Source organism: Schistocerca cancellata, chromosome 2 (assembly GCF_023864275.1).
Source record: "Schistocerca cancellata isolate TAMUIC-IGC-003103 chromosome 2, iqSchCanc2.1, whole genome shotgun sequence".
NCBI lineage: Eukaryota > Metazoa > Arthropoda > Insecta > Orthoptera > Acrididae > Schistocerca > Schistocerca cancellata.
Window position 1 is genome coordinate 589,084,094 of NC_064627.1, and position 60,948 is coordinate 589,145,041.

At 38.8% G+C, this 60,948-nt stretch overlaps 1 protein-coding gene across 2 annotated transcripts; it reads left to right on the forward strand.

The window, feature by feature from the left end:
• Nucleotides 1-39,763: 39,763 nt before the first annotated feature.
• LOC126162215 (uncharacterized) lies at nt 39,764-42,628 on the forward strand. Of its 2 annotated transcripts, none has more exons than XM_049918557.1 (2): nt 39,764-39,912; nt 40,772-42,628. In XM_049918557.1, the coding sequence occupies exon 2, from the start codon at nt 40,865-40,867 to the stop codon at nt 42,431-42,433; it is 1,569 nt and encodes a 522-aa protein (XP_049774514.1). In that variant the 5' UTR covers nt 39,764-39,912; nt 40,772-40,864; the 3' UTR covers nt 42,434-42,628. The 2 variants fall into 2 exon arrangements, with proteins under 2 accessions (XP_049774514.1, XP_049774516.1); XM_049918559.1 differs by lacking the exon at nt 39,764-39,912 and adding an exon at nt 40,044-40,629.
• The last annotated feature ends 18,320 nt before the right edge of the window (nt 42,629-60,948 follow it).

A 60,948-nucleotide genomic window follows, 5' to 3' on the forward strand; every position in this document is an offset into this window, starting at 1 on the left:
ATTTTTTACGTATTTCGGCCTTGGCACACATTTTCTAAATGCAGAAGGTTTTTAAATATTTACTGAATTCTTTCCCGGCATTAGCTATGGAACACAAGACTGTCTCTGTTAGCATAAAATGGTTAAATATTGCCAAGCCGACCTGAACGTTTAATTCTAATTGACAAAACACACTTCACTACACGTTTAAGTTATTTGCTTTAGAAATTGAAAGAACCAACAGATTAACAACTTCAATGTTAATTATCCGCCCATGAATGCACAAATATAAAACCAGTAATAAATTCAGTCAGCCTCAGGATCGCTGTAAAAGAAAAATATTTCGTAATTCCTGCTAATTTTACCTGCTCCTGATTTACGGGTTTGGTTAATTTTATAGCGGAACAATTTTTTAAATGTGCCGCCGCTGCAAATCGTTTGGTCGCGGCACAGCCCAGCTACACCAACGATAATCGCTAAAAGTGCTGAAAATTCTTTAAACAAATATTATAGATGACATGGGCAAGCTAATTTTCATTAGTAATACACAATTTTGATAAATTATAATGTATTTAGACCACAACAATAATTAAAATTACACACCTTTATAATTTCTCCTCTAACGGCGGCTAAAGACAGATACAGACAAAAGAAGTCTACTCATGCATATAATGCTACGTCACAGGTTCCTCTCTCTCTCAGCTCTCGAGGAAGACGACAAAGAATGCACATTATGTAGTGCTATTTATACTATTGCTGATCATTAATATCTCTTTGTAACCTTACAACATTATTTTCCTCTGTGGCTATATTTTACATTTTTTCAACGCAGATATTAATATATTTCGTAATTACATTATGAGTATAGAAATATTACAATCATAAATAAATCGAGAATATTATTACAGAAAATATTACAATAATAACCAATGTCCTTTATACAAAATTAAATAATATTTTTTGTTAAACAATTACAGTACATACGAATTGCTTCATAGTGGCGTACATAGTACAATTAAACGTCATTTCAGTTTCTTAACAGGGTGTGTGCTGCCAGGGAACGTTACACTGCCAGCTCATACCATCCGACCTGAGACGGGCTGAACTCGCATAGCACATAGTTAAGGCCTACGTTCTGTTTTCTTATGATACATGACACTTTTTTGCACTTTTTTATGAGAAGGAAGCTTTGGTTGTCGAAAGAGTATTGCATTTGATTTTTCGTCTCCAAATGAAGCATCTGTAACTAGCACAAGATTCAGTTGTCTGGTTCTTAGAAAAGAAAAGCAATATGGACAAGATAAACAGTCTCTTTGTATAACTTTATAAATATACTCTGAGGTGTTTGTTTGTATGTATGTATGTATGTATTTTCACTTGTGCTGTGGTCAGCAATGCCTATATAAGACAACAAGTATCTAGCACAGTTGTTAGATTGGTTACTGCTGCTACAATGGCATGTTATCAAGAGCAAGTGAATTTGAACGTCGTGTTATACCAAGCACACGAGCGATGAGACACAGCATCTCTGAGGTAGCAATGAAGTGGGAATTTTCCCACAGAACATTTCACAAGTGTACTGTGAATATCAGGAATCTGGTAAAACATCAAATCCCCGACATCACTGTGGCCAGAAAGGGATCCTGAAAGAACAGGATCAACGACGACTGAGGAGAATTGCTGAACGTGAGAGAAGTGCAACCCTTCTGCAGATTGCTGCAGATTTCAACACTGGACCATCAACAAGTGTCAGCGTGTGAGCCATTGAACGAAACATCATCGATATGAGCTTTTGGAGCCGAAGGCCCACTCGTGTACCCTTGATGACTGCACAACACAAAGGTTTGGGTCCATCAACACTGACATTGGACTGTAGATGACCGGAAACATGTTGCCTGGTCGGACGAGTCTCATTTCAAATTGTATCGAGTGGATGGACATGTATGGGTATGGAGAAAACTTCATGAATCAATGGAGCCCGCATGTCAGCAGTGGACTGTTCAAGCTGGTGGAGTGTCTGTAATGGTGTGGGGCGTGTGCAGGTGGAGCGATATAAGACCCCTGATTCGTCTAGATACGACACTGGGAGGTGACACGTATCTAAATATCCCCTCTGATCACTTGCTTCCATTCATGTCCATTGTGCATTCCGATGGACTTGAACAATTCCAGCAGGAGAATGTGACACCCCACACGTCCAGGATTGCTACAGAGTGGGTTAAGAAACATTCTTATGAGTTTAAACACGTCCAGTGGCCAACTAACTCCCCAGGCATGAACATTATTGAGGATATCTGGGATGCCTTGCAACGTGCTGTTCAGAAGAGATCTTTGCCCCCTCGTACTCTTATGGATTTATGGACAGCCATGCAGGATTCATGGTGTCAGTTCCCTCCAGCACTACTTCAGACATGTCAAGTTGTGGCACTTCTGGGTACTCACGAGAGCCCTACAAGATGTTAGGCATGTTTACCAGTTTCTTTGGCTCTTCAGTGTAAGATTACCTTGGAACACTTAAGGATACAGGGTACTTTTCTGGCTCAATATTATGTAAAAATCAACACTTATTTCTTTCAGGCAATGTTTATAATGTATATGTTTTACCGATTTTTTGTTGATATCAGGTAATGCAGCACACTTTCTAAACAAATTAGAAGTATTTTGAATATTTTTGAACCTAAAAAATTACAAAGAAATTGATGCTATTTTTTTTCCAAAATGTTTCCTCAAATTGAGGTACCGTTTAATCCAATGTTATCTATTTGAAGGCGACCAAATTTTTTCCAGATATGCATGACATGATGGCTGAGGTATTAGACCTATTTAATTCCACCTATTATGTGTATCACAAGGATAAAAAAGTATCAAATCTTACATTTTAATTTTTACTATAATTTAGTTGATTCTGCAATAAAGCTTAGGTCCACTACATAAGTATGGACTATTGCAAGTTACAGAAAAAAATTAGAACAATGCTTTACAAACTTCAGGAAATGTTTGTACCTGGATTCTCAAAAATACAACTTGCGGTAAATTGTGAATGAAGATATGAGTCCAATTGAACTGTGCCTCAGAACATTCCTGAAGTATAGTCTTCATCTTGCAGCATTTCTTCATCTTCAGGCTTCCTCTCTGCATTCCTTTTAGCGCTTCTTGCTTCTTTGGGAACTTGAAGTGCAAATCTTTCAGCTTCATGCACGTGTTGTCCATCACACACAGGCAGTTGATCTTCCATATTAGAGTCACATTTTATACTTAAATTTTCCAGTTCTTCCAACCTTCCTATCACTTCATCATTGAAAAATACCACTGCATCTAGTACACCAACTTTTAATGTATTTAGTCCTGCAAAAAAAATTCTTGGGCAATCTTTCCCATATACAATAGTTGTATTCTGAGTGCCCCCATGAAGACATTTACTAAGTAAAACAGAGTCACTCAGGTCTCTAAAAATTGGTTTTATTTCATTCATAACAGGCTCAGGAAGAGAATGCTTATGATGGTATATTTGACCATTTTCTTTTGCTTTTTGGTAACCACACCAAGAATCTTTTCCTTTAGGGCAAAGTCCGTGAACAGGGTGGTCATCTGTGGACAACATATGAAAGTAGGTGGCTCATATAGCTTTTCTCATTGCTGTAACATCATTCAGAGGTCCAGTTCGTCTGATGGCCAGTCCATAGTAATTCTGAAGAAGGTCTGTTTCACTTTCTGTCAGTCTGCCTCGGCCAGACAGAGATTTTCCATCAGATAGCAACTTTCCTTTCATTTCTCTTCATAGCTTCCTCAATCTAGCACCCATCATCTTTTGCACATGTCCACAACACTCCAGTTTTGTTACCAAGGTATCATCATCAACATTGAATTCATTAATGTTATTGAAAGCTTTAGAGTCCTCATAGCCTAGGTACTTCGTATATCTAACGGTATAAACAGGCACCAACCTCTGAAATATTTTCAGAGCTCCATCACACTCCACACCTCCACTTTAACCATTATAATACTTAGAACACTGATGTTCAATATATCCTTCAGTGTTACCATGGCAGGTGTGGCAGTACTTAGATACGCACTCAACATCAACAACTTTTCCATTCTCCAGAGAATTAGCACTTACAACACCATTCAAGGAATGATGTCCTCAACTTTACCATGTCCCATCAAGTGCAACAGCAATGTCCCTCGTTCCATTAATATTTACAGTCTCTTCTACTTCACGTTTAATAGATGCTGTAGACACAACCGTCAAGGCAATTAAAAGTATTTTTATGTACTTGCTGAACCTACTGGGTCGGGGAGGAAGGTCCATCAAACCACAAAACGTTTGAGTAGCCTTTTTTCCTTTTCCTATTGCACACATTGTATACACTGACTTCAAATTCACATCATATGTATTATGTACAGTGTTCGAAGTAATTTTCGAGGTAGATTCTTTGCAGGATCTACACAGAACGACTAATTTTGACGCTAAGTCCTTCCTGCTACATTGTTGTTCAGTTATTTCCAGACAGTCTACATGATCACATTGTTTACATTTCGCCAATTCCTTTATCAAAGAAGATAAGATGCCTACATCAACAACAACAAATCCACTACATACAGCATCATTGTTAACCCAAAAATTTGAATCACTAGGAGGCATGCCATGTGGTAGTTTCTTCCCTGAAGAACTTTTTTTTCAACACTGTGGCTTGCTTTGTTTGTGAACTGATTACCACGGAATTTCCTTTTATTGAGTTTCTTGATGCGTGGCATAGTTCATTTTTATTGCACACTAAAGGATATGTATTTCCACAAATATATGTAGCACTTGAGTAACAAACATTTAGTACCACGTGAACAAACTGCTTCAGCGAAACAAACGTAAATGCTAGCAAAAATAATCATTTACAGATACTAAAAACCTGCACTGTTACCAATATATACAATGTATCATGCATATAATCACTGGAATTTCACAGGAAGTTCATAGTTATTTTCGAAATAATACTGGTTTCTGTAAAAGAAATAAAGGGGGCATGGCAGTGTACATGACCGTAACATTAAAATTTGGTATATATAGGTCATTTTTCATTTGAAATCCTATAATGTATATATCAATGTAATCAGGAAAGACTATAGAATTCAATAAAGCGATAAAAAATTTCGATTTTCCCACCATTTATAAGTACACTTTATCCTTAAGAGTGAATGGGGGGGTGGGGAGGCTTGATAATGGAAAGAAAATTTAATTGTGTTTACCGAAAACAACCGATAGTAGTGTCGTATACCCAATTTTTGTGGTCCCTGTGTCAAGTGATAATATTCCTGATGACAATTATCTCAAAGTTCAGGTGAACAGTTTTGTCAGTGTTTGGAAATGGACAGAACTTATTAGAATCGTCTATTAGGAAATGAAATACGAAACCTTTTTCGCCGCATTATGTTCTCAGAAATCATTCTCTTCTCTACACATGTACAAAAACGAGTGAATGTAATTTTTATTAACAAGAACCAAGTTCCATTCAAATGCCTCATATATATCTTCGACTTGTCTTGGAACACCTCATGTATTATCTTCAATTTGTTGAATTAGAGTGATTATAGAAAATTAGCTGCAATTTACTAACTGTGCACGTCATAATTTTGATGGTGAGGCTAGGATAACTGCAGTGTAAACACAAAATTCCGAAAGTGGAAGACACATTGTTGTTGATAGTAGTTTTAATCTGAAACATATAAAAAACAAAGAAGACCGATTTTAGTATCACTCACACAAACTAATTACTTTTTATCTTACATTGAACAATAGTTCTAATGTAGTACAATTGTACTCTTGTCTATATCACTACAGCTATAGCACTATAGAATTTGGAAGGTTCAAAAAATGGTTCAAATGGCTCTGAGCACTATGGGACTTAGCTGCTTAGGTCATCAGTCCCCTAGAACTTAGAACTACTTAAACCTAACTAACATAAGAACATCACACACATCCATGCCTGAGGCAGGATTCGAACCTGCGACCATAGCAGTCGCCCGGTTCCAGACTGTAGCGCCTAGAACCGCTCAGTCAATCCGGCCAGCCAATTCGGAAGGTATGCGTACTTCTTTCAACTACATAAAAGGGTGCAACTATGCAAGTTGCTTACTGAAAAAAGGCGAGAGAAGTCTGCTGTATTAAGCACAGTTCTTGGTTCTTGGATATGTGTTTAATTCCTTTTTGGTCTAGAGAGCAGAGCCACTCAGCTACTTGACGTTCCCATGCATTAGCCCATCTCTAAAGCAGGGTGACGTTGTGTTGCTGTTTCGTTTCGTGTTTTCCGAAATTATGAATTAGAATCTATTCCTCTACTAAAAAATCGTCTTTGGCGCCATTGCTAAGGTTGTTGCTTTCTATGCTTGTACAGTGTTCGTTGCAATTCCAGTTACCTGTGTTCTGTGACGAAAATAAACTTTTCTTTATGAGACCTTAACTTTTCCTGGCGAATTGAATGTTCAAATAACTTACAGGTTTGCTGCTGGATGACGTCGTCAACCACCGCCGATATTTCGATAGAAACACACCCTGCCATTCTCAAGGCACAAACGCAAGGGGGAAGCAAAGTGCAAGGGAATTTAATACCTCGGTTCACAGAGGAGAAACAAGGAAGATACCACACACAGAACAAGTGTCAACACAAACATAGATAACCAACATCAGAAATATCTATAGTGACTATTAATCAACAGGTGTTGTAGCACTAATTCTGTCCCTCTGTTTTTTGATGAGGGACAGAGCCGGATTCCAAGCAGCATTTAAACAAAATCTACCATCTCTGTTTATAAGGTTACTTGATAGTTTGATTTCAAGAGCTTCCTTAATAACACTATCCCAATAGCTGGACAGACAAGCCAGAATCTCTGTGTTGTTGTATTCCATAGGATGACCGGTGTCAAGGCAATGTTCTGCAATAGCGGATTTGCTCGGCTGTTGTAAGCGTGTGTGATGCTTATGTTCAATACACCGGTCTTCCACAGTCCTGATTGTCTGACCAATATATGACATGCCACAACTGCAAGGAATACGATAGACACCAGCCTTACACAAACCAAGATCATCTTTCACGGACGCCAAGAGGGCCTTAATTTTAGAAGGTGGTCGAAAAACACATGTCACATCATATTCCCATAAAGTACGACCAATCTTGTTCGCAATGCTTCCTGCGTAAGGCAAAAAGGCTGTAGACTCAGGTGCCACTTTGTTGCTAACGTCACTCACCCGTTGCACAGAAGGCCGATAGCGCAACGCACGTTTGGTCTTCCTCTTACTATAACCATTCTGATGAAAAGTGACTTCTAGATGTGACAGCTCAGCTGCCAAACTTTCAGGGTCCGAGATAACGTGAGCCCTGTGAACAGTTCTCTGCTGGGGAATCAATCCCATGGAGAAAAAGTTTGACGACACAGTTTTGTCTGTGCTGGGGAAAGGTTTGAATTTCGCACCGATGTCTAAGAGTTTGCCAGTCGTTTATTTTGTTAGTTCTATTGAACAGGCTGTTTATAAACTACCTTCCGAGGCTGTGGAAGAGGTTAGGAGGGAAGCTTGTCGTGTGTTGACTGGGGCCCGTCCACCCAAGTGTAACATTACAGCACCTGAGGTGGCTGTTTAACGTTCACTCAGGATGGATCCTGATATTGTTATTTTACCTGCGGACAAGGGAAATGCCACGGTTTTGTTGAACAAGCACGATTATATTCAAAAGATGCAATGTCTACTTTCTGCTTCGGCGTATCGCAAAATCGGTGCTGACCCTACTAAGAGTGTTGAGAGGAAGTCTAATAACCTCCTGAAGAAAAGTTCTTTGTCACAGGAGACTATCAAGAGTCTTAAGTCTTACTGTGATGTACCACCTAGATAATATGGCCTACCTAAGATCCATAAAGAGGCTGTCCCGTTGAGGCCTATTGTTTCCATTGATGGTGCTCCGACATAGCGTGTAGCTAAACATCTTGCTAGTTTGTTGAGCCCACCAGTAGGTAGGTGTGAACACCACATTAAGAACTCTGCAGATTTCTTACGTCGATTGCAGGGATTGCGTTTGAATGATTCTGATATTTTAGTCAGTTTCTGTTTTCACTCGTGTTTCTCTCTGTGATTCGTTGCAGCTAATTTAGGTTAAGTTTGGTGTCGAGTTAACAAATTTGTTTTGACTTGTGCTGACTTCCACTTACTTTTTATTCAATGGTCAGTACAACAAACAGACTGACGGAGTTGCAATGGGTAGCCCATTTTCACCCATTGGGGCCAATTAGTTTATGGGGGACTTTGATGAAGGTGCTATGGAGTCAGCGACCTTGAAACCTGCGTGTTTTTTCAGATATGTAGACGATACTTTTGTTGTTTGGCCTCATGGTAGTGAGAATTTAAACCGGTTTTTGGAATACCTGAATTCAATCCACCCGAATATTCAGTTCACTATGGAGGTGGAAAACAATGGATGCCTTCCCTCCCTTGATGTGCTGGTCAGAAGGAAGACTGATGGTACGTTATGACATTCTGTTTATAGGAAGCCTACTCACATTGACTAGTATTTGGGAGCTTATAGTTGTTATCATCCAGCTTAGCGTGAAGGAGTACTTCGTACTTTGGTTCACAGGGCTCACTTTATCTCAGACCCTGAAAGCTTGGCAGCTGAGCTATCACATCTCGAAGTCACCGTTCGTCAGAATGGTTATAGTGAGAGGCAGATCAAACGTGCATTGCGCTATCAGCCTTTTGTGCAACGGGTGAGTGACGATAGCAACAAAGTGACATCTAAGTCTACAGCCTTTTTGCCTTACGCAGGAAGCATTTCCAGCAGGATTGGCCGTATTTTGCGGAAATGTGATGTGAAATGTGTTTCCAACCACTTTCTAAAATTAAGGCCCTGTTGGCGTCCGTGAAAGATGATTTTGGTTTGCTTAAGGCTGGTGTCTATCGTGTTCCTTGCAGTGTGGCATGTCATATTTTGGTCAGACAATCAGGACTGTGGAAGACCGGTGTATTGAACATAAGCATCACACACGCTTACAACAGCCGAGCAAATCCGTTATTGCAGAACATTGCCTTGACACCGGTCATCCTATGGAATACAACAACAGGGAGATTCTGGCTTGCACGTCCAGCTATTGGGATAGTGTTATTAATAAAGCTGTTGAAATCAAACTATCAAGCAACCTTATTAACAGAGATGGTGGATTTTGTTTAAATGCTGCTTGGAATCCGGCTCTGTCCCTCATCAAAAAACAGAGGGACAGAATTAGTGCTACAACACCTGTTGATTAATAGTCACTATCGATATTTCTGATGTTGGTTATCTATGTTTGTGTTGACACTTGTTCTGTGTATGGTATCTTCCTTGTTTCTCCTCTGTGAACCGAGGTATTAAATTCCCTTGCACTTTGCTTCCTCCTTGCATTTGTGCCTTGAGAATGGCAGGGTGTGTTTCTGTCGAAATATCGGCGGTGGTCGACGACGTCACCAAACCCATAAGTTATTTGAACAACTTTTCTTTAGTTTCAAATTATAGACGGTTTATTAAGATAGAAAGTAAAAGAAGTGTAAAAACATCTGTTTCACTACGAGTATAACGTTCTGTTATGTTAACGTCTATTGGGAATTAGCATCTACATCCAGACACAAACCATGGAAATCAATACAAAAATTAACATTTCAATTAAAAATTGATTTGAAAACCATTTTTGTCATTATTTAGCGATTACGTTTCAATGGAAATTCTTGTAATTCACGCTACCATGGCCTCCTACAAACCTTGAAGGAAGCCATGAGTATCCTGGTATTGCAAATGAATAACCGATATAAAGACCTGTTTCCACAGGCAATGAAACGTCACATTTTTGAGTTTCAATAATTTTTCTTTACTCATGTTTTGTTATTATATATTGTGCAACATGTTCATATATGTGTTCCTTAACTTTTAGTGTAGTGGTATGATACACTCTAAAAAAACAAATCAAAGAAAGGCGCAATATGAAGGAATCTCTCCAAATGGGAAAGAAATTGGGGCATGTGATATACACTCCTGGAAATTGAAATAAGAACACCGTGAATTCATTGTCCCAGGAAGGGGAAACTTTATTGACACATTCCTGGGGTCAGATACATCACATGATCACACTGACAGAACCACAGGCACATAGACACAGGCAACAGAGCATGCACAATGTCGGCACTAGTACAGTGTATATCCACCTTTCGCAGCAATGCAGGCTGCTATTCTCCCATGGAGACGATCGTAGAGATGCTGGATGTAGTCCTGTGGAACGGCTTGCCATGCCATTTCCACCTGGCGCCTCAGCTGGACCAGCGTTCGTGCTGGACGTGCAGACCACGTGAGACGACGCTTCATCCAGTCCCAAACATGCTCAATGGGGGACAGATCCGGAGATCTTGCTGGCCAGGGTAGTTGACTTACACCTTCCAGAGCACGTTGGGTGGCACGGGATACATGCGGACGTGCATTGTCCTGTTGGAACAGCAAGTTCCCTTGCCGGTCTAGGAATGGTAGAACGATGGGTTCGATGACGGTTTGGATGTACCGTGCACTATTCAGTGTCCCCTCGACGATCACCAGTGGTGTACGGCCAGTGTAGGAGATCGCTCCCCACACCATGATGCCGGGTGTTGGCCCTGTGTGCCTCGGTCGTATGCAGTCCTGATTGTGGCGCTCACCTGCACGGCGCCAAACACGCATACGACCATCATTGGCACCAAGGCAGAAGCGACTCTCATCGCTGAAGACGACACGTCTCCATTCGTCCCTCCATTCACGCCTGTCGCGACACCACTGGAGGCAGGTTGCACGATGTTGGGGCGTGAGCGGAAGACGGCCTAACGGTGTGCGGGACCGTAGCCCAGCTTCATGGAGACGGTTGCGAATGGTCCTCGCCGATACCCCAGGAGCAACAGTGTCCCTAATTTGCTGGGAAGTGGCGGTGCGGTCCCCTACGGCACTGCGTAGGATCCTACGGTCTTGGCGTGCATCCGTGCGTCGCTGCGGTCCGGTCCCAGGTCGACGGGCACGTGCACCTTCCGCCGACCACTGGCGACAACATCGATGTACTGTGGAGACCTCACGCCCCACGTGTTGAGCAATTCGGCGGTACGTCCACCCGGCCTCCCGCATGCCCACTATACGCCCTCGCTCAAAGTCCGTCAACTGCACATACGGTTCACGTCCACGCTGCCGCGGCATGCTACCAGTGTTAAAGACTGCGATGGAGCTCCGTATGCCACGGCAAACTGGCTGACACTGACGGCGGCGGTGCACAAATGCTGCGCAGCTAGCGCCATTCGACGGCCAACACCGCGGTTCCTGGTGTGTCAGCTGTGCCGTGCGTATGATCATTGCTTGTACAGCCCTCTCGCAGTGTCCGGAGCAAGTATGGTGGGTCTGACACACCGGCGTCAATGTGTTCTTTTTTCCATTTCCAGGAGTGTACATGCACAGACAAACAAATGATTACCAAATTTATTCAAGAGAAAGGGATTCACAAATTGTTCGGGTCAATAATGTGTTGGTCCACTTCTGGTCCTTATACAAGTAGTTATTTGGCTTTGCATTGATTGATAGAGTTGTTGGATGTCCTCCTGAGGGATATCATGTCAAAATCTGGATAACTGTCCTGTTAGATCTTCAAAATTCTGAGGTACTCGGAGGGACCTGCCCATAATGCTCTAAACATTCCCAATTGGGAGACATTAGGCAACCTTGCTGGCCGAGGTATGGTTTAGCAAGCAAGAAGATAATCAATAGAACTCTCGCCATGTGTGGGCGGGCATTATCTTGCAGAAATGTGAGCCCAGGATGGATTGCTATGAAGGACAATGAAGTGGGACATAGAATATCGCCGACGTACCTCTGTGCTATAAATTTGCCGTGGACGACAACCAGAGGGGTCCTGCTACGAAAAGAAGTGGCAGCCCAGACCATCATTCCTGGTTGTCAGGCCATATGGTGTGCCACAGTCGGATTGGTATCCCAGCGCTCTCCAGAGTGTCTCCAGGCATGTCTTTGTCCTATAATCTCATTGACTGAAGTAGTATTGTCTTCACTGATGAGTCCCATTTCTCATTGAGCCCCAATAACCTTCGAAGACATGCCTGGAGTTGCCTAGACAGCATTGGGATACCAACGTGACTGTCATCTGCCATACGACCTGGCAGTCTGGATTCTATTAAGCTATAATTGGGACTTTTGTTAGAGTACTGTTTTGGAAACGTCTGCGCTTCGCTATGTTAAAGGAGTTGTCCTTAGTAATGACTTCCAGAAAGTTAAACCAACAGGAGGAGAAAGTCATAATATGTAAAGTCTTGGAGTGAGAAAGATCTTGAAGCACAATTTTTTCTAGTTTTGAATATTAGCAGCAACATATCCAGGAAAATAGCAAACTGTAAGTAGACCAGTCAAATGCTTAAAAAATCAGTACTGTTATATGCAAAGAACTCAGATTTAAAAAATAAAGTTGTACAGAGAAATTTCTTCAGTTACAAATACGATACTAGTAAGTCAGTCAGTTACTTGTAAAACTGTATACAAAGTCAAGAATATGTGGGAGATTTAGCAGCAGAAGGTGAAACAGTAAAAGAGAGCGATATTAAGTTGCAAATTCTTGGAATGTTACAATCATTACTTTCATACTGCATGGGATAATGTAGCAGCAGTCAATAATAATATCAGCAAATTATCTGAATTTTTCCATCTGGAAGATTAAATGAGACAAAAGATGCTTGCATGACCGAAAATGCTTTCACCTCAAAACAAACTAGACACTTTGCCAAAGACAACCAGCAGGAAATAGTTTACGGTTCAGAGTATCAAATGTGAAAAAAAGTCATGAAAAGAAACACTGTAGAAAGTAACAACATGCAAAATACTTGGCATAGTGCAGATACAATTATTCATGTAACAACTGTAAACAAAAGGGTCATTTTGTCAGGGAATGTTCAAATGCAACATTAGCCAGAAATGAGACAAGCAAAAAACCCAAACATAAAGAATTAAAAAGCTTAAAATGTAACATACACATTTTTTACCAGGATTGAGGAGGCACACAACACTTGACATTTAGGACTGCTTAGTAATTTTTTAATATGAATCACTGTATGAAAATGTTAAATGTTGATGCTACCGAATTAGAAGGAATTGGAGTGGGAGAGATCGAATTAGAGGCTATTCTTGGTGAGCAGTTGTATGACATTGTTCACGTTGACTGAAAAGAGCATTTACAAGAGCAGTCTGAAAAGTTCTTGTCCTAATAGTGAAAGCACAGTTTATTCTTTTAAGGAAGTTTCCTTTCATCATCAGCTTCTTCAGTTTCAATACATTTCATCCAGTGGTGTTCCAATTCCATATCCCCTCTCTGTAGTGTTCCTTCAGAAGTGTTGCAAAGTGCCCATTTACAACTGCAATGGCTTCTTGATTGGACGAGAAGTGCTGACCAGTGGGGAATCTCTTCAGTATTGAGATTAGACAGAAATCTGAGGGAGTTAAATCTGTGGAATAGGATGTATGTTTAAGCACTTCATGGCGCAAATCTCTGAATTTTCCCATTATCGAGAAACTATTGTGGGCAGATGCATTGTCCTGATGGAATACGATTTTTTCCTTCTTTAAGCAGGGTTTGTTATCACAAATGTTTGAGTCCAGTTTTGTTAGAAGTTGAGAGTCATATTCTCCACTTATGGTTTTGCTTTTTCCTAGGTATTCAATCAACAAAATTCCTTTTGCATCCTAAAACATCGACGTCATGATCTTTCCCGCCGATGGCACCATCCCTGCCTTTTCTGAAGCCGAAGAACTTTTTGGAAAGAGTAGTTCAAATGCACTTGTGATGTGCAGTGAGCACACTCAGCATTCATCTTGTGCAGAGCTTTCTCATTTTCAGTTTTTGGTGCGAGATGTAGCCAACACATCCCTTTGATAGCAAGGAACATTGACAATTTTACCCACCTTTATTTGCCAATCTTCTAAATCATATCATGTACTTATCGATGATTCCCAGTGCACTTGCACTTTTTGCGACGTATTTCACGTGAATCTACTTGGACGTTTTCACAGCCACGTTTAAACTTGATCGCCCATTTCTTTAAACCGCAAATGAATTTCGGTCGGTGTTAAACCTTACTTTATGAAGAATTTTATCACTGCACGATCCTCGATTTTTCAGTTTTCAGCACCACATGCAACACAACTGCTTCAAACGACTGCCTATAGTAAATTGCTGTCTAAAATGGATTGCAGTTGTACATGGCGTCTACTAACACACATACCAATCTAAGGGGTGGAAATATCACGTGAGTAGTGCAGCAATCTCTGCGCTGGACCAAGAACTTATCAGGCAGCCCTCATACGTGTTGATTGTAACTATAACAAATCTTATCCAACAAACACGAATTCTGATGAAAATACACTGAAAAGAAATTATGTTGACCCAAGTGAAATGAGTCTCATATCATTAGGAGGAACAAGGTATTTTTCGTAGTTTAAAGATGATTTTTCCAATTTCTGAACTGTTTTCTGAATACGAAATACAAAGCTGTTTCAAAATTAGAAATTTTATGAAAATGGCAGAAAATCAGTTTGGTGAGAAAGTAAAACGTTTAAAGTCAGAAAAGACAGAAATAAAGAACGCTCTCATTAAAGCGCTTCTAGATGAACTTCGACGTTTTCACATCAGGACGAACATGTGTACACTCAACAAAAAGGAAGAACTGGAAGAGAAATGTGCACACTTGTTGAGTTAGCATGATCAGCAATACATGCATGAAACCGGAATGCGAATCTGTGGGGTGTCTTTACGCCAACACAAGGCGGAAGGAGTTCAATAAAGGGAAAATATCCTCATGAATTGTGGGTTTGCACGAAACTTAGTAATTTGAGAAATTTTGAATGTGACTGCTACATTCTTATTGAGGCTCACAAGCGAAGAAAGACCGAAAAGGAATTAGAGAAAGGAAACTCTGTCAGATATGATTTATATTGGCCCCACTACAGAATCTACTAACCTGATGAAAAAGACGTTGTTAATGCTGACGATATCATACTTAATGAAAGAACTGAAGATAAAGAAGAAGGTACTGCAGTTAAGTTTTCTGCAAGAGAAGATAAGAACGAAATCTAGTATCCAGAAGCAAACAAGATATCTGATGATTCACTCTGTGGTGTCTCTGAAGACTGCATTTTGTAATGTGATTGTATAACTGCAAATAAAGGCTATTGATCGACAAAACCTTGGACCACCTATCAGATTCACAGACTATGAGCTGATAATGCAAATCTTGGTATGTTAGGTAAAGGTGAAGACATTTCTGTTTCAGAGGTCATGAATCACAAAAACTGGCATAGAGCAATGTCTGATGAATGAAAATTGCTATTTATTGTCTTAAGATGGGTGAACAACAACAAATATTAAAACTGAAGACCAGGAGTCTCATAGAACTTCCAAAAAATGTAAAACCCTTAACCTGTTGTTGGATGTTCTGTAAAATGCAATACAGACGTTATAAAGACAGTCTAGTTGAAAGTGGTGTTAGGTAAGAGGAAAGACTTCGACTATTCAGTAACTTTTGGTACTGTGGTACATTATGAATACTGCCTCTTTATCTTGCCACTGCAAATAAAACGAAAATAACAACTTCTGATCTAAAGACAGGGTTTCCAAACATTGATCTGAAAGAGCATATCTACATGAATCAACCTGACAGATTCAATAATAACACAATTCGAATTTGTAAGCTGAAGAAAATTGGATATGGCCTAAACAAGTTTCAAAGAACCTGGAAACAGAAATACTCAAATTATCCCACGACATTTTGATCTGTAAATGCTGATGACGATCCTTGTATCTATAACAATGGAGAGAGAAGCATCATTTCAGCATTGTATGTTGAAGAAGGATTAATTATTTGAAAAAACGACTGCATAACATAGATTTTGAACAAGTTGAAACAGAAGGTTGAAATAACATTTGACTAGATATTTCGAAGCCAAAAGTAATGTATTGGAATGAAAACTAAAATACGTTCACAGGGAAATTTCGTAAATCAAACTATGTATACAGAAAATACATTCTGCGATTATTTAAATACAGTATCTACGCCAGGAAACCTGGAATGCTGACAGACAAAGAAAATCTTGTCAATAATGGGCCATTGTAAAGAACTGAACCCTATCGAGAAGCTATGGCGAGTCTCCTCTACTTCACAACAATATTAGTTTTGCTATTAATCACTTAAGCGAATTTAGTAATAAACCAATGTTTAGTCACTGGAAAATAATAAAGCGCGTTTTAAGTACCTGGAAGGAATTAAAAAGTCTAGTATATTCTTTGATAGATGCAGAACTCTTATTGCCTATGCTGGTTCTAATTATGGAGATGTTATCTCAACTAGATTGCACACCAGTAGAATTCTTATCATTTGAAAGCAATGCCTTGAGACAACTTCAACACCTGAATCAGAGTACCAAGCAGCTGTCTCTTCAACCAGTGATATGTCTTGTACACAAAGACTTGGGGAACTTGGAAATTTAGGTTTCAACCAACTGACAGAACTGTGTATTGATAATCAGGCTGCCATGAAAATGTTGAAAAATACCTTTGAAGGAAAAATAATGATTGGCAAGAAACATATTGGAGTTTCACGAAAATTCATTCAACAACATATTGGAAAGACTATCAAATGTAATGTTACCAACTAAGTCTTTGTTCCATTATTAATCTATTACTGCAAATATGAATTCATATTTCTCCTTCCTTATGTCACATATCCCTTGTTTTAACTTTTTTCGGTGTCATGAATTAAGAAAACTGTGAGGATTTCAATATTACTGTACATATTCAGGGTTTTTGTTTTAACTTGGGACAGGTATGGGACAGGCATTGGGCATATGACAGAGGTGGTGACCTGGACAAGATAGCTTCTCTGACTCATGGCGGCAACATACACTTTGTTGAGCTGTTCTGGCGTCATGATCGTCCACATTTTGATGGAGCTGTGAAACGAATTAGTGTGGGGTTAGGGATGGCTCTCAGGACATCCAACTATGCTCATGTTTCTATGGTGCCCATCGGGACTGTCAGCAGATGGGGTTTCACTAGGCATGGCCTACACCTAAACAGGACTGGGAAGGGAAGATTGGTACAGCTGACTCATGAAAGTATAGGAGGTGGATCTCAGGCTGCACATGGTCTAGGATAAATCCAGACAACAGGTTCCCCTGCCTAAAGAGTATCTCCAGCAGTTTAAAAAATACTGAAACAATCACTCACAAGACAGATTTTAACACTTCAAATATTAAATATACCAGATGTCACAAAGAAAGAGTAACATGGGGCATTTCACGGACTTAACAATCCTCCAGCAAAACATGCTATCAATAAAAAATTAAATCCAACTATTAGAAGTTGAGCTCCAATCTTTGAACTGCACAGTAGTTTGTGTTACTAAGCACTGGTGTGGAGACACAGAAATCCAACATGTAATATTATCATTGTATGAAAGGGCAAACACTTACTGCACAACTACTTCAAGGAGTGGAGGACCATGCATTTATACCAGAAAAGGAACACAGTTCAAATCAAGACATGGCCTCAGTAAATTAAGTGAAGACAAACTCTTTTAAATATCAGCTATTGAATTAACAGGGCTTGATATCGCCAAGAAATTAATCATTTTGTGTGTGTATAGATCTCCCAGTGCTAGCATGGACACTTTTTTCAATAAGTTAACACAAGTTCTAGATAAATTCTCAAGTACGAAGGTATATCATAAATGAATCCAGAAGCACCTCATATATATCCATCAAAGTTTTCGCCTGTCACTATTCGTCAATAGTGCAACAAGGGTTACTACAATGACTCCATCAGTAATTGACCATGTGGCCACAAATATGGTCAGGGAAAAATGTGATGTAGCTGTAAAATGTCTCGGACTATCAGACCATCTCTGTCAAATAACAACAGTAAAATCAGGCATCGAATCAGTTCTAAACTACAAGACTACAAATGACGTCCATCAGAAATCAAAATAAAAGAACTTTCAAAAGAACTAACACAACAAAGCTGGGATGAAGTGTATAAGGAAACCAATGTGAATATGAAATTCTCTAAATTCTCCCCATTATTTAAAGTTATCATTGAAAACCATTTCCAATAGTAAACATGTCTGTATAAACATCTCACAAAAAGAGATGGATAACAGCAGGTATTAAGAAGTGTTCCCGAACACTTAAATACCTCAGTTCCATGAAAAAGAGTCGCAATAATCCAGAATTTTTACATTTCTATCATATACGTAAATCGATCTATAGGAAGATGCTGATTGCTGCAAAAAAAGTCATTTAATTAGAAAATAATACATAAAGCATAGAATAAATGCAAAGCAGTCTGGGATGTTATAAAAAAGGAAATGGGGAGAGGCAAACAAACACAGAATAACATATTACTAAGGGAGGGGGGATAAGGTAATAAATGATCCACAACACTTAGCAAACGATGCAAACGAGCATTTTTCACGTATTGCAGAGAAGTAACAGCAAAAATTCTCCAAAACAAATATAAAACCTATAAATAATGTTGCACTAAATACAATGACGTTACTTCCAACCACAGAGAATTAAGTCAATAAAACTGTTCAAAAGCTAAAAAATAAAAAGTCAGTAGGCTGAGATGAAGTACCGATGTGTGTACTTAAACAGTGCATAGAGATTAGACATGGCCCCTTAACAAATGTAATAAATGCATCCTTCGTATCAGGGACATTTCCAGAGCACTTAAAACAGGCAAGAGTTGTACCTTTACTTAAGAAGGTAATGCAGAAGACAGAAAATTACTTGACCATTCCACTGATGTCACCATTCTCAAAAATAATACAAGCAATTATGAAAGACAGATTAATGAATTACCTGAATAAATACAATCTATGAAGCGAATCAAAGTTTGGTTTCCGAAGTGGCAAAAATACGGAGTCAGCCATAGTAGAATTCACAAAAGTTGTACTTGATGCTCTTCATAAAGATGAGTGTGTCACAGGCATATTTTTGAACCTTTCTAAGGTCTTTGATACAGTGGACCACAAGAATTTATTAAATAAATAAGGAGCATTGGGAATAAGAGGGGTAGCTAATGACTGGTTTCGGTCATACCTAGGAGATAGAGTACAAAGAGTGGAGATAACACATACTTCAAATAGATCCAAACATTTAGTAAAACAGTTATCAGAACCAAAATACATTAACATAGGGGTTCTGCAAGGTACCATGTACTCATTCTCTTCGCTGATGACAGCAATATTATACTCACTGAGAAAACAAATGAAGCTCTCAAGGAGGTTTACGATTGGTCAATAAGCAATACAATAACATTGAACAGAAAGAAAACTAATGCCATGAATTTTAGTTTGAAGAGGGAAAACGACAATTTTAAATTAAATGTAAATGCAACCTCTATAGATTGTGTAACAAATGCAAAATTTCTAGGAATGAATATTGATTCTCAGTTGAAGTGGTGTAAACACACAAAGGCACTTGGAAACAGAATGTCATCAGCATGTTATGCCCTTAAAATCCTGTCATCCGTGTATAACATGCAGTGTCTTTTAGTTACATATTATTCATGTGTACTCTCTATTCTTAGCTATGGCATTCTTTTTTGAGTAACAAATGTACAAAATATGAACACAATTTTCAAACTCCAGCAAAGAGCCATAAGAATAATAACCAGATATAGTAGTCGAGCTCACTGTAAAGATCTGTTCAAAACACTGCGGATTATAACTGCTCCATGCGAATACATTTACCAGTCAGTTGTACACATCAAAAATAACATTGGTATTTACTGCACAAACAGCTCTGTCCATGTCTGTGGATCAAGAGCTATACTCAACTTACTTTTACAAAAAAAAAAAAAATAAAAATAAACATTAAACTCAAAACAGCATTTTCTACCAAGGAATAAAGCTGTACAATAAATTACCAAAAGAGATTAAACAAATTGCAAAAATACACTTATTTAAAAAGGCAGCTATAAAGTGTCTGTTATGCATTACATTTTATACATGGAAGGGTTACTTAGATAAAACAGAGTAGGGGCTTGTTAAAAAAAAGTTATCCAAATAATAATGACTATAAAACGTCAAACATTTCACATAACACCTTCATACTATGTTTTCTTTCCTTCTTTTTCCTTTCCCAGAAATACTTGCCCCCAAGCTATGTGTAGTACAATACTAACACCTCTTCCTCTTTCTGAGCTCAACATCTCACTCATTATAGAGGGAGGCTGACTCGGTTTTTCAGGATAGCAAATGGGAAGTTGTGGTACAGAAAATAACCCAGATCACCAGTGTGTGTGTGTGTGTGTGTGTGTGTGTGTGTGTTTGTGTGTGTAGTGAGTGATGTGTTATGAAACAATGTGTGTATAGTGTGTGCAGCGACTGATATCGAGATACGAGTGAAGAGTGTGGCAATACATTATTTAATAAGTTATTTGTAAAAAAAATTGTGTATACCAGGAGTAAATCTAATGACAGTACAGTACAATATGGTTAGCCATTTCAGTGTCTGGTTAGAAACTACATTTAGTGCGACCCAGGAATAACAACATGGATGTAATGGTTTTCTGTTCACATCAGCATGCCTCTCAACACTGAGGCGCTTGCTTGATTTTGGTGAGCCCCTTGCCATTCAACATGGGGTTGCTTGATTTCGGTGAGTATCCATGGCAGGTGCAGCTGTCAGTATCACTTAATTTACATTTTACCATATTAATATTAGTTACATCTACCATGAATGGAAACAATGGCCTGAGTGAACCACATGTATTATTTGGTGCAGAATTAGAATATGCAATAAAAATTAGGGGACTCCCATTTAAAAATACAAAGCTGAAATCGCCCGCACAGAAGGCATGGTTAGGAAGTGGCCAGTTGTAGCACAGACAGAAGTCCTCTTTACTAATATTAACCTTTCACCTACATCCATTTTTTTCATAGGATGCTTCGTTTTTGGGATATACTGGATATAATCAGATGTCTGTAGTGAAGACCAGCAGATATCTGCTAAGGCAAGATGCAGTTTTGGTTGGAATACCAAACATACTCCACTCACACTGGAATGCCCACAACAACTAGCATACAGACACTGTGCATTGTTTGCCTTTTCATATGGTAATGCTGCATACATAAAACATAGTAAAATATGTTTTTGGTCAACGATTTTTCCATACCCACACAAGATGTTTAAGGAAATGGGACACCTTATCCAGTTGATAGATTGATTTCATTGCAGCAGTATTTCAGATTATGTAATAGATGTCAAACATGGCTAGTTCTGCAGTATTCCACAGGTAAAACTTTGGAGCGCTTGCAGCTTGTTCTATAGTTTGAAATTGTCTGTTAGAACCTAAAATTAGTGATTTCATGTGGTGACTCCAGATTAAAAAAATCCTATTCTTGTCATCCTTAGGTAGCCCAAATTTTTTGTTGCAGAACATAAGGAGGCTACTTTTTTCAATCCATTATCTAAATCTTTCATGCTGTTATTAGTAAGTACTAGTGTGGACCACTAAGAAATAATCTATAAAACTTGGATACATTACAGTTTAATAATAGTAAATCAGTCATGTTCCTTACACAAATCTCACACCAAAACCACCATTTCACCATGTCTCAGAAATATGTGCAAAGGGATTTAAATAGAAAAAATGACACATTCAAAATGTCGATTACCACATATAAGAATTTGTTAAAATAATTATTCATTACATCACAACTTTATATAAATTTGTAAAAAATATTATTTTCATTTCCTGGAGACTTATGCTATTTTTATACCAAATGAACATGATTATACATCTCAGACAACAGTGGATTAAAATAATTGCAAGTCTGGGAAATATTTTATGTAGCCATCTAATAAGACCAAGATTGGTGAACTTGCAACTGCATCTCTGATGAGTAACGTCATAATATGTTATGAAAGAGACATGAGTCACCAAAAAGTTTATCAGAAAATTTGCAATTGTTGCGATTAAATGAATGGTAACATAAAGTCGACACATTACACTTTCTGAAGTTACTATGTTATTTAATTGAATCATATCTAAAAAAAAGAAACTTTACAAAGTTATAATAGCTGTCATGCTACCTGCAATTGGCGAAATCTAAAAGGTGATCTTGGCCTCGCCCACTGATGTCACAAGCTGTGACTACAGCCTTGCGCATGATAAAGCTTAAATTTCAGCAACTAAATATTTGCCTAGTATCTTTTATGTGTAGATTTTATATGTTCCACGATTGATGCATCTGGCTGTGGGAGCATGTCATCTTTTTGAGTGCTTATCATTTAGATGTCTATTCTTCTTGTCCTTTTCTCCTGTCCGTATCACCCTAGTGTGAATGTCGCAGTGCATGTGTCCTACTCATTCTGCTATCCTAGTTTTGTTAACATTTACTGTTCACGACTATAAGTTTCTATGTTTATGTTAATTCTGTCACTCATGTATAATGAAGCAGGCACCAGCAGCTGATTCTAATTGAATGTTAATGTTCTTGCATCTCATGAATATATCTCAAAATAAAATTTTTAGTTCATATTGAGTTGAATGTGAGTTGTAGTACTAGAAATTTCCCCACATTTCTTTAGTCATATATGTACATCCGAAAGCTATTTCCATGTGCAGGTTAAATCAGGCTGATTAATGTGTATAACCTGCTAACCACACATTGCAATCCCATACACTCCCAAATGTGCACTGTGTTGCATGATGAGAACCATGCAGTTTATCAGTGCTTAGTAAACCAGTAATACTATGAGATTCAGCTTACATAATGGCTCAAATTTACTTATTTACATATTTTAATTAATTTAAAATCCTCACATTTTTTGTAGGCGATAAACATTTCCTAATCCAGTCCTGTTTATTCTCCTTCCATACTTCCACTGATACGCTTCACTTATTCATTTAAAATCTTTCCACAATGGAGATACATCCTTCATTGGTTATGTGAAATGTATAAATGAAAAGAAAGTCACATTTACGAGGGCAAATGTCTCTTAATGTATCAAATACACATTTAAGACAAGAAAAGCACTTGAAAATGCCTAGTTAAAAGTGTAAGCACTGTAATATTTACTATTTAAAACAACGGTCATGTGCACATGACATAAATCATGAACAAAAAACGGCAATCATAAACAATCTTCTTGTAAACAATAGTCCACTATTGTTTTAGGGCATATAACATGGCGGAGCCAGCTTTAAAAAAATGTACATCAGAATTTTATTTACCTCCAAGATTACATCAAACAGTGTTCTATGGAGATTTGTTCTTGCCCTTGAATCCATGTGTGAGCTGCTCGTTTTAAATGTGTTGTAAGTATTTTACTCATATTCTACTTTATTTAAGCTCACCTCTGCTTTTTGTACCTACCCTCATTTAACAGAGAACTCAATGTTAGCAGATTTTGATAGAACTGATATTCAGATTTATTACATCCTGTCTTGGAATGAGTATGTACTTCTGCTTTTCTTCTTGAACTCAGTATGCTTTGTAGTCATAGTGACTAAGGCATTCTTCCTCAAAAATGCTAAGAATGCAACAGTACTCATACCAATGTGTTCACACTTTATTAAAAACTAGTACAAATAATACATTTCAATGGAATTCAATGTTTTAAAGTCATCCTCCCATTCCAATGAAAATTTCTTCCATCATTGGATCTACTAGTGAATTCTGTGTAAGTAAAGTTTATTACATGGAGCAGCATTTTCCTTATGGTGGATGTACATTCACACTATACCACACAATACCATGTAAAAACATAGACTAGAATGTAGAATATTTTTATTGCATATTAGTATCTCGAACAGTAATGTTACCCTATACTGGTATCGCATTTTCTGTGGCCGTAGAAAGAGGAACCGTGCCAAATATAATGTGGTGTTTCACTGCATATTTTCGTAATATGGAAGCATAAATAAATAATCCACCAAGTATGGCATGATAGCTTTGGAAACTGAAATCGAGATTGTGCTGAGCAGTGTGCTTTTGTCAGCCAATCAGAGCACAGGGCATTTGATCTCGCCAGTGATTACAGCACAGAGTCAGAGCACAGGAAAGGAGAACTAGTCACTTTTTCGTTGTGCACGCACACAAAACTTTGAACATAGGAAAAGAATGAAATGATAATAGTTGGTAGCTTAAGCCAATATACAAAGAGTACACTAAAAGCAAACCGATGCTATCACATACTGGCAATTGTGAGGAAAGTGTAGGCGCTAGTTCCCCAGAAAGACATGTAATTGTATTGGCTAGTCGTGCTTGCAGCATCCTGTGAAAGGATTATTATGTCACAGTTCCGCCTGGCGTGTAGAGTTTACCTGTCTCAATGAAAAAATGCAGTAACATTTCTCACGAGCAATATGCACAACACAACATGTACTCAGATAGGTAATACATGAAGTGTTCGGTCTTTCTGTCATATGGCGGGATGGCACCTCAGATGTCCCGCCACATTCTCTTTACATACTGTGTATGAACAGAATGATATTTCGGATCTACGAAGTTCACACTATGCCACCCTCTGACGTCCTGAAGACCTTCAGAGTGTATGAACTGAAACAGACGCCAACTATTGTCATCCCAGAAAGGATCTTTTCCTTAATTATTCTTACAAAGACTTCCTTGGTCCGAAATTCACTGGGCTCAAGGAACCACGTTTTCGACCCTCATTGAATTCCACCGATTTTACTGCATTTGCCGCGCTTCTGTTTCCTAAATTTCGCCTCGTCTGTTTCAACGATTCCTGGTTTCCCTAACTGTTTTCAATTGTTAATCGTCCACTCAATACACACTTCACGACAGAAGGAAGACCAGTCATTGACTGTGCCTTTAGGAAAGCTAATGTTTGTGATAAGTCTCTTCGTCTATGGCGTGGAAGTCAGAGATTTTGCTGACCGTTACTCGTGTACTACCGAACCAAATACTGATCCTGGCACTCCACTTGAATATTCACTGTACACTGACCAGGCAACCACGCTTCGGCACCTTCTGTTGGCGCCAGCAATGGAAAGAGTCTACGTTTGGTAAAAAGTTTAGTGAATCTAGTGAACAGAACGGACCCAAATTGCCGCCCTCGATCCATCGTGATGTGCCGTATTGCGATGCCCAATGACACATAAAAGCGAAGGCTAACGTTTCCACTGAAATATTTGTCTACCAGTGAAGCTTCTGCTTAGCAAGTGAAGCAGTCAATCATTGTGAGTAGATAGCACTGGCCATTGGACGGTGATAAAGGCCTGATAACGTCGATCTGTATATGGGCGATGTGGGCGGCCATTTTCAGAAGGTGCCCTACAGTTGCTTGCCCTTGTCGGTGAATCCTCCTGTGCTGATATTTAATGCAACTTCTCGCCCATTCATTGGAGTGCTTCTGCATCCTTCGGCCATACATAAAGATTTGTCACAAGACAGGTCATCGATCATAAGCCTGGGTGACACAATTCATGTAAAGTCATGAATGTGTATCTTCTGAAGGTGGCTGGTAAGGAACGGACGAAGTATAGAGTTTGACATTGCACAATATATTTTAACACTGCTACCAGGTATCTCAGTTAACTGGAGCTCTAACGCTGATGATGCTGCTGTTAGTAGTTTCTGTGGATCCTGAAATAGTTTTTGTGCTTTGCCAAGCTTAGTGTAATCGACTGTACTGGAGATGCTGCCAACCTGGGAGAGACAATTGGCCACCATATTGTTAATATCAGAGAAGTGTTGATCATCGGTGCTAAAAGGTGAGATGAACATGAGGTCGTTGTGCTGCCTTGGCAAATAGTTCATGTTGTTCTGATGAAAGGCGAATCTCAACAGTTTGTGATCAGTATAGATGGTAAAGTCTTCCACGTTAGGGCCGAGGTATTTAATGGCCACATATGTAGCTTGACATTCCCAGTTGTACATAATCCATTTCGGTTGAGAGGGTGCAGCTTGATGTGAAGGCAATAAGTGGTTGCTATATGTAATAGCACCGTTGCTGTAGTACTGAGCCAATAGTCAGCTGACTAATTTTAACTACAAGCACCAAGGGCGCATTAGGCTCAGGGTGTGTGAGCAATGCACCACTTGCTATACTCCTTTTGGCTACTTCAAACGCCAAGGCCATACCATCAGTCCACATTATGGGTGAGATGCCTTTACTCTACAGACCACGAGAGTGCTGTTAATGACTCTAGTAGCTGAGCCAAGTGTGGGCGATGGCGGCGGTAGAAATTCAACATGCCTAGAAATTGGTGCAATTCCTTGACAGTGGTCTGCCATGTGATCATATGTATGCTATATGCTATATGCTATATGTAATAGCACCGTTGCTGTAGTACTGAGCCAATAGTCAGCTGACTAATTTTAACTACAAGCACCAAGGGCGCATTAGGCTCAGGGTGTGTGAGCAATGCACCACTTGCTATACTCCTTTCGGCTACTTCAAACGCCAAGGTCATACCATCAGTCCACATTATGGGTGAGATGCCTTTACTCTACAGACCACGAGAGTGCTGTTAATGACTCTAGTAGCTGAGCCAAGTGTGGGCGATGGCGGCGGTAGAAATTCAACATGCCTAGAAATTGGTGCAATTCCTTGACAGTGGTCTGCCATGTGATCTGCTTGGGTAGCTGGTCTGGAGACAAACGTTGTGGTCTACAAGATGTAGGAAGCCTGTCAGTTGTCTTGATAGATGACATACAGTGTCATGGGTTACCTCCTTAGCACATCAGGTGTTGTGTCAGAATTAAAATATAATTTATTTCATGACATTTTTGTAAATGCATTTGAAAACTGCTTCCCCAAGAAAATAGTTAAATATACTCGTAAGAAACCTTGTAACAAACCATGGCTTACTAAGGGTATAAAAATATCTTGTAACCGGAAAAGGGAAATGTATCTGACAGCAAGAAAGAGTAGTGACCCAGAAACTATCAAAAATTATAAAAACTACTGTGTTATATTAAGAAAAGTTATTAAAAAATCCAGGAGTATGTGTATCATGTCTGAAATCAGCAACTCTGATAATAAAATTAAAACAATTTGGAATATTATTAAAAGAGAAACAGGTCAACCAAGAGCAGAGGAAGACAGTATTACCATCAAATTGAATGAAAGCTTTATGAACAAAAAGTCAGAAGTTGAAAATATTTTTAATAATCATTTTCTAAATGTTGTGCATATAGTAGGATCCAGGTGTTCATTAGAAGATGCTAGGCTGTTAATGGAAGAGGCCATACCTATGCAATTTGATACAATTGAAATCTCACCCACTTCTCCCTTTGAAATTAAGAAAATAATAAACTTGCTTAAAAGCAAAAACTCACATGGAATTGATGGCATTTCCAGCAAAATACTAAAAACTTGTTCTCAACAGATAAGTAAGATTCTCAGCCACCTGTGTAATAGCTCTCTGGAACAGGGCATTTTCCCTGATAGACTGAAATATGCTATTGTTATACACTCCTGGAAATGGAAAAAGGAACACATTGACACCGGTGTGTCAGACCCACCATACTTGCTCCGGACACTGCGAGAGGGCTGTACAAGCAATGATCACATGCACGGCACAGCGGACACACCAGGAACCGCGGTGTTGGCTGTCGAATGGCGCTAGCTGCGCAGCATTTGTGCACCGCCGCCGTCAGTGTCAGCCAGTTTGCCGTGGCATACGGAGCTCCATCGCAGTCTTTAACACAGGTAGCATGCCGCGACAGCGTGGACGTGAACCGTATGTGCAGTTGACGGACTTTGAGCGAGGGCGTATAGTGGGCATGCGGGAGGCCGGGTGGACGTACCGCCGAATTGCTCAACACGTGGGGCGTGAGGTCTCCACAGTACATCGATGTTGTCGCCAGTGGTCGGCGGAAGGTGCACGTGCCCGTCGACCTGGGACCGGACCGCAGCGACGCACGGATGCATGCCAAGACCGTAGGATCCTACGCAGTGCCGTAGGGGACCGCACCGCCACTTCCCAGCAAATTAGGGACACTGTTGCTCCTGGGGTATCGGCGAGGACCATTCGCAACCGTCTCCATGAAGCTGGGCTACGGTCCCGCACACCGTTAGGCCGTCTTCCGCTCTCGCCCCAACATCGTGCAGCCCGCCTCCAGTGGTGTCGCGACAGGCGTGAATGGAGGGACGAATGGAGACGTGTCGTCTTCAGCGATGAGAGTCGCTTCTGCCTTGGTGCCAATGATGGTCGTATGCGTGTTTGGCGCCGTGCAGGTGAGCGCCACAATCAGGACTGCATACGACCGAGGCACACAGGGCCAACACCCGGCATCATGGTGTGGGGAGCGATCTCCTACACTGGCCGTACACCACTGGTGATCGTCGAGGGGACACTGAATAGTGCACGGTACATCCAAACCGTCATCGAACCCATCGTTCTACCATTCCTAGATCGGCAAGGGAACTTGCTGTTCCAACAAGACACTGCACGTCCGCATGTATCCCGTGCCACCCAACGTGCTCTAGAAGGTGTAAGTCAACTACCCTGGCCAGCAAGATCTCCGGATCTGTCCCCCATTGAGCATGTTTGGGACTGGATGAAGCGTCGTCTCACGCGGTCTGCACGTCCATCACGAACGCTGGTCCAACTGAGGCGCCAGGTGGAAATGGCATGGCAAGCCATTCCACAGGACTACATGCAGCATCTCTACGATCGTCTCCATGGGAGAATAGCAGCCTGCATTGCTGCGAAAGGTGGATATACCCTGTACTAGTGCCGACATTATGCATGCTCTGTTGCCTGTGTCTATGTGCCTGTGGTTCTGTCAGTGTGATCATGTGATGTATCTGACCCCAGGAATGTGTCAATAAAGTTTCCCCTTCCTGGGACAATGAATTCACGGTGTTCTTATTTCAATTTCCAGGAGTGTACCTTTGCATAAAAAGGGGGATAGATCTGATGTCAACAATTACCGCCCAATCTCCCTTCTAACAGCTTTATCCAAAATTTTTGAGAAAGTAATGTATTCAAGAGTAGCTTCACATATCTGTAAAAATGAAGTACTAACAAAATGTCAGTTTGGTTTCCAGAAAGGTTTTTCAACAGAAAATGCCATATATGCTTTCACAAGTCAAATTTTGAATGATCTGAATAACCGAAAACCACCCATTGGGATTTTTTGTGATCTCTCAAAGGCTTTTGATTGTGTAAATCATGAAATTCTGCTAGACAAGCTCAATTATTGTGGCATGAGTGGGACAGTGCACAAATGGTTTAATTCGTACCTAACTGGAAGAGTGCAGAAAGTTGAAATAAGTAGTTCTCGTAACATGCAAAGATCAGCACATTCCTCAAACTGGGGAACTATCAAGAATGGGGTTCCACAAGGGTCAGTCTTGGGTCCTTTGTTGTTCTTATTATATATTAATGACTTGCCATTCTATATTCATGAAGAGGCAAAGTTAGTTCTCTTTGCTGATGATACAAGTATAGTAATCACAACTGACAAACAAGACTTAACTGATGAAATTGTCAATACTGTCTTTCAGAAAATTACTAAGTGGCTCCTTGTAAACGGACTCCCACTGAATTTTGATAAGACACAGTACATATAGTTCCGTACAGTGAATGGTATGACGCCATTAATAAATATAGACCTTAATCAGAAGCATATAGCTAATGTAGAATATTCCAAATTTTTAGGTATGTCCATTGATGAGAGATTAAATTGGAAGAAACACATTGATGATCTGCTGAAACGTTTGAGTTCAGCTACTTATGCAATAAGGGTCATTGCAAATTTTGGTGATAAACATCTTAGTAAATTAGCTTACTACGCCTATTTTCATTCTTTGCTTTCATATGGCATCATATTTTGGGGTAATTCATCACTGAGGAATAAAGTATTTATTGCACAAAAGCGTGTAATCAGAATAATAGCTGGAGTCCACCCAAGATCATCCTGCAGACATTTATTTAAGGATCTAGGGATATTCACAGTAGCTTCTCAGTATATATACTCTCTTACGAAATTTGTTATCAACAACCAAACCCAATTCAAAAGTAATAGCAGTGTGCATAACTACAATACTAGGAGAAAGGACGATCTTCACTATTCAAGATTAAATCTAACTTTGGCACAGAAAGGGGTGAATTATACTGGCACTAAAGTCTTTGGTCACTTACCAAATAGTATCAAAAGTCTGACAGATAACCAACAAGTATTTAAGAAGAAATTAAAAGAATTTCTGAATGACAACTCCTTCTACTCCATAGAGGAATTTTTAGATATAAATTAAGAAAAAAATTATTTAAAAAAATAAAAAAAAATAAAAAAAATAAAAATAAAAAAACACAAAAAATTCGACTCGTTCCACATCAGTACGAAATATCGTATTCATGATCCATGGAACTAGTATTAATCTAATCTAATCTAATCTAATCTAATTGTAAATCCTCACCACAGTTCAGCATACTCTCCATCAATGACTTGAACCAGTTTGGAACGTATAAGGCTGCAATTCATCACAACCCAGACGCTGCTAGGCCAGCAGTATTATCGATGAAGCGCATGTTCATCATGTCAGGTATAGGTTATACTAGTCCAGAAAGTCTGCTCCAGTAACAGATTTGGCGATGGTCGCGATGGTGAAGTCCCATGCGAAAACTCGATACAAACCCAGAGCTAATTCTAGCTTCAGAGTACTAGATGTTGTTATGAGTAAGTTTGCAGCAGACAGATGGAACGAGGTAAGTAGTCGTATTCTGTGGAAAACGGTTCATGGACAAATACACAAATTGGATCTGGTGGCTATTAAATATTTCCAGCTGGACCACTGATCACTAACAAACAGGTGCATGTTCCTCAAATTTTTGATGATACCAACAGATACCTTGCTGGTCAGGCCCAGATGCAGAAGAGGTCTTTGATAAATTGCTGCACAACCATTGGCAGTATCAATTCTGGCCTCTGTCATTGCTTGATTCGTGACGAGATAATAGTTTGCTGAACTGCTGCATCATTCCATTTACCTACACTGCCAAAGCATTTTAATCTGTGCGTGAAACAATTGGCCTCGCACTAGTACACTCCACGATGATTGTGCTGGCAGGAGCTGGCATCATCGTATCCAGAATTTTATCTGCCAACTTCGCTACGGCGTCCAAGGATATGTTAGCTTGGACTCTACAATTGCTTTTAAGGCAGTGGTAAACGACTGCTCCATATTGTGCTCAGAAATTTGTAAGTTGTGCACTTTGCTTTGTAGGTGCTATGGCGTTTGGCGATTTCATGCTGCAAAATATCTCAATACAGCAAAACTGAGCTACACTAAATTTTACTTTGTGCAACCAGTGATAAACTTTAGTGAATGCGATCACAGTAGAAACAGCAAAGAAACATAGTAGCTTCTGAGAATACAGGTTCACAACACAATGTTAATCCATAATGAACAGTACATACAAGTTATCCCATAACTATGCGCCAACAACTAGAAACAGAAGATGCAAAAACTTAAACAGCATAAATCAAAGAATAAATTGTTAAAGTTTTGCGTAGTGAACAGTTGCATTTAATAACTTCACTGACATTTAAATATCTCTGTCTTACCCGACACGAATTGCTTTGCGTTCTTTGCTGCAATGGAAATTTATTATTGTTGTGCATTATTTCTGTAGACTTCTAATGAACCAGGTTTTTTTTTCATCTATAAGAAACTTGTCTCATTCCTAAATATCCGAACAGGTTATGGGCTCAGGTGTGCTACTGCATAATTATTTAAAGGAACTGAAGAAACATAAGTTGTAAGTTTCGTCGTAAACGGAGGGCAAATTTTGAAATTCACATATTGCAACTTTAGTATTTCGGTGTAACTTTTGGAATGAAATTTGTCTATGGATTCGACAAGAGTAATAATCATTGGTTTATTGGAAGGACAATCAAAAGAAATAGGTGGGAATACAACGCAAATGCCTATCTATGTGTTTTCTCTGCAGCACTTTACGTTATTGAAGGTAGTCTAGTTAAACCCGTAGAATTTGCAGAAGATGCTACTGCTCAAGTGCAAGAGACATATGAGAACACACCAAATACTTATACTATAGCTGACAGCAATGCTTTGCTGGTCAGAGTGGCCGAGCGGTTCTAGGGACTACAGTCTGGAACCACGCGATTGCTTCGGTCGCAGGATCGAATCCTGCCTCGGGCATGGATGAGTGTGATGTCCTTAGATTAGTTAGGTTTAAGTAGTTCTAAGTTCTATGGGACTAATGACTTCAGATGTTAAGTCCCATAGTGCTCAGAGCCATTTGAACCATTTGAACAGCAATACTTTAATTGTGCTGACTACAAATATGACAGAGAAAACAGTGGAGAAAATAATGTGTTAATACATCTTGGGAGGTATGGCCAGGCTTACAAAAATTATTTGATGCTGTTTCTGAAGATAAAGTTTATGACCTTGGTTTACGATTTTTTGATATGTGAAACATTCTAGTGATGATGTAGCAACACACATTTCAAAACTAAGAAGTATGTGGAACCATTTGAAGCAAGAAATGGACAAAGGTATCGAAAACAATCCTGAAATGCCCAATTTATTTTTAATCTGTAGAATTTTAGGCACACTACCAGATGAGTAATATTCATTTAAATTAAGTTGCATGCATATGTCAAAAAGTCATAGGACTACTAATAACTTGACAACTCAAATTTGTGCATATGCAAATGTTTTGTTGAGTAAAGGAAGAGATTCTACATCTCAAAATGCTCTTATAAATAACTCATTGAAACAGTGATCTAAATAACCATACAGGAAAAAGAAAGTTGTCTGTCATTACTGTCAGAAGCCAAATCATGTGATCAAGAAATGCCGAAAGCGGATTGCGGATGGTCACTAACAACAGCCTCAGAAAGGTGTTGTGTTAGGAGCTCCTGAAACTTCAAATACGAACATGGTTCTCTTCGCTGAAATGTCTGTTGTTATGTCATCTGAGTGTGATATTGGTAGCTAGTTTATAGATAATAGTGCAACAAGTCATATTTCCAATACTGACATTTTTTCAAGATATTTGAACATTTTTCTAGGACACAAGGGCACAATACAAATGGAAGCACCAGTGAATGGAAAGTGGCACAAAATCACTTCGAGTGATTATGGTACATAACAGTAATTAAAAATAATCTGATTTCAGTCCTAGCAGCACAAGAAAAAAATACAAAAAATACATTTTTGTCCTCATAAAGTTGTTATTTTAAAATTGGTGAAGTCCAAAACTAGTTGGCTATTGCGATGGTTATGGAGGACTGTTTAAATTAATGATGAGAAGCATTAATGCTAGAGTAAATGAAATCAGTGAAGAAAATTTATGACAGTTGTACATGAAAGATTTGGACTTTAAAATAAGCGACATGTCAAGATGTTAATCTCCAAGATCTTAGCAATAACGTGAGAATGGACTCTGAGCTCTGTGAAGGCTGTATTTATGGTAAAGTGCATCAGCTTCCAATGGCACACGTAAAAGAGCTTCTCAACTGGAAAGGCTGAATCACAAGGAATTCTGTGGTCCTTTCGAAAAGTCCAAATCTGGGTATCGCTACATTGTGTTATTCAAAGACGATTACAGTAAATCTCAAGTTGTTTACTTTATCAAGGAAAAAAGAACAGAAGTTCAAAATAAACTAAGAAAGTTTATAATTGAGAAAAAGCTGTTGGGCATACAATTAAAAACCTCTTTGGAGAAGAGTTCAACAATAAACAGACAAGAAAGATTTTACAGGAGGGCCTAATCCAACGTTTTACTCTGCCATATACTCCACAGCAAAACAGATGTAGTGAAAGAGAAAAACGTACTCTTGTTGAAACCACCAGGGCTATGATGCATTCTGTTGGAAACATTCCTCAGTCGTTGTGGGCTGAAATGATAAATTCTGCAATATACATCCTGAACTGAACAGGATTTCCAGTATTTACGAAAGTCTCCACCTGAAATATGGTGTCAAAAGAAGCATGGCATGAAGAATTTAAATCTAATAGTTTCTAAATGTTATGTTCACATTCCCAAAAAATTAAGAGTGAAAATGGATCGAAAAGCAGTAAAAGGGATTCTGATTGGCTGTTACCATGTTTATAGTTATCATATTTGGTGTGAAGAAAATAATCAGTTAATGAGATCATGGGATGTTGTGTTTTATGAGAAAATTATGCAAAAGGGAAGTCCAGTAGTTCCTGTGGATCTTGAGTTGTCTCACCAGAAGACCCAAGAGTCATCAGACGAAATTAAAAGCAAAGTGAAATCTAGTTTTCCAAGAGAAAAATAGTTCCATAATTATGATTATTTACAGGATGAAACAGATGACTAATTAGAAAAAATAACAATAATAACAAGGATGATTTACAGGATGAAATTAAAGAGACATTCAAACAGTCTGATGATGTAAGAATTAGGCCACAACTGCTTGAACGATAACGCTAAAAAAAAAGAGGCTTCAAGACTATGTAATGCAGTTAATGACCTTTGAGAACCAGAGTCTTGTTGCGATACCATAAATTTGAGTCAACGAGACGACCGGAAAGCAGAAATGTATCAAGAAATGGCGGCACATCAAGAAAATGAAAGATTTACCTCCTGGAAAGAGAGCAATTCCTTGTAAGTGGATCTAAAAACTGAAGACCAATGCTGATGGATCGGTTGACAGATTCAGAGCAAGACTGGTTATCAAAGGATTTTCTCAAAAGATAGGGCTTTATTATTAACAAACTTTCAGCCCTGTGGCAAAGATGTCGACTATTGGATCGTTGCTCAGCACTGCAACCAAAGGGAAGATGAGCATTGAACAAATAGATGTCATTACTGCCTTTCCTTACAGTGACCTGAAGCAAACGATATTTATGACACACACACTGAAGATTATGATGATGGTTCCAAAAAATTATGTTGATTAATGAAAAGCTTATACGGCCTGAAACTTTTAGCCCGATGCTGGAATGAGAGATTCACTAATTATGTGATGGAATCAGGATTTAAGAGAAGTGAAGCTGATCCTTGCATCTTTGTGAGACAGAAGAGATTTTCCTTGTACTCTATGTTGATGGCGGATTGCTTGAGGTTTTGGAGCACATTGGCATGAGTGATTGTAGAGCTGTAATAACTCCAGTTATCAAGAACGACACTATGGAACAGACTCTGCCAATATTAAATACCCTTACACACAAGCAACTGGATCCTGGACATAACTGATGTGTGGGACAAGACAGATATAGTATATGCTGTTGGAGCAGTATATAGATGTCTTAAAAATCCAACGGAGCATGGTCTAATAAGCGTAAAAAGAAGTTTTCACTATTCATGAGGCACATATGACTATGGACTTATTTACAAAAGTGGTGAGGACGAAGGTATTCTTGAACGTTACAGTGTTGCCGATTATGGAAATGATTTAGGGAATGGACGATCAACCTCAAGTGTTCTTTGTCTTTACTTCGGTACACCTCTCAATTGGATAAACCAACGACAAACTTTAGTTGCAGCCTCTACTACAGAAGCTGAAGTTGTAGCAGCTAGTGAATCAGCATGAGAAATGGTCTGGATGAAGCGACTTCTAACTGAATTTTGGCAGGAAAAGGATATGAAACCTTGTCTACTGCCTACTGTTTGACTCGCACAGAATCATGGATTTCACTGATGGACGGAACATATTCATCTCAGACACTTCTTTGTTCGATAACTTGTTACAGCTAGTGAATTACCATTTCAAGAGTACAGGTAGATACAGAAAATCAACTTTCGGGTTATTTGTTACCCAGCTGAGAAAGTTGTGCAAACATATGAGAGTGTCTTAGTTATTAAACAAGGGATAGTGTTAAAGTTTTGCATTGTGAACAGTTTTATTCAATAATTTCAGTGACATTTATTTATCTCTGTCTTATCAGACATGGATACTTTTGCGTTCTTTGTTGCAATGGAAATTTATAATTGTTGTTATGTGTTATCCTATTGTGACTGTAGAAATTTTAATTTTTATTCTTGCTTTTGTGACCATTATAAGAGTCCAGGCTCCATAGGCAAACAGCCAGCCGACATTAAGAAATAGTCTACCAGGACTTAGGGACATGATAAGCGGCGGAGGCTGCCAGGTATGGCTTGTTGATCAAATAACTTAGTGTTTGACTTCCTGCCAGAGGAAGCGGCATGAACCAAACTTGCGCAATGGAAGACACAAACACCAGGGCGATAATACAGCAAGAGAGTGTGTCAGTCACGTGCAGAAAAGACTCGTGTGGAACCAAATTAAGTTGTGTGCAGCTAGAAACGAAAGTGTCGTGTGGAACCGAATACATTCTTACACTAGCCGACCAATTAGAAACGAGAGTGTCGTGTGGAACCATAGGCATTCTTGTGCAATCCGATCACTTACAAATGAAAGGGTCGTGTGAAACAAATTAACTCGTGTGCACCCAAGTACATGAGAAACGAAATAAAAGGCCAGGCAGCGGAACAGCTAGAGGCAGAGATTCAGATGCAGATTCAGAGCCAGTGCCGGCAGTTTGGAGATTCTGCAGTGAGACGCCAGTGGGGCTGAGTAGGCCCATAGCAGCCAATACAGCTGATAAAGACTTCAACTATGAGAAGACGGTGATAGACTCTGATGGACACTCAGGAAATGTAGGTCAAGTAGGATTTTTAGAGTTTCATTGGAATAGTGTTGAACAGAGGCTGTCAGTCTTTGTCTCAATTACTTAGAGAGATTTCAGTGCTAACCAAGATCAAGTGATTGTTTTGTACTTGTTTCTTATATGTACTGGCAATTAGCTTTGAAGTAGCAAGTCCAAATAAACAGACTGAATCTTACTAACTGTTTATGGTCCAACACCTCACATAAGTATATGTGAGAATAAACTTGATAGAAACTAACCAATCTTTTCTGCCTATTGCAATTCTGTAACCTATTTTCAGGAAACTTATTTGGTTCAAACCAAGGAGATTCTCTCCCTCTCATCTCCGATATAAATGCTGGCAGAAATTTATAACGAACCCATTGTCGTTAATGTTCCTATCGCGCTACGCAGTTCGCACTTACTTCATTCTCGTATAGTGGGGCTGTGCTGGGATGCGACAATCCTGTAGACGTCTAATAAACTATGTGTTTTTTTATCTACAAAAAACTTTTATCATTTCTAAATAACCAAACACATTTATAAAACAGTGCCTCTGACGTCTGGCGCGAAATATTTGACACTGCAGTCTCTGTACACATATGCACATGGTGTGTGTGACACACCACTGCATAATGGCAGATGGTCGCTATGCTTATCTATAATACACTGAAGGTCCACCGGAAAGTAAGATTTTGTCTCAACAATTCAGCTTTGTCTAGTCAAGGTTCTGATGGTTCGCAAGTGCAGTAAACATGCATTTGTTTTACTGGTATGGTACTGTATGAAACAAGCATTATTTTAGTGGGTGTCAAGAATAGTTTTAAATCTCTAAAGCTACATATAAATTTCCATTTGATGGTAATATTTACATTGAAAGAGTAAGTAAAAACATTATTATCGTTATAGTGCAATAGGAAAGTACCTTTATGGTATAGTCTGGTCTGCAACATTATGAGCATGTTTGCACTCTCATTTTCAATACTTTTTAGTCCATTTCACGATAGCATGTTACTCTATCACAAATAAGCGATGATACGAACTTACTGAATGCTACAATACTTTATCTATCACACTGTTTAGCAACATTTTGCCATTTTAGGCAGTACTTATTTACTTAGGTGAAGACTGAATCCATTTTTCTTGTATGACTAACTTTTCACAAATGTAAACAAATTATTCCATATCTGTGCTGTCGAACGAACCAGAGCAGAATGGAAGCGGACCCACCTAATGGCAGCTGCTGAAGCTCATACGTGATAGTGGGGGATGTGTCGTGATTTCAGAAAATTAAATGGCTTTTAACTTCTGTAACTCACACGTAAGCTGGCATGGCAGAGTGCTGTTAGTAAAACAAGGCGAATATGTATAATATTCAAGTTTCATAATTACCACTAGTTGTAGACAAGCGGCGGCGTCACAAAATTAAGTGACTAGCCTGATTTGATACTGAGAAAATGTAAGCTGCTTTACGCAAGTGGTGTGCAGGAGAATGCACTTGTAAGTAATTCATGCCTATGGAAAACTAGCTTACCTGACTTCTGCATTCAGCAAAAGATATAGCTCAAACGGAATTCAGCAGTCATTTTATTCATTCATTTACTTTTCAGATTACAATTTGTACTCTTCTAGCAACACTTTTAACAGCAGATTTGATGACCTCAAATTCTTTTTGTGATAAATCAAGTAATCAATTTTTGTACCCTATATTGTGGGATCACATTCTGTTTGAGAACTCTCTGTGAGCTCTTGAGTTGGAATCTGCACAATTGCATGTTCGTCTGCCAGACTTATTTCAGTTGCCACCATCTTGGACGGATAACCAGCAGAAAATTCACATGGTGCACATAGGAACCATTGAGTATGAATATCTATGGAGTGATGATAGGCTACTGTGCATGTTGTCAATATCAAATTGGGCTAGTCACGTGATTTTGGGATGACACTGCTTGTGTACAATTATCAGTAGTAGCGAAACTTGAATATTACTTTGTTTCATATACGTTTTTGCATGTTTGAGTCTTAGTAACAGCTATGGTGTAGTACTGTTGTTGCTATGATTGTACAGAGAAGTACATGAAAGGAGGAACAGCTTCTTTTCATAGGTATGTACAACATAAGTATATTTGTAAATGTCATAGTGATACGAGGCATTTTACATGTTGAAAAACACCGAGATTTGTTATTATAAAGTCTTTTACTGCAGAGATAATTTTTGCAACCATATGGCCATGTATTTCTGAGACAAGTGCGAACTAAGTATGCGAATGTGTTTGAGTAAACTGCCAGTTAGTGTACACATATTGGTTCTATGTTCATATGAAGATAAAATTCATACAGGGCAGTCTGTTTAATTTCATCCAGTTTATACATGTCCTCAAACCCTTGTGTGTATCTAACTATTTCTGCAGGAGGCAATTTTCTATAAAGTGGCATTGTAACATAATTAATTAGCACAGATTCTACAATATGAATTCGTGCAAAAGAAAACAAACAAAAAAAAATTGTTGGATGTCACTTCTTTTATTATTCCAAAATTCGACCATTGATCTCGTACTCCTTATTTTTTGTGCGTAGTGTATAGTTTTACTTTTATGATGTGATGGCGAAAAAAGGTTATAGATATTTTACTTCTCTACAAAATACAGAAGGGTAAATAAAAACCGAAAATAATAATGGACAAGCAGTTGGTGTAGTCGGTTGCAGTATTTACTGTACATTTCCAAATGCGTTGTTATTTCGTAACATTTAGGCGCCATCAACTGTCATTGTAATTCGACAATATAAGTAAATACAATAGAAAATGCAATATATATATATATATATATATATATATATATATATATATATATATATATATATATATATATATATATATTGTTGGCTGTCGCTCATTCCGTTAACGAAAAAACGTAAATGAAGTGGGATCTGAACTATGACACTGTGGCGAAAAAACACAATACCATTGCTTTTCACATCTTTAAGCCAACTTCAGTTCCCGGTATCCAGTTGATAACAGATGTTTGTTTACTGGTCTCCGGGGGCTATTGTGCAGTTTTGCATGTCCATGCTTTGGTGTGCTGTGGAAACGTGGATGAAAATCTTTGCCATGTGTGCAGATTAAACTTTCTACCGCCAGACAGCGCTTTCATCACTGTTCGTGAATCAATTTAGAGTATATCTTTGAATATGTTCTTGTTTTCCTGGTAGGGAAAGATATAATTGTTTTTGCAGATGAAATTTGGAAATAAAGATTTGTTGCGAGGCAAAGGTACTGAAGTATCTAATATTTCATTTTCGAATAATTAAAATAATGAAGTATTTCTAGTTTAGCCTTGGTGTTCCTTCTACCTAATTAATTGCTTGGCGCACTAGCTTTAAAGCATATGCGTTCCAAAAAGTTACGTGTTTGTGGTCGTATGTGAGAATGAACCCAAAACCAAATTGCTTTTAAACCTGTACGCTTCTTCTGTAATAGTGTGATAAGACGGAAGTGAAAGTGATGAGTGGTGAATTAAGTCAAAATGGCCACCATATCGCTTGAGATCAAAGTATGCGTTGGAGATTGCCCTTGTATGACATTCACTTCACAAATTGAATTTGATCGTTAAAGATATTCTGGGTTTTAGACATTTCAAACGATCATATTTTATGTGCTCCATCGTTTTCGCGACGCAACTGCTAGGAAGTGCTGTACTTATGGTGTATTTACTTGCGTTCTTGCTGAGAAGAGCAAGAACGAACTTGCTTTGTGTGTATTGACATACTTTGAAACTTAATACATCGACATTGCTATGTTGATGTTTTTAAAGTTTTGGAAGAACAAGTAGTAAACAAAACATCGTTTAAAATTATATAGGAGATAATGGAAGTCAACTTTTCCATTGCAGTTTATGACTTAACATTAAATAGATGAAAATGTAGACACTCAATGCTTTATCTCCGCCACTCTTGCTGTCAATTTGTGGGTGGTGGGGGATGATTGAAAGTAATCTAAATTCAAGTGACCCTAATTGTGCCGAATTGAGTTATCTATGTTATATACTCTATAAGCAAAAAAGAAATTTTATTGCCCACAAGTTCATTTGGAAAATAATTTAACATTTCTCAGAAGTGTCTATGTTTTGCAGGTTCTCGTCACGTCATGCCCATTGTGCCACATGCTTCAAGATGATGACAAAATTTCGTAGCAAGAAGTTGCAGTGCGGTAATCATCATAAGTGATGGGTCAGCGGCTTAGTGACCTAAGAGGTTACTTTGGCGTTATGGAAGACGAAGAAACTGGAGTAGCAACATCAGGCAGTTTTCATGTTACTGGTGAAGACTCAGTGTCTGGAAGTCCAAGTGGAAGCAATAGTAATGCCTGTAACACAGTTGCAGATAATACGACAGAGGCACTCAGTTGTCCTGAAAATAGTGCAGTTCGGGTTGTAGAACATGTTGATCAACATTTTGAGAGCATTTATAATATAGGTATTGAGGGCTTTAGAATAGATGAAGCAAGTGTAAATGTGGTGGAAAGTGATTTGTGTTCTTATCATACTGAATATTCCTGTATTGCAAAAGGTGACTGTAATTGTGTTGATGAAGGCACATCCAGTGCAGCTGAAGAACAGAATCTGGAAATATTAAGTGGTAGCTATAATGGACAGACTCTTACTCTTGTAAATGGTAAAAGATCAAGAACCAAACTGGGAAGATCATCAAAGGAATTGGGCAGCTGCGGCAAGAAGAAAAGAAATCACTGGGTTCTGAAATTTAATTGTGCTCGCCTGAAGGGTGGTGGAAACTGTGGACCAGTGTCTGCAGATACAGATATTGCAGAGCCCAATATCAGTTGTGAATCTTGCATATGCACAGGCTATCGTAGGACAGAAGATCACCACCTAGGGGCAGGTGTTATTTTCAAAGCAGGTGCTGGAGAAACTGGATTACAAGAGAGTAGCAAGACAAATTCCAGTGTAAACCTGCCATCGAGTGACAATACATTACGAGCAGTAGTATCTGCAGAACATCTTATTGACATGTCCAGATTTAATCCTGAAGATTATCCAATTGAAGATTGTGATGAAAGGGCGAGAATAGAGCGGGCGAGAGAAATTGCAGAAGGTGTCGAGCCACCACCTGGATTTCTCCCATCTGCTCACATCCAGATCTCACTTGATGAATTCACGGCATTTTTCCAATCACATTTGAATTTCCATCCATCAGCATTCTCAGCGTGTCCACAAATAGACATGAATCTGTCGTCAGGAATACCAAGAACTGTCCATACCCAAGTGGATTATATTCATTGTCTGGTGCCTGATCTTCTGCAGATTACTTCTTGCTCATTTTATTGGGGTAAAATGGATCGTTATGAGGCAGAGCGATTGTTGGAGGGCAAACCTGAGGGTACATTTCTTCTTAGAGATTCTGCACAAGATGAATATCTGTTTTCAGTTAGTTTCAGAAAATACGGGCGATCTCTGCATGCACGCATTGAACAGTGGAACCACCGCTTTAGTTTTGATTCACATGATCCAGGTGTATTTGCTTCACCAACAGTTTGTGGTCTCATTGAGCATTATAAGGATCCATCGTGTTGCATGTTTTTTGAACCGATGCTTACAATACCACTGCACAGAAATTTCACATTTCCCCTGCAACACTTGTGTCGAGCTGTTGTATGTAGCAGGGCCACCTACGATGGATTAAATCAGTTAAACTTGCCTAAGTCTCTGAAATCCTATCTTAAAGAGTATCATTACAAACAACGTGTACGAGTAAGACGACTTGATTTAGAACAGTAATCTAATGATTTACTTGGCTGTAATCTTTTCTTTTTTTGTTGTTGTTGACTAAAATAAGTACCAAAGAGGTGCTGGAATGTTTATACTGTTTGTGTACAGTGTTTTATGAAGTTTGTTGATGTATATTTTATGCACAGGAATACTTGTTCTGTAATAATAGAAAAATGTGTTAAATAGTAAATTCTTGTTCTTATCTATTTGTGTAAGGGTTTTAAACCTTATGTTTCTCCCAGTTGAAATCTTGATTAATTTTTCATTATTGCATTTTTCTATACAGTGTCTCAAATATACTGTAAAATAGAAAAGGTCCATCAGAGTAATAGATCTGTTATCAGGTAACCATATCCCTATATTCTTTCGTGGTAACTCATGGACAACATGTTAAGTATTGTCTCAGCTGCAGTGTGGTTGTGATATACACTGGCCAGTTGTAAACAAACACCTAGAAGTAAAAGTACAGGAAGGACAGTCTTCTTAAACGCATTTTTCACTAATTTTTTTACTAATGGGTGTCAACAATTGGCTCAGCCTTTGCATTTCGGCACATAAATGAGTAGCGCTCACGAAGTTCTCTGTTAAAATCCATGGCCTAGTTCAGATGATGGAAGGTTTGTACAGTGGTTTAATCGTGATGGTATGTAAACTTCACAGATATATGTAAGTCCTAAATATACCCATATAGTTTCTGTAGATAAAGTACAATTAAGCAGCACATAAATGGGGTACTGCTAGATTCTTCTAGAATATAATTTGTGAACTTTACAGGCGCACAGAATGTATTTATCTTGTAGTAGACATTTTATGAGATTTGTACTGGTGAGGTAGGTATTGGCAACATTTTATAAATTATTTTCTTGCCTTACAAATACACGAATCACAGAAATACTGGATACAATAGAAGTAATGAAAAATTAGTATGAAAGTTGTCTTCATATTGCAACTAAGAAATTTTTCAAACTAACTCGCTGTAGCACCTGTTCACAGCTTGTAGATATTGTTTAAAGGATATGTCTGCTTACACCCATGGGAAGTTTTTGTTTTGCATATACACCCTTGTCAAGCATTTAAAAGTGACTGATGCAGTGTCGTGGCACAGAGATGAGTTACGTAAACACTAGATAGGGATCTGTTTGGAAATGCTTTTTATTTCTAACATTGTCATTGTGAATTGCACAGTCTAGCTTAAATTCTCTTGTTATTAACCACAAATACCATTAGAAAGTGTGTTTTTGACATGCAAGGAAGAATCCTGAAGCCCCTAAAACAGCTTTTGTGAGGCATTCAGTTATCAGCTGTACAAAATATTCCTATTGGACCCTTCAGTAGAATAACTACTTTTTCACCTTAACATAGAACATTGTGCCGTAGGACAGTATGCTGAATGTTTGGTAACAATCTCATCTGCAGATCAACATAATGAGAGATTTGTAAGTGTGAATCTGCCAGGCACTTTTTGATTAACGCATTGACTGCCACAAGGCTGGCAATGGCTACACCTTATGCGTGACACTGTGTGACCGCAGTGACAACAGAGCCTCACTACTGACGCAAGACTTCGTGCAGCACTCAATATGTTGACTTATCCCTGTGCTGGTGTGAAGCCTCACCCATTATATCTCCAATTAATTCTATTTATGTTAGCAGCATGCTATTTTAATTTGTTTGGATGAGCATAATCTTAGTCACTGTAAGTTTATAGGTTAAGAAATTTGCTGTGAACCATCTGCAATAACTCCTGGCAGTTTTGGGTATGGATGTGTTTGAAGAGTTCTCCATTGTCTGGTATATCAGTATGTCAGGAACTGGCCAAGAACTGGACCTTGAATTACATCATATTTAAAGTTTTCTCCCCAAATATAGTCTCATTCCTTTTATTTTTGGCAGTACAAGATTACAGTACTGGTTGAATTATTCAATGGTTCATATAGCTTAATGCAAAAGCATTCTGGGATGCGGGACAGAGGTGAACCAGACCCAGATAAGTTACAGTGGTGGATTACAATTGTTGTTGGTATGCTTTTGAGCCCCATACTCATTTGGGCAAATGCTCATTTCGAATCTCTGCTTCACAGAACAGTTAAAAATGATAAAGACACAGAACAAAGGTTTGCAAAAATCTAATGCCTGCTGGTGTAGTATAAATTTAGTAGCCAGTGATTTGAATTTAATATAATCTGTCTATACTACAGTTTGAGGGTTCAGTATTACCTCCAGTACTGTGAGTGTGCATTTCATGCATACCAATACTCCAACTTGATTTTTTTATTGGAATTTTTTGTGCATAGTGCTGGATGTTTGCCTTGCAGATGCCACTGAAGAATTGGCATGTTTGACTGTGTGCATTTTTAAGCATTAATTAGAGCTAGTCTTCTCCGTTAAGTGAAGGTATTTCTTTCTGACTATAAGATTATGCTTTTGCTGCAGATGTCCCTGGCCTGTTGTAAAGAAAAACAGGATTCATAGTTAAGGCTATTTTGGGGGGAGAAATTTTCCATCTACTGCTCCCATTTCTCCATCCTGTAAATTCTCTCTGGTGGTATATTTGTGTCAGCATTTATGATTCTCTGAAACTTTACATTTATCTTCAAACTTGATTGGTTGGGTTATGTTATTGCTGCCATTTGAGCATTATAGTCAGTGAACCGTGTATGAGGAGATCACACGTTATTTCAAGAAAGATCCGGATTTAGAAACAAAAATATTAATTGTTGCTGCACAGTGTCTTGAGAATGTTACTGTGGGATAAACAACAGCTGCATTTCGGTATCTTGGCATGCCCTTGATCTGGGATGAAATCTGTATTGAAATCTCCACATAAGTAATATTAATGCCTTTCCTAGTTTCTTGATGAATTTTGAAACATTTGCAATTGAGGGACTGTGCACTTTTAGAACCATAATCTCAGATTTCTGAGTCTGTTACTGAAGTACACATTTATTTTTCAGCTACCTGTAGCAATATAATGAACTCATCTTCCTTTTTATTAAGCTCAAATCTATTATGGTTGATGCCTTTGTGCTGCCATCTTTTTTTCTCCACTGATTGTTGCAACTGTTATTTGAAGGTTCAGTATTTCAGAAATATTTACCTTAGAAACGGCCCCATGAGAATGCTGGAAATCATGTAGATTAAAAAACAGTGCTCTTTTTTCCCTGAATGCAAATGAAAATTAATTGTACAAGTAACCTCTTACCGGTAATATTCACAAGTACAAACGCGGTTGGAAATAAACACTTGTGTAAGAGTGCGTTACACCATTCAACGACTTCTAAGCTCTTTATTTATATATTTGACAGAATGCTCCACAGATGACATATTCCTCATGTGTAGTTTATATTACAAACCAAACTGTCCCCTGTAGCCCTAATAAGCACTATACCATCTTCTTTACCAAGATCATTTTCCAGAGAACATATGGTTCAAATGGCTCAAACCACTATGGGACTTAACATCTGAGGTCATCAGTCCCCTGGACTTAGAACTACTTAACCCTAACTAACCTAAGGACATCACGCACATCCATGCCCGAGGCAGGATTTGAACCTGCGAGTCGGCCAAAGTGGCCGTGCGGTTCTAGGCGCTGCAGTCTGGAACCGTGGGACTGCTATGGTCACAGGTTCAAATCCTGCCTCGGGCATGGATGTGTATGATGTCCTTAGGTTAGTTAGGTTTAACTAGTTCTAAGTTCTAGGGGACTAATGACCTCAGAAGTTGAGTCCCATAGTGCTCAGAGCCATTTGAACCTGCGATTGTAGGAGCAGCACAGTTCCGGACTGAAGTGCTTAGAAACGCTCGGCCACAGCGGCCGGCCCAGAGAACATAAATGAAATTAGATCATCATATGGCGTTGTTAGCTGGGAGGCCCTAATCAGGGGAGTTCGGCCGTCATATTGCAAGTCCTTTTTAGTTGATAGTTGATGCCACATCGGCAACTTGCGAGGCAATGATGATGAAAATGCTGAGAAGGACACACAACACTCAGTCCCCTGCCGGGAATCAACCGGGCCCTCTGCGTGGTAGGTGGTAACACTACTGCTACACTACGGAGGGGACTCCCAGAGAACATAAATCACCAGTTCCTTCTTGTCGGTTCATCGAGAAAAAAAGAATAGTAACAGAGCTCCAAACGCCTCTCTCTCACACACACACACACACACACACACACACACCTGATTTTTGGGAGAGAAATTTTCCATCTACTGTTCCCATTTTTTCCATTCTGTAAATTCTCTCTAATAGTATATTTGAGCCAGCATTTTGCCCACCAAGCTGGAATAGCTCCTGAGAGCATCTGTCAGTGATTAGTGCTCTTTATTGCTATCATGTCTGAAAGATAACTAAATGTCACTGGTTGCTCTGTGGTTAGTAGAAGTGAATGTGCAAACTGTTCAAAAGAGGCAATCTTCTGCAAGTGACATGTCCTACAACAAGAAATAATTTTGCTTTACAGTGTATTTGTACTTGTTTGCTCCCTTCTGTTATCTTGTTTCATGCCATCCATATCACTGAACTGAGAACTGAACACTTTGTATGTGAAAACCTATCTGCTTGTGCATGTAAATTGCAAATGCCACTCAAAAAGTAGGAAGATATTTATGATGTATGGTGATGGCATGCTTCACAAAAGGCCTGTAAAATTATGTTATACCACATGACGAAGACCATGCAACAGTAATTGTGTATAATTATTCTTATCTTTAAAATAGCCATTCCAAACCAAGCCATTTCTATAGATGCTAGACACGTGTCCTGCCGACCTCATTTTTCTAACATGTATGCACTCTTGAGCACATCTTCCATCTTTTCTCTTTATTGATTTGATTCCATTCTATAATTTCTTTCCAGCTTTAACTCAGCTTCAGTCAAGTGATTATTGTGGCATTCAAATTATTATTATTTTTTCGTCAGCGTTTTAATCCAAATACTTAACTGTGCCACTTTTATTATTTCAGCAACTGGCAAATTGTCCACCCTTCCTCCCTCTCTCCCTATCCTGTTTACGAGCCAGAGAGAGAGAGAGAGAGAGAATAATATTTTATGGCTCATCAAATGGGTAGAATGTTCAAATAGAGCTGAAGTAGGTGTCACTTCTGATACTTGCCATACATGTGTTCTTACCACACTCCACAAAAACAATGCTAACATTTAACAGACAGACTTGGTATAAATATGAGATGCGTCACAGTTATGCCTGGACATCTAAATCTGTTTCTTGTAACATTATTTAAATGAATTACTTGAGCCATTGTGAGACATAAGAAACTAACCAAATAAATAGGAGAAATTTCATCAGTAACAGTAGAATTCATTTCTGTAAAGCCTGTTAATGCTCTCATATGTTGCGCAATCTTATAATCCTGTCTCAGTCTTATCCTTTATTTCTCCCTCTCCTCTCACTAATAAGTTGATATCTCCTCTGTTGATAGTTGCTGTTCAATGTATGTTAAGCATTTCTTTATGTATAGTTATAATAGAAGGAAACATTCCATGAAGGAAAAATATACCTAAAAATAAAGATGATGTGACTTACCAAATGAAAGTGCTGGCAGGTCGACAGACACACAGACGAACACAAACATACACACAAAATTCAAGCTTTCGCAACAAACTGTTGCCTCATCAGGAAAGAGGGAAAGACGAAAGGATGTGGGTTTTAAGGGAGAGGGTAAGGAGTCATTCCAGTCCCGGGAGCGGAAAGACTTACCTTATGGGGAAAAAAGGACGGGTATACACTCGCGCGCACACACACACACACACACACACACACACACACACACACACACACACACACACACACACACACACACACACATCCATCCACACATATACAGACACAAGCAGACATATTTAAAGACAAAGAGTTTGGGCAGAGATGTCAGTCGAGGCAGAAGTGCAGAGGCAAAGATGTTGTTGAATGACAGGTGAGGTATGAGTGGCGGCAATTTGAAATTAGCGGAGATTGAGGCCTGGTGGATAATGGGAAGAGAGGATATATTGAAGAGCAAGTTCCCATCTCCGGAGTTCGGATAGGCTGGTGTTAGTAGGAAGTATCCAGATAACCCGGACGGTGTAACACTGCGCCAAGATGTGCTGGTCGTGCACCAAGGCATGTTTAGCCACAGGGTGATCCTCATTACCAACAAACACTGTCTGCCTGTGTCCATTCATACGAATGGACAGTTTGTTGCTGGTCATTCCCACATAGAACGCATCACAGTGTAGGCAGGTCAGTTGGTAGATCACGTGGGTGCTTTCACACGTGGCTCTGCCTTTGATTGTGTACACCTTCCGGGTTACAGGACTGGAGTAGGTGGTGGTGGGAGGGTGCATGGGACAGGTTTTACACCGGGGGCGGTTACAAGGGTAGGAGCCAGAGGGTAGGGAAGGTGGTTTGGGGATTTCATAGGGATGTACTAAGAGGTTACGAAGGTTAGGTGGACGGCGGAAAGACACTCTTGGTGGAGTGGGGAGGATTTCATGAAGGATGGATCTCATTGTATAGTATTGAAAATAGATGTTACATTGTAGACATGGAGTAATCTTAGGCTCTCCCACCACTGTTATGATAAGAGAGAGAGAGTTTAAATAATTTCATTTTTGTTGATCAGAGAGCAATATTTGGTTTTACAAAATTATTTGAGGAATTTTAAAGGTGAAATTTAAGAGAGTATTTTTTCTCGGTCTATAGTGTCATATCAAAAGTTCAAGTTTCCTTAGTGCCTGCACTTCTACAAAACTCTCAATTTTTATCTACATGTTCTCTAAAAGAATTTGTATCACGAAATGTGCTCTCTGGCTGTCATAAATTTTTACATAAGGTATTCCTGTTTGCAAAATGTACAGAGTAATGTCAATCTCCACAGTTACAAAAATGTAAAGAAAAGGATCCAGTTGATCTGTGTTATTAAAAACAGAAAATTACACAAATTCAATCTTTTCCAGTATTGCTTTCAGTAATTTAACATCACAATCATGAACTGAGATATTGATGATGTTTCCTATTGTACTTGCCAGCTGCTGAAGTGTTGTGCATTGTTTCTACATACTAGCTGCATTTACAATAATATCCTTTTGAAACTGTAAAAGGAAAACAATTTTTCCAAAAAGAAAAAATAACAAATGCAGATGCAAAAAAGAATGAAGGTTTTTTCTGGAAACAGAAAACAAAGGGTTGTGGAATGGAGATTACTGGATTAAGGCCGTCGATTGCAACTGCATGTGTTTGCTACCTAGTGTGTGTTAATAAGGTTGATACAACAGTCTTGTTGAAATGCAATAATTTAACTAAAAATAAAAAAGTAAACCAGTTATCCTTAAATGAACATTTTAGGGTAGGGCTGACTGATTACAAATTACTGTAATCAGTCACATTTATTAACTTTCCACTATGCATTTTGGAAGACTGTACCCACATTATAAAAAGTGGGTTATATCAATAAGATATGGCTCTATTTTATGTACAAATTTCGAGCAGTATTTGGCACTGTCTTCTGAGGGTCAAAATCTAATTATCCTGTTCAGTTCACATCACATACCAAACTAAGCAAAGATAGGGTATTGCTGCTGGTGAATTGAATCTCAGAACAAGCGCCTGAATTCTCTGAATCACAAAATCTCTTCTTCGTATGGCTTTCACAAGCTCTGTATGGTTGGAGAGTCTTATGTACTTTTTTTTTAAACAGTAATAAACAAAGATGGCATGCAAATGTTTTCTTACTCTGCGATGTAATTGTTGTCATCTGATTGTTGTGTTAAATTTAACAACATTAAATTTTTAAAATTTTCTATTTTTATTAATAACTTAAAAAAATAGCTGGAAAGAACTTGAGCTCTACAATGAGCTGGATCTAACAGCTCACTGTTCCTTGGAATAGGGAATGAAAAGTACAAAAAACTAAGGAGTCTGCTAATGTAAGTATATGTACTATCCCAAGTACATATTAATGTTATGAACAAAATCATTGCTTCTGAAGCACAAGTCAGAAGCTGCAACATAGTTCACTTGGAAATATCACAGAATAGTGGTTATGGTCAAATTCCAATAAAGGAAGAAAACAATCACAGAAGTAAATTGACATGTTACTGATGACAGTAATGAAGCAGCTGCAGCCCTCTGAAGATAGATATAATGGTTCAAAGCGTACCGAAAAAGTATCGGTGCCTGTCTGCAGTTTCCCTCCATATCTTTACTTATCCTTACTTTTATTGAGTTCAACTTTTTAATGTCCCACTGAGAGTTTCCCTTTAACTTGGCAACGTAAGGGAGACAAGTACACGATGAAATATCATACAGAGTGGAACATTCCACTTCCTCCATTTCTATTCCCCCTCATCCCATGTTAAAATCCCTATATGTTGTACATAGTCAAACATCCAATTCCCCCTCCCCCATATTGATAGCCCTATACATTGACCTTGAGCAAAGACATCTTTGGCTGCAATAATGGAAAATTTTGTGATTTGTATTAATCTTTCTATGTTAATGTCAGACATTACAATTAACATCCATTAAGTTTAATATTTTCCATGGAATATCTAACTAGGATGAACTTGCTATTTTGTGATCATACAAGGTAAATACTTTGAGGGGTGATAGTATTAGAGATTTTGGCTAGAAAACATCATATGAACATATGTCCTGTTCTTAACAGTTTATGAAGAAACTGATGAAGACAACGGGGAACAGGGCAAATGCAGGTGACAGTAAATGAAACATTGTGATCCAATGTCTTGTTTCATTGTGCACATTTTCTCACGAAAGACGTTCAAACAGTCCACCATAAACTGCAATGCATTTTGCAGTCTTGTAGACAGCTGCTGTGTACATGATCTGTGCTCATTTGTACAATCCTTTTACTAGAGCACACGCTTGCAGGATTCATAGCCCACCTCGACAAGTTAAGTGCACTGTGACACAATGAAGTAAAGTCAACACTAAGTAATCTAATGTCACTTTGGTCATATTTGCACGCGAGTGCTGGCGAAGATGGACATGCGACTCACTTCTGTGATTTTCAAACAGCTGTCTATGTCAGATACACAGTTAAGAAGAGTACACATGTTCATTTGGAGCTTTTGTTCAGAATCACCAATACTATTTATCACCCCTCAACTATATTTTGCTAAAATTTCTGAATTTTTTTTCTTTTTTTTTAGCTAAAGTGTATGTATTATTTTGCAGCTAAAGTAGTTCCCAAAAATAAAAATAAATAAAAACCTCAGGTTATGTATACCCAGAAGCGGAAGATTGCAGAGCACGTAGCTTGTATGTCACATAAAGATGTGATAACATGCCTCCAATGTTGCCTGTGACTACTAAGAGACTGTCAAATTATATTCCGTTTCCAATTAATTTTAACAGACTCTATGCACATTGAACAGAACTTTTTCTATCTTAACATTAATAATTTAATTTATATATTTATGTTTTATGTGTAATCGAAACTATTCAAGTTTTACATTTATTAAAACATAAATCAATGTGATACATAAAATAAGGGAAATGCAATCTCTCATCTGTACTGAACTGATGCATGGAGCACACTAATACCCAACAGAAAACACTATTCTCACTAGCTTTCAAGAACCAGCTCTTTTTCTAGCAGACGTACACATGTTCTGTGCTCCACCTATCAATCCGCTATAGATGAGCACCTGCCACTCCTTATTTTATGTATTGCTCCACCCAGGAATTTTTGTCATTACCATAAATAAATGCGAAATAGTTGCCATGTTTTTTGAGTTGAAATTTCTTTTGGTAATTAGCTGCCAAATTATTATTTTGTTCAACAGTTGGCAAAGAAATGTCCTTTTAAGTAAATACAAGAATTTTGTTCTGTACCAAATAACTGCATAAAAATCATCAAAAGTATAATTTTTGTTTCACTCTGTACTACTTTCCCCTACACGTAGCAAAATAATTCATATTTCTTGTTGAGTGAATTTAGTGCTTCTGGTGTTAATAGAAGCACTCTAATTAAAGGGAAACTGTCTTTTCTGTGGGTAGAATAGCCATGCTATGAAAATATTTTTGACTGTGGTGGGTCTTCGAATCTTTTTTATCTTCCCCATGTTGAAAAATTACTTTTCTGCAGATATGGTGCCTGGTAAACTTACAACTAACGGTGTCCATTTTTTGTACACTTCAGGTGGAGCATTACGTAAATTTCTATTCCTTAGTGAGAGCATTAAAGAAAGTGGCACTTCTAAATTAATTCACCAATGAAATATAGCAATTCTTAGCCCCACAAAGCCTATGCTTCCTTTGAATTTCTGTAAGGTTTTCAAATGTAGAGAGAAAAATGTTTGCTCTGTATACATTGTACCTGATGATATAAGAGAAAATCTGCAAATGGTTTATGGAGCCTATATTTAATCGTAATTCTAGAAATATTTGCTCTCTCTCATAAATAATTCTGCTTGTGTAGGTTTTTTGATGAGCAGTTTAAATCATTGTGAAAAATAACACAAAGATTTGTAGCCCAGATTGCACATCAACTGACTGTTTTCACTTTTAATGTTTCCACATATGAATGGGATATATGTGTCTGTGCATAGAGAACCAGTAAAGTGCAGTGGTTAGCTGCCTACATGGAGCACATCACAAACACTGCTAATACAAGTCCATACATCTTGAACTATGTGATGCTTGCTATACACACTGCAGAATAATTGACTGCAATTTAAGGAGAGCCATCAAAACAAATATAGGGAAAAGTAAGGTGAAGAAAAACAACAGATTCTTTTAGATTAGCAGTTAACTTTGCATGCCACTGCATTAACGGGATTGTACAGGGATACTGCTTCATATAACAAGATTGTAGAAAACAAAACAAAGATGTAACAGCATTTCATGAAATCCTCCCAGACTCCACGTTATGAGAACATAAGGAAGGGATGCTGAAAAATAAACAATGCAATGACAGCATAAGATGTAATTTGAAAACATAATTGCCACAATAAATTCTTAATATGCTAGAGAAACTAACACTTATTATCATGAAAATCAGAAGCACCAGAAAAAGAGAATGGTGGTTATGGATTCAGGAACTTGGCATCAATCTTATAACTGTCGTGTCAGAAAACTGAAAATGGGTGCCAACTATCTCAGGAATGCCTATTTAAAAATTCAAGACACAGTATTAAGTGAGGAATCAAGGAGTATAATATAATCTCCAATGTATCATTTCCATAGGGGTGACAAAGAGATGATTACACTAGTAACAGCACACAAAGAGGCAATTAACTAAACATTTGACATGTGATACATTGAATGAAACAGAAGAAGCCTTAGAAAGTGGTACAATGGGAAGTACCCTCTGCAGAGTGATTTGCAGAGTATCAGTGCAAATTTACCCACATGAAGTTATAACTGGTATTATATATTTAAAATGAGTAATATATGAAAACTTCAATTACAATACTGTTAATATTAGCAGCCATTCTTCTTGAGTTGCTGGATCAGTCCCAGTCACAATACAGATACTGTAAAGATAATACTATGTCTCTGTCAGCAGTTATCTTTCCAGATAACTGAAGGTCTCATATAGCATTTAATTATGGTCTTCCATTAATGTGCACTCTCCTGAACACTACATTAATTTCTACAAGCTACCATGGACTGTGCCACACTGGACTGGACTGCATGTCTCAGCTATGCAGGTAGCAAATTGGGGGGTGACATTTGTGGACGTCAGACTAACATTTTCAGTAGTTGCAAGGGAAACATAATGGGCGATAAGTGCTGATCTAGCATTGTAACATTAGTCAATATGGATGTACTATGTTTGTACAGAGGGATGGCTGTTAAAAAGGATAAAGTACACCTATTTTCCAGTACCATGCAGCTGTATTATCAGTTAATGATGGCACCTTCCTGGGTAAAATATTCCACATTTCAAATACTATCTCGTCATTGCAAGTCTGGTGCTCTGCAAATGAAAGTGTGGAATGTTACATCCTTTTTTCACAAAGACAGATTAAAAAACTCAACTGAGCTTAAATATCCTGAGTTAGTGGAGTGCAATAACAAGCAAAAGGACCATTTCTGACCAAGTGAGTACTGAGTTAACACAAAATCAAACAAGCATAATGCAATACATTTAATAAAGAAAAAGTATGTGACTGACAGCTATGAACAGAATAGTCAACTTCACCATAACAAAGATAGACCAACTACAACAATACAAATACATATGCCTTCTGGCTCTGTACACAATGAGACAGTACAGAAAGTAAATGTGAGAAGGAGAAGGAAATTATCAAAAGAATGAACTCTTGGTTAAGATGGGAAACTGGAATTCAGCAGTAGGAAATAAAGAGAAGGAAAAATAGTAGTAGAACATGGACTGCGGAAAATAAACTGAAAGAGAAGCTACCTGATAGTAATAATTAAACTGAGTCCTGTGGGAAATTCTAACATTTGATTTAGGAATCATAAAAGAAGGTTGTATTCATTGTAGAGAACTGGAGACAGCAGAAAGTTTTGGATAGATTATATGTTGGTACAGTAGTTTTAAGAACCAGATTTTAAACTCTTACTGTTTTAAAATCTGTAATACATCTCCAGCAGGTGGAATAGACTGCATTCCCTGAGAATTATTAATATCCTTGGGAGAACAAACCATAACAAAACTTTTACACCTGGAATGCAGAATATATGATACAAAACAAATGTCATCAGTCATCTAGTGCAATGCAAATAACACCAACAACAAAGAAGGCAGGTGCTGGCTGATACCTCAATGCCAGTTTCATAAATCTTGTTGCTAAATACACATACCAAAAAAAGTTTTGCATCACCTTGGTTCAGAGAGTTCCGGAACCTGTACAGAAAATTGGAATAGAGATCAACATGAACATCATTTCTGCCCTTTTTATTGCTCATGAAAACCACACACCGCATGTTGTACCACCATACAGTAAGACCTTCAGAGGTTGTGGTCCAGATTGCTGTACACACTGGTACCTCTAATACCCTGTACCATGTCCTCTTGCATGGCATACTTTTGCTGGCCATTCTAGTCGAGCATTGTCATTATCCTGAAGGAAGTCATTCACAAGATGTGCACAATGGGGGCGCGGATTGTCGGCATGGTTGTACTATCAGTTGGAGGATGCCATTCACATATCGTACAGCTGTTATGGTGCCATCCATGACCACCAGAGGCTTACATCGGCCCCACATAATGCCACCCCAAAACAGCAGGGAACCTCTAACTTGCTGCACTCGCTGGACATTGTGCCTAAGATGTTCAGCCTGACCGGGTTGCCTCCAAACACGTCTCCGACAATTGTCTGGTTGAAGGCATATGCGACACTCGTCGATGAAGAGAACGTTATGCCGATCCTGAGTGGTCCATTTGGCATTTTGCTGGGCCCATCTGTGCTGTGCTGCATAGTGTCGTGGTTGCAAAGATGGACCTCGCCATGGATGCCGGGAGTCAAGTTGCCCTTCATGCAGCCTATTGCGCACAGTTTGAGTCTTGACACGACGTCCTGTGGCTGAACAAAAATCATTATTCAATACGGTGGCATTGCTGTCAGGATTCCTCTGGGCCATTATCTGTAGGTAGTGGTCGTCCACTGCAGTAGTAGCCCTTGGGTGGCCTGAGTGAGGCATGTCATCAACAGTTCCTGTCTCACTGTATCTCCTCCATGTCCGAACAACATCGCTTTGGTTCACTCCGAGATGCCTGGACACTTCCCTTGTTGAAAGCCCTTCCTGGCACAAAGTAACAATGCGGAGGCAAGCAATCGAACTGTGGTATTGACTGTCTAGGCATGGTTGAACTACAGACAACACAAGCCGTGTAATTCCTTCCTGGTGGAATGACTGGAACTGATCGGCTGTCGGACCCCTCCATCTAATAGGCACTGCTCATGCATGGTTGTTTACATCGTTGGGCAGGTTTAGTGACATCTCTGAACAGTCAAAGGGACTGTGTTTGTTATACAATATCCACAGGCAATGTCTATCTTAAGGAGTTCTGGGAACCGGGGTGATGCAAAACATTTTTTGATGTGTGTACTTGCAAAACTTATTTTCAAAACAATGAAATGATTAGTAGAAGTTAACCTGGGAAGCAATCAATTTGATTCTGTTGAAATCTTGGAATGGGTGAGGTAATGTTGGCCCTATCACTATCTTAGCAGACTGTAGAAAGAAACGTGTGTGTTTATAAATGTAGAAGCAGCTTTTGATAATGTTCAATGATGTTAGGAAAAGGGTGCAGTGCTACTCATCATAAAGATGACATGTTGAGTTGCAGACATACACAATGAAAAGATTGTTACACATTTAGCTTATTTCAGAAAACACACACGCACAGATATATATACACACACACAAGTAAGCACACCTTCACACAAGCAAGCACATCTCACACACACTTGACCACTATCTCCAGAAGCTCCAACCGGAATGCGACAATCATGTTGAATGAAAGAAGCCATCTGGGTAGGAGCAGAGAAGGAGCAGGGACAGACCGTATGAATGAGGGGATCATATCCCTGGGAAAGACGTAGGTGCAAGCCCTACCAAAGCTATCCACCCAGCAATTCTTATTCCAGCCTTGTCATAGGCTTATTATACCCCAGCAGAGGCCAGGCCACCTGTGAAAGCTGCAATCATCGCACAGCTTTTTATACTTATATGACTACCAACCAGCTGTCCACCAGGACGAACAACCACAGCCAAACTGTGGCCAAGAGCAAAGTAGATAACCCTATGCCAAAACATGCAGCTGGACATAACATGCTTTGCAGCTGAATGTAGCATGCTTGATTTCAATGGCTGCTTCATAGCTTGACTCATCTGGATCATCCCCTCTACCACCAGCTTTTCTGAACTTCACAAATGAAAGTTATTCTTACAACACATTCTCTGCTCCAAAAATTATCCCGACCTCAGCCTACAGTATCTTACTGCCCCAACCCTTCACCCAACAGTTTCCACCACTGTCCTATCACCACCTCCCTATTCTTGTCCCCTCACCCTCTGTGTGTTTCCCTCTGCCAATGAACCCACCTATCTTTCCCCGTCCCCCTCCCCACCTCCTGGCCCCACAGCTTCCAGAGACGCTGTGCCTGTTGGCAGTCTAGTCACTGTACACTTCATAGCCCGCCCCACTCCAGATTGCTGCTTTCGTTCAACATGACAGCTGCATTCTGGTCAGAGCTGCTGGAGATACCAGTCGTGTGCATGAGAGGGTGTGTGTGTTTTTATTTTCTGAAGAAGGCTTTTGTGAAAGCTAAATATGTAAGAATCTTTTCGTTGTGTCTGTCTGCAACTTAATGTGTCACCTTTACAATGAGTAGCAATCTATCCCTTACATAATATTCAATGAAATACTCACTTTAAAATTCTAAAGGTAGCAGGAATAGCATACACAGAGCAAAAGAATATCTACAACTTGCACCAAAACAGACCACAGTGAAACATCGTCGCCCTGAATGCGAGTCCAGTGTGCAAATGACTGTGCCACATCGCACCTGTCAAAAATTTAGAAATAAAACATTAGAGAAAAATCTGATGAACGTCATTTAATGTACACAATTTTAAGCATCATTCAAAGGAACACCAAATGTTTCTCTAATCTATTTTATTTCTTACTTTTAGACAAAACTTTTGACAAAACATTTGATTGATTTCGTTTAATTTTCAAATTTTGTACAGAAAGCATGATCTTATTGACAGCTCATTTGACTTCCTCGCAATATCACATCAATGTAACTTTTGATGCGCAAAATAGCTAGGCAAAAAAATAAAAAACATGGTCTTGAAAACAAACTTTTTGACACCTCATGTGCCTTCTACACATCTGCTGATCTTGAAATGTCCTAAATTTAGTACATGATTCAAAGTAAGCTATTTTAAAAATTAAATATCACAGCAATGCAACTTTCTTATACAAAATAGCTAGGTCCAGAAGAGATGAAGTACTGACACGTCATTTACACAGGTCGCATCAAATATTTGTGAAATATCTCAATTTTCCCTCAACTCAGTAATTAATTTTTTCTTAAATACTGTGATTAAAGTAACTACCAACCCACCCACCCCACCCTTTTTTTTTTTTTTTTTTTTTTTTTTTTCTTTACATAACTAGAATTCAAGCTGGTCAGTTTGACACCCCATTTGTCCATTTCCCACTCCTCACTTGGCTATGAAAAACCTGAACAAAAACCCGTTAAGTAATTTCTTAAGAGTCTTGTTTTCATTCCACTCAAATATTTGACCAAAAAGACATTAAGAACAGTAGACAAGTTTTGCTATTTAGTGAAGTGAACTAATTGACAATGGCCAAAGTAGAGGATATAAAACAGACTCATAATAGTATAGAAAGTATTAACATAAAATACAAATTTACGTTCAAAAAGGACAGACACTGAAATAATGAATTAAAATTTGTGCCAAGGCTGGGACTTGAACCCAGGTCTCCTGCTTTCTAACCAAATGTGCTAACTACTACATCATTGTGGCTCACACAGTTGCATGGACTTACTCCAATGCCCTCTTTAAGACAAACCTCAGTCCATGCCTACAGCCAATTTTCCCATTCTTACATCGTCAATATTGCCAAGGCTCTCCAATATTGGAATAGTATTCTAGTACGTAAGGGGGAAGCCCTGCCTGTGATCACAATTTTAGAAGGAAAAATGGGCTGAAGGCATGAATTGAGATTTGTGTTAGGGAGAGCATTGGACTAGCGTAGTCTATGCAGCTGTGTGAGCCACAATGGCACAGAATTTCAGTATTTAGCATGTCTGCCTAGTAAGCAGGAGACCCTGGTTCAAGTCCCTGCCTTGCCACAAATTTTAACTCATTACTTCAACCCTTATCCTCATTGAAGAAAGTTGAGACTCTTAAGCCTCCAAGAAAATTTAATTCCATTACATCAATAAATTTAAGTGCTAGGAAGACTTTTCTGCAAGTATTTGACTGGAGTGGTAACCTATGGAAGCAGAATTTGGACATTATGCAATGCTGACATGAGTACAATAGAAACTTTTGAAATGTAGTGATACACCGGGGAGTGCTAAGGACAACAGAACACATCAAGTAACTAATGATGGGGTACTAAAATGAACAGGCAAAAAAAAATATATATTTATGGCACAACCTGATAAAAACCAGAGAGATATTGGCAGGACACATCCTGGTGCAATGCTGAAAATATACTGATGTGAAGAGACTTGCACAGGACAGAGTAGCATCGAGATCTGTATCGTCCTGCCTTCCAGCTGAAGTTCATGACAACAAGATCTTTCTATTTAGTAAAAATGAAGAAAGGGCCATGCATGCAGTTAAAACAGTCATCATCATCATCATCATCATCATTATTTCCTTCCAGCAAGCTGGGTAGGAACTCTGTGAATGATATGCCTCCATTGGTTTCAGTCGTGGTATAGCTTTTCCCTCCCTCCTGAGATCTTCCTTAACTTGGTCTGTCCATCTCTTTCTAGACTGACCAGTTGGTCTTCTCCCTGGTACCTCCATCTCCAAATACTGGCGTGGAGTTCAAGTCGGGTGTATTTGCCTCACATGCCTGAACCACTTCAATCTCAAAGCACTTATTCTCTTCTTTGCAGTCCATGTCACCTAGAGGTCTCTCTTAGTTTTTTGTAGGGCTGACCTAAGGAACTTCATTTCACATCCTTGTATTTGACTCTTCTCTCTTATTTATGACACAGGTCTCTTGAATATACATCATGATTGGCAGGAGATAAGTTTTATTCATGGTCTGTTTGGCTCTTTGAGTGACTTTCTTGTCCCAGATTAGTTTCGTACTTGGTGGAAGAAGCTAGATCCTTTTGTTATTTTGTTTAAGACTTCTAGTTTGGAACTTCCATCATGTGATATGATGCTACCCAGATAATTGAAGCTTTTCACAAATTCAACCTTCTCCCCCTCCAGGATGATGTGATAAGTTGTGGGTGTCCTGCTCATCTTCATTGCCACTGTCTTGTTCCTACTCATAGTTAATTTTAATTTCTTAAATTTGGTGTTCCAGTAATCTAGTCTCCTCTGAACCTCCATTTCCATCTCTCCCCAAATGGCGATGTCATCAGCAAAAACAAAAGCATTGAGATCTTCATTTTCTTCTTCCTTTATTTCTTTCATTATTGTGTCCATAAGTGTAATGAAGAGTAAAGGGGAGAACGAACTGCCTTGCTGAACACCTCTCTTTGTCTTAAACCATTTTGATCTTTCAGCTCCTACTTGTATACTGCTCTCACAACCATCATACAGCATCTGGACTTTTTAAATTAATGTATCAGGAACAATATGTTTCCTCAAGCGTTCCCGTATTTTATCCCTTGGTACACAGTCATATGCTTTTTCCAAATCCACAAATACTACTATAAAGTCCTTTCCTTTTTCCCAATATTTCAGCAATAACTGATGAAGGAGAAAATGAGATCTATTGTTCCCCTATTATTTCTGTACCCATGCTGTTGTTCCTCTAATTGGTGTTCTAGAATTTTCTGCAATCTTTTTTCTATGACCTTTT

Bases quoted from the DNA above. Each gene is read 5' to 3' on its own strand.
- LOC126162215 (XM_049918557.1), top strand. From the start codon at position 40,865: ATGGGTCAGCGGCTTAGTGACCTAAGAGGTTACTTTGGCGTTATGGAA.